The 56,613-nt window shown below is 32.2% G+C and overlaps 4 protein-coding genes across 4 annotated transcripts; all 4 read right to left on the reverse strand.

Annotated features, from left to right (window-relative positions):
* Window positions 1-632: 632 nt before the first annotated feature.
* LOC139488339 (uncharacterized) lies at window positions 633-12,958 on the reverse strand. The gene is made up of 6 exons (XM_071273869.1): window positions 12,700-12,958; window positions 11,664-11,820; window positions 7,967-8,421; window positions 2,074-2,178; window positions 1,356-1,459; window positions 633-922 (listed from the first exon to the last, which is right to left on the reverse strand). The coding sequence occupies exons 1-6, from the start codon at window positions 12,848-12,850 to the stop codon at window positions 722-724; spliced, it is 1,173 nt and encodes a 390-aa protein (XP_071129970.1). The 5' UTR covers window positions 12,851-12,958; the 3' UTR covers window positions 633-721.
* A 2,592-nt stretch (window positions 12,959-15,550) lies between these two features.
* On the reverse strand, window positions 15,551-22,027 carry LOC139490323 (uncharacterized). Its single transcript, XM_071277150.1, has 6 exons — window positions 21,910-22,027; window positions 20,546-20,711; window positions 18,473-19,065; window positions 18,089-18,205; window positions 17,779-17,882; window positions 15,551-15,948 (listed from the first exon to the last, which is right to left on the reverse strand). Exons 1-6 carry the CDS (start codon window positions 21,995-21,997, stop codon window positions 15,766-15,768), a joined length of 1,251 nt encoding a protein of 416 aa, XP_071133251.1. The 5' UTR covers window positions 21,998-22,027; the 3' UTR covers window positions 15,551-15,765.
* Window positions 22,028-36,195: 14,168 nt separating this feature from the next.
* Window positions 36,196-40,872, reverse strand: LOC139488340 (uncharacterized). Its single transcript, XM_071273870.1, has 6 exons — window positions 40,748-40,872; window positions 39,774-39,933; window positions 38,657-39,042; window positions 38,223-38,339; window positions 37,326-37,432; window positions 36,196-36,597 (listed from the first exon to the last, which is right to left on the reverse strand). The coding sequence occupies exons 1-6, from the start codon at window positions 40,833-40,835 to the stop codon at window positions 36,415-36,417; spliced, it is 1,041 nt and encodes a 346-aa protein (XP_071129971.1). The 5' UTR covers window positions 40,836-40,872; the 3' UTR covers window positions 36,196-36,414.
* Window positions 40,873-46,393: 5,521 nt separating this feature from the next.
* On the reverse strand, window positions 46,394-48,867 carry LOC139489964 (uncharacterized). Its single transcript, XM_071276815.1, has 4 exons — window positions 48,780-48,867; window positions 48,290-48,446; window positions 46,902-47,185; window positions 46,394-46,572 (listed from the first exon to the last, which is right to left on the reverse strand). Exons 1-4 carry the CDS (start codon window positions 48,865-48,867, stop codon window positions 46,394-46,396), a joined length of 708 nt encoding a protein of 235 aa, XP_071132916.1.
* Between the last annotated feature and the right edge of the window lie 7,746 nt (window positions 48,868-56,613).

The following is a 56,613-nucleotide window of genomic DNA, read 5'->3' on the forward strand; positions in this document are numbered from 1 at the left end:
TCACCGTATGGTCTTCAACAACGAGCAAAGCCCATACTCAGCTTTAAAAAGTCCCGAAATGACGATGTAAAGACAACTCTCCACAAGAGACCAAAATGACACAGAAATTAACAACTATAGGTCACCGTACGGTCTTCAACAACGAGCAAAGTCCATACTCAGCTATAAAAGGCCCCGAAATGACGATGTAAATCAATTCAAACGAGAAAACTAGCGGCCTTATTAATTTACAAAAAATGAACGAAAACAAATATGTAACACATAAACAAACGACAACCACTAAATTACAGGCTCCTTACTTACATATTCGTAACATACTAAATGAAAATTCAATGTTCATATTGAAATTGATAGAAAACCAAAAATTAGGAATTTTGGAAATGAGGGAGGAGGGATAAAAAAAAAACATTTTCCTATCCCCAATAACCTATGACTTATGACACTTTTGCTGAAATTCTCCAGTCATTCAATATTTTACAAAATTCTTCCAACAACACTTTACATACTTTAAACTACGCTCTGAATGCCCGCGATTTCGCGGATGTGTTCTAGTAATATATTAAAGTTCATGCGGATGAAATATAATCAGTAGATCATAATTACAATAGGCAAAGAAACAAAAACCATATGGATAAAAATCAATACTTTATTCTAAAAAATTCTGTATGACAGAAAATGATACAAATGGTTCGTCCAAGTTACATGAAACACATCCAAGTCACTAGACTGTCGTGCGTGATTGTCTACCAGCTATTTCGGTAGCGAAAAACTGTTGTGCTATTGACATTCCTGTCTCTTCAGGTGATGAAATGTTCAGGACACCTGCAAACAATTGCATCTGTAATCCTCCGATCGTGTAAAACGAGTCCATATAAATCTGATCTGGACTATCAAGTGCAACTGAAGATAAATCATACTCAATCTGAAATACAAAATGACATTAGTAAATATCCGTTAAGTAATCTATCATTCATTGTTACATAGCATGTTTTCCAATGTCATAGGTTGAAGGTAGATCGAGACATGTATTCATTTGTTGGTTTCAAGAATTATGTGTTGTGGTAAATCACCATTACTAAACACATGGCGGGATATACTTCTTTTCGTAGTACTAGTATTTCTACGAAATGGTTGTTCATGGCATTAAAACATATCTAATGTCATTGCGTCCCATTTTAAATCTCGATCAGTTAATTAGAAAATGAGGTATATGTTGAAAATGTATTCTCTGTTAATGCGAGTATACCTTTTTACAAACATATCAAATATCTACTGTTCAGTTTGTATTATTGTACAGTTAAGTTAAGTAAAGTAAAGAAATGAGAGTATTTATATAAGACAGAATAAGTACATACCTTTGTAATCTGTTCGTTGTCTTTTGTTTTATTGTACAGGTCTTTGAGGTATGTTATTTCGTTCATTGCTTGTTTCTTTTGTTTTGTTGTATCTGCACCACAAACTGTGATAAAAAGTACATGTCAATGATCTAAGGTATATAACATTCAATATGATTGCAAAATTGTTCACAAAGATATATTTTCTAATGAGGAATTTATGATGGTAATTAAAATCTTCCCTAGAATGGATGAATTTAAATCTGATGGTTATTTGCAGTGTCTTCTGAACGTTTATTGTCTGCTGATTATAGTTCAAATTTCATTAAGCTGCACTATTATCACTATATTGGATACAGAACTATACTATAACTTAAGATTATGTTCAAGTATAATGAATTTTAATAAAAAGCTTTTTTGAGGATATTTTACGGTAGTCAGCTTTGATTCATCGAAATTGCACATAATCTACAAGACGCAGTCATATCTATTAAGGGACATACTTAAACTTCTTCAGATGTGTACTTCTTTTAACTTGTACACTCTGTTTTCAAACATGTTCCGAAATGCTCAACACCCATTGTTATTCTACAGACACCTTCACTATTAGAAATGTAAACATGTTAACAAAATAATTATAGCAATTAATGATTAATGAATTTACCTAAAAGAAATGTTCGGGAAATTCATACGAGTTTTTTCTCTATACGCTTGGAGACTAATTTAAACAAATACCTACCTGAATCGATGATCTGACTTATTGTGTTTTTCTTAATGTCTAATTTGTCACAAGACGGACAAGATGATACACAACGTTTTCTCCTAAAAAGTTTTCCCAGTGTCTCTGAAATAAATTTTAAGAATACGTCAACCCATGGGTCATGTTTTGGCTATTTACTCTATAAAAATTAAGTATAGTGTTATATGTCTAAACTTAAATCTATGTTTGAAACTGTAACATTATTCCTATATAGTACTTTACGTACTTTGATTTACGTTTGTTGAGTTACTTCCCTTTGGTATCAGTCTGATATGATTTATGTAAACCCCATATATTGTTTGTATGATTATTCTTGTGGAATACAAATGAACACGCTGCTTTTTTTGTCATTCTTATTATCACCATATACGGCCCCAGAGAATATTACATGGTGTCAGATAAATACGGGAAATGGATCTTAACGGAGTACCACAGCCTCAGATGAACTGGGATTCAACAAATCTAGTTGATACTTGGAAAAAATTCAAACAACACGTGGGACTTATCCTCGATGGACCGCTCGCCGAAAAAGACGAGAAGGTAAAAATTACTTATCTACTATTGTGGGTTGGTGAAAAAGGAAGAGATATTTATAACACATGGCAATTAAGTGAAGACGATGCAAAGAAACTTTCTGTCCATTTTGACAAGTTTCTTACATATGTTCAACCAAAGCAGAACTCTTTACTTGCAAGGTGTAAATTTAGATATGAAACACAAAGTAGTGACACTGTTGAACAGTTTATTACTCGACTGAAGCTCATTGCTAAAGACTGTAATTTTAAGGACACTGACGAGATGATCAGAGACAGTCTTATTTTCGGGACAAGTTCGCCTAAAGTGAAGGAGAAACTTTTAAACGAAGGTGACACATTGACATTGGAAAAAGCTATTCAGATCGCGCAGGCATTTGAGTATAGTCAAGGACAACTAAAGGAGATGAAAAATTTAGAACCGTCTACAGTCGTACACGAATTAAATCTTCCGAGACACTCGCAGTATAACAGTGCCTCATCTAGGAAGAACCACAAGACGTCTGACCGAACTAGGACGGGTCCAGTCAACCAAAATCGAGTCAAAGTCGAACCCCATCGTTATTCTTCACAGCAAGGATGTGGAAATTGTGGGAGAAGACACTCCAAACACGAAGAATGTCCGGCGAAGGGAAAGAAGTGCAACAGTTGCCAAAAGTGGAATCATTTTGCCCAAGTATGCAGATCAAAACAAAGGGTAGACGAAGTAGTGCTAGACACAGATAGTGACAGTGATCAAGAGTTTTTTATTGATTGTATAAATGAACATAATACCTTCATTAATGATAAGAATAAGGTAAAGAGAGATCAAGCTTTTGCTACAATTACTGTTTGTTCAAAACCAATTAAGTTTAAGCTTGACACTGGTTCTCAAGTGAATATTTTGCCTAAACATATATTTGAAAGTCTCAAATTCAATGGCACTCTCAAAAAGTCCCCTCGTATCTTAACTGCTTATAATGGTAATGCCCTGCCCTCACTTGGCGTCTGTTGTCTCCCTTGTGAACATGGTTCTGTTAATAGTAAATTAGAATTCTACTGTCTAGATACTAATTCCCCACCAATATTAGGCATGCAGTCTTGCTTGGATTATGAATTGATAAAATTGGTATACAGCACTGAAACTACGTGTACTTCTGACTCTGACCCAATGACTAAGTCGTCAGTGTTAAAAGATTATTCAGATATTTTCAAAGGTGTCGGTCTTGTTTCAGGCAAAGCAACAATACACATTGATTCGGAGGTACCCCCAGTTGTACATCCGCCACGGCGCGTTCCTGTAGCGTTACGTGGTCGTCTAAAGTCCGAATTAGATCGCATGGTGAACGCAGACATTATTTGTAAAGTAAACGGCCCCACACCTTGGGTTAATTCCCTTGTCGTTGTCGAAAAACCTAATGGTAAGCTAAGGGTATGCCTAGACCCGAAAGATCTGAACTCTGCGATTCAGCGTCCGCACTATCCGATGCGAACATTAGAGGATATTCTGCCCCAATTATCGAACGCTCATTATTTTACTAAACTTGATGTCCGATCAGGTTATTGGACCATTAGTCTTGACGAGCCGTCTTCGTATTTTACTACCTTTAATACACCCTACGGTCGTTATCGTTTCAAGCGTTTGCCATTTGGTCTCAATTGCTCACAAGACCTTTTTCAAGCGAAGATTGACGAGTGCTACGCAGAACTTGACGGTGTGGTCGCGATCGTCGACGACATACTGGTTTACGGATCAACCCGGGAAGAACATGATTCAAACCTGCGGCGAGTATTACAGATCTCTCGCGAAAAAGACATGAAACTTAACGATGATAAATTAGAGGTTGGGGTCACTGAGATTACTTATTTTGGTCATGTTATAACCTCATCTGGTCTAAGAGCAGATCCTCACAAGGTCCAGGCTATCTCGGATATGCCACCCCCTTCTAACAAAGCTGAAGTGCAGACTATATTGGGTATGGTCAATTATCTTTCAAAATTTGCGCCCAACTTAGCGGAAATCACTAGCCCAATGCGAGCCATATTGAATAAAGATGTTGAATTTGCATGGGACCAACCTCAAATCGCGGCATTTCAAAAGGTCAAGGAGATTTTGACGAGGTCACCCGGTCCGATTCTTTCTTATTATGACCCAACCAAAGACTTAACTTTACAAGTTGACGCATCCAAATACGGTCTAGGCGCAGTCTTACTGCAAGACGACAAACCGGTAGCTTACGCTTCAAAATCCTTAACAACATCAGAAATAAATTACGCACAGATAGAAAAAGAAATGTACGCAATTGTTTTTGGGTGTACCAGATTTCACCAATACATTTATGGCCGTAGTATCAGGGTTGAAACGGATCATAAACCGCTAGTTTCAATTATGAAGAAATCATTATTAGACTCCCCCGCAAGATTACAACGCATGATTTTACGGTTACAGCGTTATGAACTCGATGTTGTACATTTGCCCGGAAAATGTATTCCCGTGGCTGATACCCTGTCGCGCAAATTTCTATCGGACACTTACCCTGGTCTTTCTGATAGTTTTGAGGCACAAGTTCACATGATTTTTTCTAGTCTACCGATTAGTGATAGAAAGATAGAGGAAATCGAAAAGGCCACGTTGTCAGACCCCCAGTTTGATATTTTAAAATCTGTAATTCTTGAAGGTTGGCCACAATCTCGTAGTGAATGCCCAGCACAAATTTTAGAATTTTGGAACCATAGAGATGAACTTTCTGTGAATAGTGGTATTATTTTTAAGGGACACAAAATTGTTATTCCAACTAGTTTGAGGGTCCTCATGTTAGACAAAATTCATACTGGGCACATGGGAGTAGAGAAATGTATTCGCAGAGCTCGTGATGTTCTCTTTTGGCCTAAAATGTCATTGGATATCTCGGACATGGTGTTAAAGTGTTCAGTTTGTTTGGAACGTAGAAATTCTAATGCTAAAGAACCATTAGAACCGCACAAAATTCCTCAATATCCTTGGCAAGTTGTAGCAACTGATCTTTTTTATTGGAATAATGCCGATTACATTATAATAGTTGATTATTATAGTCTCTATTTAGAAGTCCATAAACTACATGGTACTACAAGTACAACTGTTATTAATAAGTTGAAGGGTACATTTTCTAGACTTGGTATCCCTGAGACCGTTGTTTCTGACAATGGTCCTCAGTATTCGTCCCAAGAGTTTAGTGAATTTGCGAACAAATGGGATTTTAAACATGTTACATCCAGTCCCCATTACCCTCAATCTAATGGGTTGGCAGAGAAAACGGTACAAACTGTAAAAAATATGTTTAATAAATGTAAAAAGGATGGTAAAGACCCATATGTAGCTCTCTTGGAGTATCGCACAACTCCTTTGGATATCGGATATACCCCTTCACAGTTACTGATGTGCAGAAAACTCAGATCAGTTCTACCTACCACTCTAGAGGAACTTGTACCAAAAACACCTATTTATAACGAAGTTCAGAATAAAATTGATTGTAAAAAGTCTTATAAAAAAAAAAATACTATGACAAGGGCTCAAAACCCTTAAAATCTTTAAATTCCGGAGATTCTGTCAGAATAAGGGGAAGTAATGGACTCTGGAAACCTGCTATTATCTCTAGTCAGCACCCTGCTAGTAGGTCTTACATTGTAGAAAGTCAAGATGGTGGTATTTATAGACGCAATAGACGTCATATAATAGGAACCAGAGAGGAAGTACCCCTTACTACTGTTGAAAATGACACAATTGTACCCCCTGTTCGTTACGAACCGCAGTGCAACCCAACTCCCCCTGAATTAGCCGAACCTACTTCGACATAAATAACTCGCCCCAAATTACGAGCGATACAGAAACTACAGAAACCCAACAAATTCCTTCTGATGGTTTATACATTACAAGCTCTGGACGTAAAGTAAAGCCTAAAATCATTGAATCAATGTAACTTCCTGTATATGCTTATATTTTTTTCTAATTCATTTATGGACTCATTGGTGTATACATGCATTTTGAGTCTTTTTATGCTTGTGTAATGAACTTTATTATGCAAGGACAATTATTGAACACTGACTTTATATTGGAACATTAATTGAATTTGTCTATTGTATTTGTATAGCTTGTGCATTTTATTTTATTTTATTTTTATTTGTGTTGAGAAGGGAGATGTAACATTATTCCTATCTAGTACTTTACGTACTTTGATTTACGTTTGTTGAGTTACTTCCCTTTGGTATCAGTCTGATATGATTTATGTAAACCCCATATATTGTTTGTATGATTATTCTTGTGGAATACAAATGAACACGCTGCTTTTTTTGTCATTCTTATTATCACCATATACGGCCCCAGAGAATATTACAGAAACAATTCAACATCGTTAGATACTATTCATAATGATATGTTGAAATATTTTCAACTACTTGATTTATGATCTGCATGTTCCTGTCGCTTACAACACAGTCTTGAATAAAATGATCAATATTTAATTATCTGTGTACTTTTCTTTGTAAGGTGTTTGGAAATTTTAACGGAGGAATTTCTTTGCTTAGAAAATAGACTAAAAATGCCAAACATTGTTCCTAAACGGTACACATGATGGTCATAGCCGTTTATGAAATTATGTTAAATATCTGTCAGGCAGTAATACTATTTTAAGTTAATTACTTTCATATATCAGACTAAGAACCATACAATTCGTCGTATTCATTCCTTTCGTTAAAGTCAGTTTGTGTAAAGCGACGGTGGGTATCAACGATCGAGGGCAATCAATAACCTAACCTAAAGAGAGACATGCAGCATCATGTCAAAATCATTTAAAAAGAAGAGCAAACAGACAAATACTTTACAAAAAAAAGAAACAGCACGAGCGCCATACAAAGCTGGCGATGAACTCAATTGCTCGGGAGGTTAAAATTCCAACTTCACAAATGGAACCGGTTCTAACAGTACATCGTTGCTCGGGGCTTCTTGTCAATTCAGAAAAACCATAAGACTTTTTTATATTCATACCATTTAGATTTCCCTAATGATGGCAATTATCTATTTTGTTCAGTAATGATAGCATTATTGAGCATTGCCCCTTATGTTTAACTAATAATTAAAAATCATACACCTTAACCAAACGACGAATAGCTGATACAACAATGTTTCCAAAAAAACAGAGTCAGATACTTCCTGAATTTCCAAAGTTTTAAATATTACATAACAGCAAGTTTCACTAAGACGTCCCGAAGCACAGTATGCAACCGCGCTGGTGAAACATTAGAGAACTTATTCTATTCTTATTGGCTGAATGTTATATATACAAAAAATGGTACTATTTTAAATATCTTTTGAATTAAAAACTTACTTTCCCAGACAGGTAATACTGCATCTTTGATGGCATTTAAAACGACAGGTGCCTTTTCTGATACTGTCTGACGAACTGTTTTCAATGCATTTTCAAAGTCTTCGAAAGGCTTTCCAACTAGCCCCTTTATATCGCCTATGACATTGTTTACATCACCACTAATAGATTGAATTATCTCCCTTCCGGCATTCGCAATTGTTCCTCCAAGTGTTTGGAACGCATTAACTGCAGGTGTTGCTATATATTTTCCACCTTTTATAAGCACCTTAGCAACTTCTAGCAGATCTTCCCCTATGTTTTTAAGAAACGGACCCATTCGATCTCCCAAGAAGTCTTTAGCTCCAACTGCCCATTGAGCAATTTCCTTCATAACCTCCCCGGCATAGGTAATCGGACGGTAGTTGCCATTTGAAATTCTATTAAACACTTCCTCAGACAAAGATGGAATTTCTACACTGAAACAAAATTAATGTAAACATTCATTTAGCATTATGTGACATCCTACTGTGTAATGAAGAAGATTTACAAAAAATCTTGAATGTGCTTAATACATGGTGTCTCAATAATGAGCTGACAGTTAATATAAATAAATCTAAGATCATGCATTTTAGAAATCCAGCTGTTTTACAAACTAAATGTATTTTTTCTATTGGTGGTAATAGTATAGAATGTGTAAAAAGTTATCAATATTTAGGCTTATTACTTACTGAATATTTAGATTATCAGTTAATGGCTAAGGCAGTAGCGAAGTCAGCCAGTAGAGCATTAGGATTATTAATTGTAAAGAGTAAAATGCATGGTGGTTTCCAGCACAAAATTTTTTCAAAACTGTATGATACAATGGTATGGTCAGTTATTAGTTATGGCGCAGGTATTTGGGGAACAAGAGACTTTTCCTGCATAAATGCAGTCCAAAACAGGGCCATGAGATTTTTCATGGGTGTTGGCAAATACACACCAAATGATGCCATAGCTGGTGATATGGGCTGGAAACCTCCATGCGTTAAACAATGGTCAAGTGTCTTGAGACATTGGGCTAGGTGTTCCATAATGGACCCACACAGGATAAATTTTAAAATTTTTAAGTGGTCTATACGAAAGTGTAATACTAGAATTAAAAACTGGAGTTTTAGAGTTATAGAAATGTTAAAATTGTATAATTATGAGCAATATTGTAATTTTGAATCAAATGTATTAAACAAAAATTGTATTAAACAAATTGAGGAGGATGTATTTGATAATTTTAAATCAAACTGGTGTACAAGAGTTGCTGCATATGCAGAGGGATGTAAATTAAGAACTTACAAATTGTTTAAAAATAACTATTGTACTGAAAATTATTTGCAAAATATTATATCTTTAAAGAACAGAAGTTCATTTGCTAAATTTAGATGTGGGGTAGCTCCACTAAAACTAGAAACTGGAAGATATGAAAAGAAAGAAGTCCACGAGAGGACATGTTTTAACTGTAGCTCTATTGTTGAAGATGAAATGCATGTCATTTTAAAATGCCCATTATATGTGGATCTAAGACAAATCATGATACATGAAGCTTTACTTTTTAATGAACATTTTAACCTTTTATCAGATAATGAAAAATTTATATTTTTATTTAGTAATGACAATGTTGCTGCTATAGTTGCCAAAACCTGCAACAACATTTTATTAAGAAGAAATAGTATTTTATTTCACTAGTTTCTAAAGAAACGAATCATTTAGTAAAAATGTATATTATGTCAGAATTTTTAATTCTAAATGTGTAAAAATAAGTTTATATGTATATAGTATATCTTAAAAGTCTCTCATAAATCTTTTTAAGATTGGTACATGCAATGCAAATGTTTTAATGTTTAAATTTATGTATGTAAATCTCATTTTATGTTTGTATGTGGTGAGACTATAATAAAATATTGAATCTCAATCTGTAATAAATAAGTAATTGTCTAGTAATACGTACCGTGCAGCTGGTAATTTTGCGCGGGGTGTAAATTTTCGCTTATTTTCACGGATAGAACAAAATTTGCAAAAAGAAATTCCGCCAATTAAAAAATGCACAAGCAAAGATATTGATAAAGATTTGAATCCGCCAAAATAACTACTGCCAAAATGTTTCGTATATCTTATTCAATGAAAATCGCGAAAATTTACACACGCGAAAATAACCTGCTATACGTTATAAGTATTCGTCAGTCAATTTTGCCATTTATTTTTTATTACAAATGCCGTAAATAGTTATCTATGGTAAAGATGGAAAACAACACGTTTTATAATTTATTGCGTCCGAGGCGCTTTTCTGGATTTACCTTCATCAGGAACGCTCAAAGCCAAACATTTGAAATCCGAAGATGTATAAGTACCGAAAATCGTTGAAGAGCTTTATGTCAAAAATACCTAAAATAAATAGCCAAATTCATCTAAAGCCAACTTTGCCTGAAAAAGTTACAACCTTAGTTTCATAATAATTTCAAAATTTATAAACAGACAATTTTAGTAAAGTTTGTAAAATGCGTATAATTTTTATACAACAGACTCGTTTCGTCTATATAAGACTCATGAGTGACGTCAAGATCAAAACAGTTAGAAAGCCAAACAAGTATAAAGTTGAAGAACATTGAGAACCCAAAATTCCCCTCAGATGTTGCAAATACGGCTAAGGTAGAAAATCCTTGTTATTTCAAATATTATATACTTATTATATATTATGTTATAGATAAAAAGGAAAAGATATTGATTTGAATTCGATCTTCTTTACTATTTAATTAACCTCATAATTACAAGTACGATATTTCAAAACAATTGTTTACCGTTTTCTCAATCATTTAATTTGTAAATAAAGGCAACAGTAGTATACCGCTGTTCGAAATTCATAAATCAATTGAGGAGAAAAAACAAATCCGGGTTACAAACTAAAACTGAAGGAAACACATCAAATATAAGAGAAGAACTACGACAAAACTATAATATAACAATAGCCATTTTCCTGACTTGGTAGAGGACATTGTAAGAAAAAAAAATGGTGGTTTGAACATGGTTTTGTAGCATGCAAAACCTTCCGCTTTTATGGCAATGTTTAATATAACATTAAAACGACAACATAACATGACAGGACTACAAATCTAATAAATTGGAGAACATGTAGGACAATAAACACACGAATAACCAGTGACGCTCAGATGAAAACACGTTTTAAAGAGATTTTTTCCACAGCGTCTCCATTTACCCCAGTGACGCTCGGATCAAAATATACAAAAAGTCAAATAAAGTTCCAAGTGAAGATCTCATGACCGAACAGTCATATATACTTAAAATTTAATCCTGGAATCTATGATGAGTTTATTAATGGGTTTTGATAGCATGTGCTAAGAAGAATAGACTGGTACTTAACTGTTATTTACCAAGTTTGACATATTTGTATATTCCGAAGGCATTCTCAATATTTTTTAGGAAAAAACCAACGAACCAACATATCAGAAGAGCGACTTAATCCGCTGGTGTGTAATTGGCATATGTTACTAGTAATTTCAGCGTAATAATACTCTTATTAGTATATTATAACGGAACATTATATCACTGTAGGAAGTTTGTATATATCTAAAAGTATCCTTTGAATCCAGCTGATTTAGATAATATTCTTTTTAATTCTTACAAAGTTTTTGTTTTTAAAATTATTCTTCATAATTGTACAAATTCCACATACTTAGCGCAGATATCTGCTTTACACGTAGTACATCCATCTATTGTATTATTTAGTTTACTTTGACAGGTTCCAGCCAAATCAGATTGTGTAACCACAGTATCGTTTAAGCGATCTGCTATCAGGAACATTAGCTGTTTCCTAGCTTCCTTGTCAATACCTGAAAGAAAAATTCTAACTATTCCTAACATTCTTCGTACAATATTGAAACTTTAATGGTTTTTTGGTGGGGTTCGTGTTGCTCAGTATTTAGTTTTCTATGTTGTTTCTTGTTTACTTTTATTTGTCTGTTTGTCTTTTTATCATTTTTAGCAATGGCGTTTTCAGTTTGTTTTCGATTTATGAGTTTTGACTGTTCCTCTGGTATCTTTCGCCCCTCGTTTAATGCCTATTGTAGAATGAATGGAAACAGAAAAGAATCAATTATAAGTGCATATACCTTGCTTAACCGCAGTTTTCCATATTGTATATTTAGTGTCATTTACGACCATTCACTCGGTTTGTAAATAATATCATTGTTCTAAAACAAAAGCCCAAAAGGACATGCGTCTAAGTTTACCTTTGAACCGATGTGAACTGATCTGTTCAATGTTTTTGTATGCTCAAAACCTTTTACCTCGAGGGTACATGATAAGGCGTATTCATTGAAGAAACAAGTTTTGTTAGAAGAACAATCGGTTGCATTGTCTGTTACTTCCACTTAATTGTTGCCGCTGCTGGTTAACTTCCTTTCTGGCATTATAGAATTATTTTTTTTACTTTTAATTTTAATTCTACAAGTATTTCAATTATACTTAATCTTAACCGCAAAAATTAACTTTGCAGTTAAACGTTCAGAAATCATCCATCATCATCATGGTCAAATTTTAGAATTACAAAACAAGGTGATTAAAAAAGAAACTTACTTGAACATATTTAAGAAAGTGCTTTTTCTTCATGATATTATTTTCAAAGAATTTTGTATATCATGTTAAATCTCAACAAACAGCGAGATAAAATTTGCATGCAGTTAGTAAAATAAAATAATCTCATAACTTACTTCTGACACTGGTTATATCAAGTTCCGTCAAATTTATTGCTTGACGCTTATGTCTTCTTTCAGCTAACGTAAACGAGAAGTTGATGAAACAAAAACAAAACAGACACACTGAGATTGAAGTCATCGTAAAAGTTACAGCTTGCACAGTCATTTAAACCTAGAGTTTAATATACACAACTTGTAGCACTGTGTGTTATATACCTTCAAATACACATGCACAGAAATACAACATACGTTTGTTTTGACATGTTAATTTGTATACTAACGCATGTATGTTGTCAAAACTTTTGACATGATTTACCTTAAAACATTTCCTTATTTATAAAATTTCATTCAGACAATGTATAAATTGCCAGAACAATAAATCATTCACAATTATTTCGTCTAAAAAAGGAAGTGTTCGTATGTCATATACTGGTCATCATAAATATATATGTCGACTGCGAATAATCTAGAAAGTGAGGACAATGACATAAGAAATCGATTGGCAATTTTATTTAAAGACCAAACAGCCTATTCAGTTGTACCAGTGATTTTTCTTTAGAATTTTGTGTGAAGGTATTTCGTAATTTAATGAACAAAATAGGATGAAAAAAATTGGGGGTCACCGACTTAGTTTTGTCACTATGGCAACCTCAGTGTCGTGTTTTCTCAAACATTCACATGATATTTGCTTGATATCTAAACTCTCAAAACATCCAATTATTTTACCTTTAAGCATAATTCTTGTTTCACGTTAAACAGTAGATTTGTATCTATCAAATACAGGTTCAATTTTTTAAGACTCTTATTGTTTTGATCTTAAAAAATATGATTAATATCATTCCCACCAAAAATACAACTTAAGAATGAAGGGATTTCTTCACAACACATTCAAGAAGGAAAGTGCCATGCGTACTCTTCAAAATATATAAAACATGAATATGTCAACGACCTTTAAAAAAACTTTATGAGTAATTTTCATGTTTTTTTTGTTCGTTTTGAAGAAAAGAGTTGTCTTACTTAAGAACATTGAATCTGACGTCATAGAACAAGTTTTCCTTGCTGGCGCACTTTTCGACAAAATCGCAAATGGGACGTGTAAAACCCATATTTAAATTTTCAAGAACAACAACTATATGCACCTACTTTATTTTTCGGTAATATAAGAGGTCACATGATGTTGTTGCCGTACAAAATTGTTCTTCAGAAATACCATCCGTCGGAATGGAAAATTGTTCGAAATAACCTTTTATGCCACTTAAGTCTATGTTTGTCTTCTCCCTCTCATTAGCAAACTAATTGAAAATAAAAGGAGAAATGAAGGATAACAATGGCAACTAACATACTATTTGGCTATATTAGACTACATATGTGGAGGTTTTTTTTGACAGACGGACAGACATGAGCACAGACTTCTTTATTCCAGTATGTGTTCCGACTCAGACGAGCGTATGCAAATCATTCCATTCAGTTTGTGGATTCATTATTTTTGAATATTTAAAATATAAGGAATTAAAATTATTATTATACTCAAGGAATTCAAGTAGTTGATTTTAAACGTTATGCATATCATTAAATAGATCCCTGTTAATACTATATTGTTTGAATAAACGAGACAGTAAATATAAAATCCAAATATTAAGTGTTTAATTAAAAAAATAATTTAAAATCTAAGAAAAAAAATTCCGTGAAAACTATCAAGTATTTCTGAAACAGGATGAAATATTATGAATCAAAATTGCTCGTTTTGGAATTTGAAATAAAGTCAAGGTTGACGCATGTCTAGATTGCCAGCATTGAAAATCGAATTTTATTTTCAATCTTTCCGATCATTGTAGACTTTTGAAAGTGAAAAATTGTTTGTTAAATCGTATTCTTAAGGCAATTGTTTTTTTCATAATGAATTGTTTTACTACCTGTTAAGTTTGAAACACCGTAAATGTTTATTTTAATTCACATTCACCGAGTATTAATTTCTTATATTTGTTGCCTTTAGCTTCATTTGGATCAGGCGAAATCATTATTAACATATTATATAAACAAATAACAAAAGACAATGAATCTTTATAAATTATGCAGAATAAATAATATTTAACCTCATTCAAGATCAGACATTATTTTACGAGAATCATCCAGAAATAAGTTAATCTCAGTATTGGTCTAATAATTATTTACAACTAAATAACTGAAGAGGATTATAATTATGATAAAAAAATTACTTTCACCTATAATTTACATTTACATAATCGGCGCAAATGAAAGTCAAACTCGGCGCAAGTAAAAGAATAAAAAGTGAAATGCAGGCGCAAGTTCAAAATTTGTATTTGATTATTTTCATTAGAACGGAGAATGCAGATAGTATATAACATATGTGTCCATATGTGTTTTATTTTAACTAGCTATCAGCGCAACTCTAAATTCCATTTTTCTTGGAAGACGTATTTTTATGCGTACACCATGCTTAAATCAACTTTTATCAGTTGATTGGGATTTTATTCCTTGCTACATATTCTTAGTTATCCCTTTACCTTTGTTGCCTTTAAGTCGGAGTAAGCACCAGTGATTACTATAGAAATCATTTCTAAACAGTTCTAGAAGAGGGGCGAACGATACCAGAGGGACAATAAAACTCATAGATCGAAAATAAACTGACAACACATGACTAAAGACGAGTAAGACAAACAGAAAAACAATAGTACACACGACATCACATAGAACGCAAAAGACTAGGTTCCTCCGTACCATAGTTTCATTACAAGTCTTTCTTGGATGAATCGTATACATACATTGAATGTTTAAAACTTCACCCTTTGCAACGCGGATTAAGGTAAAATCCTTTATAAAATGCAACATATTAAAGACAACGATAAATAATTGAATTTTATTTTAAGTAAAACGTAAAACAAAAATTGAAATACAATTAAAAGATAACAGGATATTAAAAAAAATTAACCCACTTACAATTTTAACAAGTATATTTAAAAATATCACACACACTTGTATTGATGAAGACAATTGTCATTTTATTGCACATTTTGTATTTTGATATTACTATTTATTGACTCATTGGTCTAAATAATATCTCTAGAGCATTTTAGCTAATATTTCTTTCGAAATTTTTATGGCCATGTCTTCTATGTTAGAAAATTCAAATATTCCGGATAGTTGAAATCGTTTCTTAATTTTGTCCGTTTGGAATGTAACAAAGGATTTCTTGAATGCCATTTTCCCGCCAGCAACAATAAGACTGCTTGTTTCATATTCCACCTAAAAAAACATAAAGTTTAGTCAATAGTACTTATCAATTTAACATTATAATTATAAACCAGTAGTCGTGTTTTGTTTTAATCGATACCAATGCAAGAAGGCAATCATATATTAAAATTACCTGAAGGTTACTCAATAATAACACTGTTGTTGTCTACTGATCTTTGATTTAAAGATTGTTATTTAATTAATATTGTTAACGCCTGTTTATTACACGCACATTTGAATAACGAAAAATTGGCACCATGTTTTTGTCAAAAAAAATTTAAATGTCAGCCGCGTTTACTCAAGATGATGTTTTCCATTTAGCGGAAGTAAAATCCGATCCAAATATTCACTACTGTCCTACCTTTTATTGTGTTTGCACTGTATAATCCTGACCTTCACATTTTTCAAGATTATTTACATTGTAAAACCGCCATCTTGGTTTCTAAGAGGATTCCTTATTTCATAACATTCGTTACTCTCCGGTAATATCATTGTCATTGATGATACAATTTCCCGCGCTTTTTACGTAAAGATGGCGAAAAGCTCCGAGAGACACAAGTAAATGGAGAGCACATTGAACTCCACGGCAACACATCCGGTAATAACATTGTCGGATTCCACCATACAAAAGAATCTTGGATTATGTGAAGGTCAGGATTATACAGTGCAAACACAATAAAAGGTAGGACAGTAGTGGATATTTGGACAGGATTTTTCTTCCGCTAATTGAAAAACATGACCTTTAGTAAACGCGGTCGATATTTAAGAAATTTTACGTGACGGCGACTATAATTCAACCAACTAGCATTGAGGACTTAAGTAAAAAAAAAAGCTCTACTCTCACGAAACATAGTTCTTTTGTTTATTAAAACTCACTAAATTTGCATAAAGGAAACATTTTATGAATGAGATAAACATATGTGTTAGGACCATTTTGATCCCACTTTTACTTATCCGTGAATAGCATTTAGATATTCATATAAATGTGCTACATTGTTTAGGTTATTATGATACAATTTTATATAAGAATATACCTAGTTGTCACGAACTTAACGTCACGGTAAAAAAAAAATTAAAGATCGTTAAAAATTCTAAAATTTGTTTGAATATAGGGCTTTGTAAATAGTTGAATGAGACCGTTAATGTTTTGGACTCTGGAGGAAATGTACGTAATAGTTTCCCCTTTATGTTGAATAAAAAGAAATAGCTCAAGTATAATCGTTTTTATCATAGTAAAGCTGGTGAACCAACATCACTGAAATGAATTTAAAAATTATATTATTTTATATTTCTACATTTTCATATTTCTACATTTTTATATATTTACATTTTCATATTTCTACATTTTTATATTTCTACATTTGCATAATGATTCAGTAATTGTTAATCGTTTTATTTAGAAAGAACAAAATCAACATAAAACCTATCCGCCTTATATCTTCACAACATTTTTGTTTTTATATAAAATATGATCCATACAGTTTTGATTTGAAAAAAATATTTAAAATAATTAACAGAAATGATGATCAACTTTGCATTTTGAATATTTGTTTATACACAAACTACATGTGTGCTATTTTGGGTTTTTGTGTGTTGTTGGGTTGCTTTCCAAGTAATGTTCCCCATGCCAATTATACAGAATAAATGCAGGTCTGTTTCAGAACGTGATATCATAAATATGAACATCTCATATCATCTGAAAAAGTAATACATGTATCAGAAAAACGTTTTTGTATCAATAGAAAAACGAAAACATTTGTTTTTCCTGTATGTTGTAACTTTATAAAGTATGACAAACAAAGTTTCGTTCTTGCATGATTTGAAGACTAGTAAAACATTTACCTTTGTAACTACAGGTTGATCAACTATGTAGTTGTATGTGTCCTCTAAACCTCTCACTTTGTCAAATACTTTTTGCTGTCTTGAAACAAAATCTGATCCACATACTGCAAATAAAGGGGATTTTAATCTTTACATTTCCTTATATATAAACTTCAGACAACACATCATCTTTAAATGGTCGTTTGTTGCTAAAAAAAAGACCACATTTTTCAGTGAAACACAAATCGATTCTTGGGGTATTAGGTAATTTTTTTTCAGTCAACACTTCAATATTAAAATAGACATGTTTAATAAAGCTATATGCACTTACTGTTTCTAACTATTTGTTCGTCAGTGTTCTTATTTGTATCAAGTACATCACAAACTGGACAACTGTGAACACAACGCTTCGCAATTAAATGTCGTGTGGATCGTTTTCCAAATAATTCTGCAATGGAAAAAACCAAGGGTGTCAATTACTATAGAAAAAGAACGTAGATCGAGAAAAATAAATAAATCGACTGAAACCCTGTATTGAAAATTAGGTTAATTTAGCAATGAAACGGGAGAATGCAAAAGTGTGAACATACTTTATATTACTAAAAAAAATCTATCGACGGCCAATTATTCATTAAATATATTAACTACATTAATTGATTTCGATTAATGAAACTATACATTAGGTAACTCATTTGTCTATTTATTTATGACATACTTTTAAATCCACTCCAAATCTTTTTGCCAGTCTTCTTGATACCGTGTCCAACTTTTTTGCCGAATCTTCCCACACCTCGTCCAATATTTTTCCCAATTCTACCAACGCCTCGTCCAATATTCTTACCGATTCTGCCAACGCCTCGTCCAATATTCTTTCCGATTCTGCCAACACCTCGTCCAATACTTTTTCCGATTGTGCCAACACCTCGTACAATATTCTTGCTGATTCTGCCTACACCTTTTCCAATATGCTTGCCGATTCTACCAACACCTTGTCCAATATGATTGCCGACTCTCACGACACCCTTTCCTAATCTTTTAACATGACTTCCTACTTTAGATCCAATTTTCTTAATCCCACCTCTAACTTTTTTTAGAACTCCTCCAACTTTTCTTATGGTACGTCCGACTCCTCCACCAAGTTTTTGTAAAACCTTTCCTATTTTCTTTCCAAATCTAGCAGCTTCCTGTCCAATTTGTTTACCAATTTTCTTGATAAACTTAGCTATATCTGGAATAGGTATGTTGATCATTTGCGGGAAAATTTCTGGGTTTGGTCTCAGCAAATGTTCCGAGTCTGGTCTAGATATTCTATTTAGATTAAAAATTATGACAACGTCAAATACTATAAAAAAAATCTTAAAGTTATACAAAAGTAATGTCATATATTGTATTTAAATAAAAAGATTAAAAACCCATAAGTGTAAATATCTTATTTCATTAACAAAAACACATTTCCCCGTGAAAATAATTACTGCCATTATGTTCGGTTATGAGACATTTCTGAGCTTTAAATGCAAGAAGTAAATATTCAGTCAAAGTTTTTTAGCGTCTCATATATTTTATAACTCAAGCGAATAACGGAAATGTGTTTCACTCGACTTCATTTTTAACACAATGAAAGTATGGGTAAATGTAACATTCAACGTGTTCTGTAAAAAAAAGTTCACAATCATAAATAAATGCTGGGAAAATCATCTGATCTTCGTTTTTTTTTTTTAATAATGGTCTATATAGTATTACACCTTATCTCCAAATAAATTCTAAAGTTAAAAAAACACTGCATAGTAAACCCAAGACCGAGCAGTAAAAAGAAAACACTTTACACTCTGCTAAAATGTATGTTTACTGTCTAAAAGAGGACACTTTTCTGAATTCAAAATGATGATGTTTCGTTGTGAGTCTATAAAGGGACAAACTTCAAGATGATGATTGCCACTATGAAGCCTTCGAAGGGGTCGGGCTTTTAAACATGTGTTAAAATAAAGGGTTCAAGATAATGCATTTCATTTTAACATTATAAGAATTTCTTAACATAAGGATGTACACCTCTGAGGAGTCAAACATTTCTTAAATTAAACTATTTTTCTTATCCTGATTTTGGGGTTTATATGACAGTAAAAAAATAATTGCTGAAGGAAAAATCATATAGTGGTGCACTTCGTTTTTTGCTACGGCCCTTTGAAAATACCCAATTTAAATGATTTTCCCATTTTTCATCTTTTTTTGGCTATTCTTGGGCTTTTATCATGACAAAAAATCACAGGTCCACAATTAAACTTTTTTTCATACTTTCAATAAAGATGAAGTGGACCAATCTGAATAAACTTTAAAAGAAACTATGTAGGTGTTTGTATAAGAAAGTTTCGTCATATTTTGATGCTTTTTGGTGTCAAATTTACCATGCTGTCAATTTTGTCATTTTGTGATTTTTCTCAGTTTTAAGAACAAAATGCATAACATTTCAATTGTTTTGTTATAAATGATTGAAAAAATACAAAGATATGGGATGTATATGATTTTTGTAAAATCCGTACTCATTTTTCAAAATTTTGGCTAATAAACAAGGCGAACTTGATTAGTCATAAAATTTAAAAACTTGATAACTCAAAAACTATTCATTGTAAATACTCATTTTTTCACAGAGTTATGTTTGATTATAATATTTTTGAAATTCATTGATATTTTCCACTTGTATCACCATTATTGGAAATAATTCCGTAACGAGATTTCAACAAGACGCAATCGTCAGAAGAATACATCCTTAAATTATGAAACCAGTTCTACTTACTCTGGTTCTTGTGCACAAATATCTTTTATACATTCATCACATGACTTTAATGTTTGGTTTACTTTGTTGTCACATGATTGTGTTAGAACCTTCTCCACATCTACCGTGTTATTAATTTCAGCGACAATATAATCAAAAATAACTGTGCTTGTTTGGTCGTTTATTACTGAAATATGTAAGATTTCAAATCGATTGAAGGTATTGTATTAGTGTCATAGTGTCTTTAAATATCAGCTGTATTTGTACGAGGCTAAGAAACAGGTGTAATGCAAGCTTAAGCGAGCTAATACTCCTGTGTCGAGCCGAAGCCCGCGTAGTAATACTATCATCACACATTCAGCTGATGATGGGTTCGCAAAAAAGAATCTCGAATGTGAAACAAAAGTGCACCAGTTATCCATGCTTCAGAATTTTGAACTGAATTTGACATTTACTTAACATGCATATGCATGCTGAAATTGACATGGAAGATTTTGTAACACATGTACACATTTAAGTTTTGAATTCGATGATTGTCGTCGCAAAAAATACTGCTGTTCATATGTGTCTGTTATCAGAAAATTGGTTTAATTCTTATTGTTTTAAAGAAATGTTTGAAAACAAACAGAACGTATAAGAGTAATCGTTAGTTTGCATTAAGTCAAACAATACGCTATTGGAATGCAAATGCAATAAACATTCTTAGGTCACGCAGGTTCATACAACACTCGTCAACAGTAATACACAAACGTAATCCGGCAGTGAGCGGAGCTTTAAAGTGATATCTGTATAGTATACAGATACAGCAAAGCGATATATATAGGGCTCTATCATATAAAGTAAGACACCCAATTGCAGGATAAATCTTAAGAAATTGAAATTAAGCAAAATAAATAAACCGCCTTCTTATGTCAAAATATCAATAGTTGACTATTGTCATAAACATACTTTACAAAAATGATATTTCTCAATTTCTTATAAATATTAATCAGCAATAACATTATAATTTGGCAAAGGATTGAGCGTTAACATAGGAAAAGTATTTTTTTTACCTGGTCTAAATATGGCCTATAGTGCATTTGAATGTAAGTAGAATATACAAAATAAAAAAAATACCTTAGAATAAAAAAAAAAATTAAAATGGAGATTTTATTGATCGAAAATTTGATTTAAAAATGTATTTTTATGCTAAGCTATTTCTGAAATTCTAAAATATAAGGTACAAATATTTGTTCATGAACTTTAAGATATATGGTGTTGACTGTACAAAATATATATTTCAGAGTCATGTTAACGTAAACGTGGTATGATACTATTGACTTGTAATAAATTTCAAAACAGAATCGGCCTGAATAAAAATTATATTTCTTATAAGTATAACTTACTATCCAATTTATATTGTTGTATTGAGAGTAATTCTCCATTGCAAGTACAAAGTGCTGCAACTACGGCCACGAGATAAGGAATTAACATGTTATAAGTATCAGAAATTGGGTGATTTGGAAGCAGATATACATCTATGTTTATATAGCAAAATTACGACATTTCCCAGAACTAATTAACATAAAAAAATTGTAATCTACGTGCTACGTGTAGCCAACTGTGTAATAAAAATTGAGAATCTAAACAGGGAACGTGTCAAAAAGACAGCTATGTTTATAAAACCAAGGAATATATGTGTTTAATCTGCGTTGGATACTTAAATATCATAAAATTTTGATTCATTTTAATTTTGTGCTTTCAAATAATACATGAGTTTTTGTTTACATTTTTTTTTTATATTTTTAAAGGTATAATTTTTCGGAATTAACTTCAATTCAAAAGAACAAACCTTTTACGTACCTCAGTGAACTTATGTTATTGCACTGCATGTACATGTAAAACAAGGCGATTACGTACTTGTCAAAATTTTTAATGTATTAATTTTGTTTATAAATTTCTTGGGAAACCACATCGAAATTGAATTTTAATTAAATACGTATTACAACATGTTCAAATGATTTTGGAGTGCATAATAAAATAATATTCCCTTATCTTTCACAGATGCATCTGTATCAGGCTACATATTAAATGAACTTCTCACTCTTTGCTTAATTGACATGCACATGAACCTTTCAATTGGTCTAAGAGGATAGCATCTCAATCATGTTACATTTAACCAGATCAACACAAAATATCTTAAGGAAGTTCGCTACTCAGTTTCAAAATAACAAGCTTTTCATAACACTAGTATATATTGATAGGGGTTTAATAAAGGAACCAAAAAAGCAAATTTAAAATATATAGGTCAATGTGCTTGTTTTCGAGATATATGCCATTGAAATTTTGGCCGGAAAATGTTCTCTCTTGATTTTTTATAGCTTTATAATTGACAAGTTAAAGTTCTAAAAACTATAAAAAAAAAAAAAAAAAAAAAAAAATAACACAAATTTTATAAGATTTTTACAGATAGCTTAAGATTTATAAATAGAAAAATGGGGGTCGGTCAATGGGCAATTTTTTTTTAATGCATTCAAATAGATAACCCCAGAGGATTACGAAAATCTGACAAAAAATTCAAAAGCATGACAAGCGAACATCCTTAATATCGTTAATAGACAACAACACACTAAATATGTCAGGTCATTTGGAAAAGAGACATGAAAATACCAGATGGACAATCAAGCTCTTGAGTAGGAAACAAACTGTAACGACATGGCAAAAAAGAAAGAAAAAGACAAACAGACAAACGATAGTACACAAAGCACAACATAGACAACATAAAAATGAGCAACATGCACCCTATTAAAAACTGCTCCGCAAGTTGCACCAGTCGTGTTGCTCATGTTTATTCAAACTCGATAATAAGTCTTATTCGGTAGGTCACATTCGGTATAAGAGGATAGCAATGCAGTTACCACATAGTGAACATATGCGTTATTACCTGTGAAACTGATATTCCATAACGGTCAACCAACTCGTAAAACCTACGAAGGGATGAAAATAAATATATGAAAAATCTTCTTGGTGCAATAAATCAGAAAGCAGACTTGTTGGTTGCTGAGAAATATGAGATGACATTTCATATAATGTATATAGATATAGGAAAATGTGGTGTGAATGCCAATGAGACAACTCTCCATCCAAATAACAATTTATAAAAGTAAACTATTATAGGTCAATGTACGGCCTTCAACACGGAGCCTTGGCTCACACCGAACAAAGAGCTATGAAGGGCCCTAAAATTACTAGTGTAAAACCATTCAAACGGGAAAACGAACGGTCTAATCTATATAAAAACGAGAAACGAGAAACACGTATAAATTACATAAACAAACGACAACTACTGTACATCAGATTTCTGACTTAGAACAGGTGCAAACAGGTGCAAAATATGTTTATTTGAAAAACATTTTCATTTACAAGAAGTGTGATATGGAAGGCACTCTAACATGTTGACGCTATGCTAGATTGAAACGAAGATGTGTACACAAGTTCAAGACACAAGGATTTGATGCTACCGACACAAAAATGCGACAAAAATGTGCATCTCCAGACAGACGCAAGAGCGTTACCTTTGGACAGACAAAAGTAAAACAATATACCCTTAATTTTTTGGAATGGGTATAAGTTAGCTTTGTTAAAATGTAATACATTTTATACTGTAACTAGTTGTTTTTATTTCCTAAATATAGTAACACAGCTATATATTGTGCAATGTCAATTCATCATGGAACACTTTTACCACAGTCAGGGGTTCATTAAGGGATGATGATAAGTTAAAATTAAATTTACAATTTAAATAGCTATCAATGTTTTAATTTAAGTTGAAGTTTAAAAACAATATTAGGTCAATGTCAGAAATTTTTGTACTTAATTTTTGTTCATTTTTGTACTTGGCACAAAACTTGGGAAGGGCTCGGTAAAACCTTGCCCTTCCCCAGTTTTTCAGCCTCAAACAAAAAAGTTTATATTTTTCTGACATTGACCGAATATTGTATATATATACTTGATTGTCTTATGTATGTCCTCATTAATCATGTATTTATCGAGACGATCAGTTTTATGGACAATGATTTGCACATCTTTATTTTAGATGTCAGGTTCATGGTTTACCAACACAATATATAATAGAACGGAATAATTAATTTCGCTTTTCAAAATTAATATGACATGGATATTGAATACAAAATTTCAATATATGAAAATATGTAAGACATTTTAGTCTTGAAAAGTAATTTTAGTATTCAAGGAACGTAACATATTGTATGGTGGATTACCTTTTCGAAGATATTCCACTAACATTGAATGAAACTCATTTTACCATAAACTAAATATGAAATAAATATTGACAAAACTGTCATATTGTAATGTTTATTATGTCATTTTCCAAATAAAAAGTTTTGGAAAAGTCAACTCGAAGAGGTTTTGCTCCATGAGGAGGCTGTCACGAAACGGTTACAGGAACTTCGCGAATTTTTGACAAAACGAGGCTATAAGAAATTGGACATAGATAAGGGGTTTGCGCGCTAACAGTAACAGCCGCAATGACCTCTTACAGTACAAACGGAAAAGGCGCAGCAAAATAGTCCCGTTTGTTCTAACATACAGCCTTTACTAACCTTTCACGTTTGGTCCGTGCTAATTGGCAAATTATTGCCAAACACCTTAAATTATCCAAGATCTTTCCCAATCCTCCTGTGTTAGCTTTTCGGAGACCAGCAAGTCTTAAAGACTTATTTGTAAGAGCTGACGTCTCCTCAAATAAAAACTGTTCAATTGCAGGATGGTGCAAGTCATGTGGTAACAGATGATGTCTGACTTGTCAACAAATACTCAATACTCAAACATTTACTTGCCACTTGACTGGGTCTGTGTACACTATATTTTGCAATGTAACTTGCAAAACCCAGAATGTTCTATACCTCCTTCAGTGTCGATGTGGCATGCAGTATGTTGGCGAGACCGAGCAGCCATTTAACAAACGCATGAATGGTTATTGGAGTGACTACACTTGAAAGCCTGACCTACCCGTTTGTCGTCATTTTAGATCACCTGGGCACTCCCAAGCTGATCTCAAAAACCTTACCATCACAATCATAGACCACAACGAGGGTTGGTCGAAGGTCAACAGAGTCGCTCGGGAAAGATTTTGGATAAGAAAGTTAAGGACAGTTTCCCCAGAAGGCATAAATGAAAAAAACATAGAAATAGTCAATGTACGGCCTTCAACACGGAGCCTTGGCTCACACCGAACAAAAAGCTATGAAGGGCCCTAAAATTACTAGTGTAAAACCATTCAAACGGGAAAACGAACGGTCTAATCTATATAAAAACGAGAAACGAGAAACACGTATAAATTACATAAACAAACGACAACTACTGTACATCAGATTTCTGACTTCGAACAGGTGCAAACAGGTGCAAAATATGTTTATTTGAAAAACATTTTCATTTACAAGAAGTGTGATATTGAAGGCACTCTAACATGTTGACGCTATGCTAGATAGAAACGAAGATGTGTACACAGGTTCAAGACACAAGGATTTGATGCTACCGACACAAAAATGCGACAAAAATGTGCATCTCCAGACAGACGCAAGAGCGTTACCTTTGGACAGACAAAAGTAAAAAAATATACCCTTAATTTTTTGGAATGGGTATAAGTTAGCTTTGTTAAAATGTAACACATTATATACTGCAACTAGTTGTTTTTATTTCCTAAATATAGTAACACAGCTATATATTGTGCAATGTCAATTCATCATGGAACACTTTTACCACAGTCAGGGGTTCATTATAAAGGGATGATGATAAGTTAAAATTAAATTTACAATTTAAATAGCTATCAATGTTTTAATTTAATGCATTCAAATAGATAACCCCAGAGGATTACGAAAATCTGACAAAAAATTCAAAAGCATGACAAGCGAACATCCTTAATATCGTTAATAGACAACAACACACTAAATATGTCAGGTCATTTGGAAAAGAGACATGAAAATACCAGATGGACAATCAAGCTCTTGAGTAGGAAACAAACTGTAACGACATGGCAAAAAAGAAAGAAAAAGACAAACAGACAAACGATAGTACACAAAGCACAACATAGACAACATAAAAATGAGCAACATGCACCCTATTAAAAACTGCTCCGCAAGTTGCACCAGTCGTGTTGCTCATGTTTATTCAAACTCGATAATAAGTCTTATTCGGTAGGTCACATTCGGTATAAGAGGAAAGCAATGCAGTTACCACATAGTGAACATATGCGTTATTACCTGTGAAACTGATATTCCATAACGGTCAACCAACTCGTAAAACCTACGAAGGGATGAAAATAAATATATGAAAAATCTTCTTGGTGCAATAAATCAGAAAGCAGACTTGTTGGTTGCTGAGAAATATGAGATGACATTTCATATAATGTATATAGATATAGGAAAATGTGGTGTGAATGCCAATGAGACAACTCTCCATCCAAATAACAATTTATAAAAGTAAACTATTATAGGTCAATGTACGGCCTTCAACACGGAGCCTTGGCTCACACCGAACAAAAAGCTATGAAGGGCCCTAAAATTACTAGTGTAAAACCATTCAAACGGGAAAACGAACGGTCTAATCTATATAAAAACGAGAAACGAGAAACACGTATAAATTACATAAACAAACAACTACTGTACATCAGATTTCTGACTTCGAACAGGTGCAAACAGGTGCAAAATATGTTTATTTGAAAAACATTTTCATTTACAAGAAGTGTGATATGGAAGGCACTCTAACATGTTGACGCTATGCTAGATAGAAACGAAGATGTGTACACAGGTTCAAGACACAAGGATTTGATGCTACCGACACAAAAATGCGACAAAAATGTGCATCTCCAGACAGACGCAAGAGCGTTACCTTTGGACAGACAAAAGTAAAAAAATATACCCTTAATTTTTTGGAATGGGTATAAGTTAGCTTTGTTAAAATGTAACACATTATATACTGCAACTAGTTGTTTTTATTTCCTAAATATAGTAACACAGCTATATATTGTGCAATGTCAATTCATCATGGAACACTTTTACCACAGTCAGGGGTTCATTATAAAGGGATGATGATAAGTTAAAATTAAATTTACAATTTAAATAGCTATCAATGTTTTAATTTAAGTTGCAGTTTAAAAACAATATTAGGTCAATGTCAGAAATTTTTGTACTTAATTTTTGTTCATTTTTGTACTCGGCACAAAACTGGGGAAGGGCTCGGTAAAACCTTGCCCTTCCCCAGTTTTTCAGCCTCAAACAAAAAAGTTTATATTTTTCTGACATTGACCGAATATTGTATATATATACTTGATTGTCTTATGTATGTCCTCATTAATCATGTATTTATCGAGACGATCAGTTTTATGGACAATGATTTGCACATCTTTATTTTAGATGTCAGGTTCATGGTTTACCAACACAATATATTATAGAACGGAATAATTAATTTCTCTTTTCAAAATTAATATGACATGGATATTGAATACAAAATTTCAATATATGAAAATATGTAAGACATTTTAGTCTTGAAAAGTAATTTTAGTATTCAAGGAACGTAACATATTGTATGGTGGATTACCTTTTCGAAGATATTCCACTAACATTGAATGAAACTCATTTTACCATAAACTAAATATGAAATAAATATTGACAAAACTGTCATATTGTAATGTTTATTATGTCATTTTCCAAATAAAAAGTTTTGGAAAAGTCAACTCGAAGAGGTTTTGCTCCATGAGGAGGCTGTCACGAAACGGTTACAGGAACTTCGCGAATTTTTGACAAAACGAGGGTATAAGGAATTGGACATAGATAAGGGGTTTGCGCGCTAACAGTAACAGCCGCAATGACCTCTTACAGTACAAACGGAAAAGGCGCAGCAAAATAGTCCCGTTTGTTCTAACATACAGCCTTTACTAACCTTTCACGTTTGGTCCGTGCTAATTGGCAAATTATTGCCAAACACCTTAAATTATCCAAGATCTTTCCCAATCCTCCTGTGTTAGCTTTTCGGAGACCAGCAAGTCTTAAAGACTTATTTGTAAGAGCTGACGTCTCCTCAAATAAAAACTGTTCAATTGCAGGATGGTGCAAGTCATGTGGTAACAGATGATGTCTGACTTGTCAACAAATACTCAATACTCAAACATTTACTTGCCACTTGACTGGGTCTGTGTACACTATATTTTGCAATGTAACTTGCAAAACCCAGAATGTTCTATACCTCCTTCAGTGTCGATGTGGCATGCAGTATGTTGGCGAGACCGAGCAGCCATTTAACAAACGCATGAATGGTTATTGGAGTGACTACACTTGAAAGCCTGACCTACCCGTTTGTCGTCATTTTAGATCACCTGGGCACTCCCAAGCTGATCTCAAAAACCTTACCATCACAATCATAGACCACAACGAGGGTTGGTCGAAGGTCAACAGAGTCGCTCGGGAAAGATTTTGGATAAGAAAGTTAAGGACAGTTTCCCCAGAGGGCATAAATGAAAAAAACATAGAAATAGTCAATGTACGGCCTTCAACACGGAGCCTTGGCTCACACCGAACAAAAAGCTATGAAGGGCCCTAAAATTACTAGTGTAAAACCATTCAAACGGGAAAACGAACGGTCTAATCTATATAAAAACGAGAAACGAGAAACACGTATAAATTACATAAACAAACGACAACTACTGTACATCAGATTTCTGACTTAGAACAGGTGCAAACAGGTGCAAAATATGTTTATTTGAAAAACATTTTCATTTACAAGAAGTGTGATATGGAAGGCACTCTAACATGTTGACGCTATGCTAGATAGAAACGAAGATGTGTACACAGGTTCAAGACACAAGGATTTGATGCTACCGACACAAAAATGCGACAAAAATGTGCATCTCCAGACAGACGCAAGAGCGTTACCTTTGGACAGACAAAAGTAAAACAATATACCCTTAATTTTTTGGAATGGGTATAAGTTAGCTTTGTTAAAATGTAATACATTTTATACTGCAACTAGTTGTTTTTATTTCCTAAATATAGTAACACAGCTATATATTGTGCAATGTCAATTCATCATGGAACACTTTTACCACAGTCAGGGGTTCATTAAGGGATGATGATAAGTTAAAATTAAATTTACAATTTAAATAGCTATCAATGTTTTAATTTAAGTTGAAGTTTAAAAACAATATTAGGTCAATGTCAGAAATTTTTGTACTTAATTTTTGTTCATTTTTGTACTTGGCACAAAACTTGGGAAGGGCTCGGTAAAACCTTGCCCTTCCCCAGTTTTTCAGCCTCAAACAAAAAAGTTTATATTTTTCTGACATTGACCGAATATTGTATATATATACTTGATTGTCTTATGTATGTCCTCATTAATCATGTATTTATCGAGACGATCAGTTTGATGGACAATGATTTGCACATCTTTATTTTAGATGTCAGGTTCATGGTTTACCAACACAATATATTATAGAACGGAATAATTAATTTCGCTTTTCAAAATTAATATGACATGGATATTGAATACAAAATTTCAATATATGAAAATATGTAAGACATTTTAGTCTTGAAAAGTAATTTTAGTATTCAAGGAACGTAACATATTGTATGGTGGATTACCTTTTCGAAGATATTCCACTAACATTGAATGAAACTCATTTTACCATAAACTAAATATGAAATAAATATTGACAAAACTGTCATATTGTAATGTTTATTATGTCATTTTCCAAATAAAAAGTTTTGGAAAAGTCAACTCGAAGAGGTTTTGCTCCATGAGGAGGCTGTCACAAAACGGTTACAGGAACTTCGCGAATTTTTGACAAAACGAGGCTATAAGAAATTGGACATAGATAAGGGGTTTGCGCGCTAACAGTAACAGCCGCAATGACCTCTTACAGTACAAACGGAAAAGGCGCAGCAAAATAGTCCCGTTTGTTCTAACATACAGCCTTTACTAACCTTTCACGTTTGGTCCGTGCTAATTGGCAAATTATTGCCAAACACCTTAAATTATCCAAGATCTTTCCCAATCCTCCTGTGTTAGCTTTTCGGAGACCAGCAAGTCTTAAAGACTTATTTGTAAGAGCTGACGTCTCCTCAAATAAAAACTGTTCAATTGAAGGATGGTGCAAGTCATGTGGTAACAGATGATGTCTGACTTGTAAACAAATACTCAATACTCAAACATTTACTTGGCACTTGACTGGGTCTGTGTACACTATATTTTGCAATGTAACTTGCAAAACCCAGAATGTTCTATACCTCCTTCAGTGTCGATGTGGCATGCAGTATGTTGGCGAGACCGAGCAGCCATTTAACAAACGCATGAATGGTTATTGGAGTGACTACACTTGAAAGCCTGACCTACCCGTTTGTCGTCATTTTAGATCACCTGGGCACTCCCAAGCTGATCTCAAAAACCTTACCATCACAATCATAGACGACAACGAGGGTTGGTCGAAGGTCAACAGAGTCGCTCGGGAAAGATTTTGGATAAGAAAGTTAAGGACAGTTTCCCCAGAGGGCATAAATGAAAAAACATAGAAATAGTCACTCCTTTTCTTGTCATCACTTGTTTCCAGTAACTCCGGCTTCCGTACTGGCTTTACAGTTTGAAGATTTTTTTAAAATACCAGTTTAAATTACAGGGCTCCATTCATTTGGGATGGATGTATAAGTACGTAGCCACATTCAATTACTTTACCTTATTAGATAAAAGTTATTTTTCTAACCATTTTTAAACTGCTATTCGTTTGGGAGGCTGAAATATGTAGTTTCTGTTGCAATTGCCCTACCGTTGTCAAATTTGAAATATTATACCAACTTGGATCGTTTAGGGCATTTTTGATTTTTTTGGTTTGAGAACTGCCCTCCGTGCAGTTTTAACATCTAAACTGTCACAACCTTTGGAAATTTAGAGTTGTGTCACTTCACATCGCAAATTACTATTTTTATTTGGCATATTGGGAAATTTTTAAATTGTACCAGCGTCTGTGGTGTCCGCTTAAATTGTATAAACTTTCAAGATTTTGATAGTGTCTCAATTTGAATATATTGACATGATTCATTTGACATCGTGCTATTACCGCAGAAGGATATCTGTTATCCGAAATATCTAATATTCACTTTATAGTTATTTAATGGTGATGTTGTACCCTTTTTGACTTGTCATATATTTTGTAGTGTACAGAATCATATTATATGATCCATCGCCCTGTAAGATTAATCGTTCACTATTTATTCAGTCATTTTATATATACATAATATATATAGCTGATCTGTAAAAATAACATTTCCATGTCTTATATATCATGTACTGCAGTACGACGCTAGATTAAAACTGACGTGGAAAGGTAACACTCGGCCACCGAGAGCTTCATTTTTATGAAGCCCAGGTGGTCGTGTGGTCTAGCGGGACGGCTACAGTGCAGGCGATTTGGTGTCACGATATCTCAGTAGCATTAGTTCGAATCCCGGCGATGGAAGAACAAAAGATTTGCGAAAGCAAATTTACAGATCTAACATTGTTAGGTTGATGTTTAGACAAGTTGTATATATATACATATATATGTATATAGCAGATGCAATTAAAAACAGATAGACTTATATCTGTCATTACAAACTCGTCATAAATACTAGGATTGAAATTTTGTACACCAGAAGTTTTTCTTCTAAAAATGACAAAATATACTAGTAAGGCAAATTGAGATGAAAAGTTGAGAACATACTTGTAATTTTATGTTATAAAATTGAAAAAAGGTGATCATGTTAAATGTATTATAAGTAAAAGGAGGGACATGAGAGAACTTGAGTATAAGTTTGAACTTCCAGAAGCTTAAGGCATATAAATCTTAAAAATATGTCGCACAAACCTATGTTTTGACCTTTGCAAAATGATATAGTAGTGCGCATAAACTTTCCATTTGAATATATGATTTATTACGAAACTTCATAGTAAAAGTGGCACGCATAGTGCACAGTTTGAATAGTAAAAAGAGTTTAAATGGAAAGAATTGTATTGTTTATATTGACATACGTTAAAGCTAGAAACATTAAAATTGTAGCCATGATCGTTCCTTACAAGTCTAACATCAGTTTAATCCTGAGGCTTCAATGCATAAAGTGTAGCTGTATTTGTTATACACCTTCAAATACACATTTATATAGATGTGTAGTAGTTTACCTTTGTTTTGACATGTAAAGTTGTATACTGACGCGTATAAGTTGTCAAAATATTTGACATGATTTACTAAAAACATTTCCTCATTTATAAAATTTCATTTGATAAAATACAACTTAAGGCGACTTGTCATAAAACAAATTATTCACAATTACGGCGTCTTGCTGAGGAAATACTATAAACATATGTATAATTATCCTATATACATGTACCGAGCACCGAGTGTACAAAGTTCGGTATGTTCGCAAGACAGTGGAGACAATGATGAAAGAAAATCACTTTTAACGTGAATATTGCAAACTTGTATACAAGGGATACATAAAATTGAGAATGGAAATGGGTAATGTGCCAAAGAAACAACAACCCGACCATAGAAAAAAACAACAGCAGAAGGTCACCAACAGGTCTTCAATGTAGCGAGAAATTCCTGCACCCGGAGGCGTCCTTCAGCTGGCTCCTAAACAAATATATACTAGTTCAGTGATAATGAACGCCATACTAATTATGTATGTAAAACTGTAGCTTTCAGTGTTTACCTGTCAAATACGTTTCAGATAGAACAGCCTCAGTCCCAACATAAGGATTTTTATGGCACCCCGAAATCCATATCAATTTGTCAAACGTCGGATTAAGATCTTATTAAGATTAAGATTCATTGGAAATTTGTATACAGTAAAATATCAAAAATACCGCACTCCAAGGAAAATTCTAAACGGAAAATCTGATGTAAAAACTGTCAGCAAATGGCAATATCAAATGCCCAAACACATAAAACTATTGGATAACAACTGTCATATTCCTGACTAGGTACAGACAATTTTTTATGCAGTAAATGATGAATTAAACCTGGTTTTATAGCTTGCTAAATGTCTCAATTGTATGACAGTCGTGTAAAATTCAATTATATTGATAACATTTTTTGAACGAAACTAATCCATTTGTTTAATTATGACAATAATCAAATATTGTTTAGGAAGCGTTCCGATTATATCATTCTCAATCTGTTTCGGAATCTCAGACAATGTTAGGATATTCCAAACCAATCATTGTAGATAAAAATCCGACTTTTTCTCTTTACGTCAGTGTCTTCCCGCTTTCTGAGGAGCCATAATTGGATATGAATAGTCCATTTGCCAATTACCGATTTGATTCTGTTATTACACACTTTTTAAACAACTTACTTCCCTTTGTCAATCGTAGACTGGTTCCATACCGGACAAAATTGAATTTTGCTAATGCAACGCATGATGAATTGAAAATGATGTATATAAAGTAATTTTTCATGAAAACAAATTCTGATGTCAATAAGTATTTAGCTTAAAACAAGTTAATGTAATTAAAAGATATGAAAACCGTAAAGATTACTCGCATTACATTACGCACAGGTAAATTTGCTTTTTCTGCTAGCTCTTCGTTGTAAATAAAAATCAATGTCCCTCATAAGGGAGACAACTTAAAAAGGGATTTCTAATTACAGGGTCAATAACGGGAATTGGCAAATAGCCTACAACCGCCTCATTAACTACATCATTGAAGACACATGTAAAGTTACTTACAAAATCAAAGAAGCAAATATGATATGAGAAGTTGTTGTTTTACAATTCTAGGAATTCAATATACAATCAAATTAAAGAAAACATTATATCAAATTGACTACACTGAAACCAATGGTAAAAGGAGGGCTTTTATCTTCTACATGTTTTAAGTGTTCACTTCTAAACATTCTTCAAATTTATTCGAAACTTTCTTATCTTTATTACTTGTTATATATGTAGTCTTAATAAGACACACATTAATAGCAGATCTGTAATTCTTTCTCTTTTTCAATTTGTTAAAAACTTTTAAAGACTTATCATAATTGAGACCTTGATATATAGAGAATAATACATGGCAAAATCCGTATCATATGTCGTATCATCCCGAGACATCAATATCAGCCGAAGGGCCTTTAGGCCCGAGGGATGATATTGGTCGAGGGTGATACGGCATGTGATACGGATTTTGCCATGTATTATACGCTTTATCATATATTTCAACAGAAGAGTATTATATTATATGAACTGTTTTCTGATCCCGATAGATTAGCACACCTTCAGTTCTGCTTTTGTCTTGCTTCAAAGCCTTAAAATATCTGCTTATACAAAGCACCTGGGTTACCTTACCATTTGCCTGCTGCTGTTTTAAAAATATTTTGTTTATTATTGTATTTATTTGAGTGTTTTGTATTTTTTATAGTTGCATTTAGTGTGCCAAAAAATATGCAAACTTGATGTTCGTGACGTCACATACAATATGAAAACTTGACGTTCGTGACGTTACATACCAAACAATGACGTCATTAAAAAAAATGACCTATTTTGAGGAAATTTTTTCTTAAGCAAAAAAAAAAGAAAAAACTTTATGTAAAAAAAAAAAAAGAAAAAAAAAGGTATGCGATACGGGTTTTACCATGCGATACGGGTTTAGCTATGCGATACGGGGTATGCGATACAGGGTAGGTGATACAGACTGGAAAAACAACCTTTATTAGATATACAAAATAGCTGTATTTTGTACTAAATATATGATAAATTTGTATATACACCTATTCTGTCCATTGCTGAATACTGTATTATATTTTATTCTCTTAATTGGTTTCGATTATCAGTTGTGTTAGCTTGCTGTCCGATTGACTTGTACCATCCTTTATTCAAAACTATTGAATAAATCATAATGTGTTTTGTTTTTATGCCCCACCTACGATAGTTGAGGGGCATTATGTTTTCTGGTCTGTGCCTCAGTTCGTTCGTTCGTTCGTTCGTTCGTTCGTTCGTTCGTTCGTTCGTTCGTTCGTTCGTTCGTTCGTCCGTCCGTCTGTGCGTCCGTTCGCTTCAGGTTAAAGTTTTTGGTCAAGGTAGTTTTTGAAGAAGTTGAAGTCCAATCAACTTGAAACTTAGTACACATGTTCCCCATGATATGATCATTCTAATTTTAATGCCAAATTATAGTTTTGACCCCAATTTCGTGGTCCACTGAACATAGAAAATGATAGTGCGCAGTTCAGGTTAAAGTTTTTGGTCAAGGTAGTTTTTGATGAAGTTAAAGTTACATCAACTTGAAACTTAGTACACATGTTCCCTATGATATGATTTTTCTAATTTTAATTCCAAATTAAAGGTTAAACCCCAATTTCCACGGTCCACTGAACATAGAAAATGTACTATGGACACATTCTTGTTTCTTCATTAAAATAACTTTCAACCGACTTATCAAGTTCATTTATTTCTTACCAATACTAAGCATTTATAAAATAATCACAAAATTCTTTTTTCGGAAATGTGCATAAAAGAAACAGCAGATGTCAGCAACTTTGTGTCACAGAGTGCTTTCAAATTTTGCATAGGTTTACAACTCATGGTTGCTACGTCTTTTTTTTTACTTAATTGTTCATTAAAAATGAACTTTCTGCAAAATGCAACATATAAAAATTCAATATGTAATTATATAGATCTTTATTGCAGGTAAAACGTAATAAACTTTTAAATACAAGTAAACAAAAAAATAAATGGATAGACAAATATAACATACTAACAAGTTCAACAAGTATATACTATTTCAATAAGTACAATAATATTGCTGAACAACTTTGGCATAACTAATTGCACATTTTCCTTTTTATTTAAGCTTTTATGAACTATATGGTCTATACAGTAACTCTATTGCATTTTCTTTAATATGTCCTTTGATATTTTGATGGCCATACCATCTATGTTAGAGATTTCAAACAGTCCAGAAAGCTGAAATCTTCTCTTGATTTTGTTCGTTTGGTACGTTACAAAGGACTTTTTAAATGCCAATTTCCCATTGACTATGATAATACTACTAGTTTCATATTCCACCTGAAAAATATAAAGTACAGGTTATAGCAGTATACAAATAATGACATTATAGAAGATAAATCTTAAAGGAAAAGATAAAAATTGAAACGCTTGAAAGTAAATGATATATTTAATTCTTTAAAGGAAATACAACCAAATAGTAATGCTGATGTCTTGTTTTTTAGACTGATATATTAGTGTATTTTTATATTTGTAATGACTACACTACCTATTCAAAAATAATGTTGTTTGAGGTATGTATTCTTATAAGACATACATGTAGTATATTTTTTTTTTAATTTTCAAATATCGCTTTTAAATATATGATTCTCATCTGGCTCTGTAGATTATATTGATTTTTATAAAGGTGTAGTAAGTATTAACTAGGTGTTTCATAGAATGTTAACCCGTGCAGTAAGTTTTAATAAATTGTTTCAAATGTCTAACAGAATTGATGATCAAATTGGCGTTATTAATAGATTTGGATGTAAAAATGATTTAAGTTTTGGGGCGTTTTTTTTTGTCATTGAGTGACCGACATTAACCGACTATCTTTGTCATGTAATAATGTTATTTTAAGCACAACTTTCAATTTTATCCGAAAAAGGGTTGTACATGTATCAGCAAAATAAAACGTCTATATTACCAATGAATAACAAAACAGTTATTTAATCACATTATCATAGACCTTGTACAGAATTGTTACAAATGTCTAATCCTTGCATTATGAGGCTGATAAAACAAAATACCTTTGTCACTACAGGTGCATTAGAAACTATATAGTTGTATGCGTCCTCTAAACCTCTCACTTTTTCATATAACTGTTTCTGTCTTGAAACAAAACTTGCCCCACATACTGCAAGTAAAGAAGAAAATGTACAGTTATAAAAGAAAACAAATGTTTTTAAAAATTTAAGATTCGCGTTTATTCTTCTTAATATGCCTTTTAATTTAACAACAAAACATTAATTAATTATTAATTCTTTTTTTATATCGTTTGGTACAAATGATAAAGCGATTTTGGTATGATTGCCAATATTAAAATCTTTAAAAAGAGTGCAAATAAGTGAATATGATCATTTACAGCTTACGACCTTCAACAATGAGAATATGACATACCATCAAGTTGACTGTTAAAGGCACCGAGATGAAAAAATGAGAAACAATTCAAACAAGAAGGCTAACGCCCTGATTTATTATAACACCATCTACGGAAATCGGAGATGACGAACATTAACCAATGTTAATTTCAAGCGTTTTTGAAGGACATCGAGTCATTACCTATAAAACTATATATTATTGATATATAAATGTCTAAGAATATAACTTAAACACGCTAATTAATACATTAAAAAGTTCTATTAGATTTTAAATAGAAATACGCAATATTTCGCTAAACAAATTGGCTTCATCAGGCGTGTGCATCTCTCAAGGTGAAATCGGATGCATGACAAAAAAATATTTTTGTAGCTTAATCTATACAAGATTTGAGAAAAAGTGTACATGTAACATATTTATTGATGTTGCATAAAATATGTAACTACAACTACATAAAGTTGGAATGAAAGTTTAACACATTATATATTATTGATACAAAGTATTGATATATAATATATAACTTATCTAGATATCAATTATATACTTACTTTTTCCAACTATTTGTTCATCCGTGAATATATCTTTATCGAGTAGGTTACAAACTGGACAACTGCTTACACAACGCTTTTCAATAAGGTGTCGGGTTGATCGTTTTCCAAATATTTCTGAAAGAGAGAGTATCAAAATTGTCGAATACCATAGAGAAACAGTGAACACCACGGTTCAAAAAGAACACATTTAAACTTGCATTTAAAATTAGATAAATAGTTAATATAAAAAATGAGGAAAGACAAAAAGAAAAACTAGCTAAATAAGACTTTAAAATCTGTTAGCAAACATATTTGAAAGATAACTCTGTCATTAACATTTCATGAATTTAAAGAGTCATTATCATTTATCATCACGAAGAACAAAATAATATTGATTTATTTCGGATAAAACAACTGTAAGTTAATTAACACATTTATCTATTTTTACATACTTTTCCAAATCTTTTTGGCAGTTTTTTTTACACCCTGTCCAATTTTCTTAATACCCTGTCCAATTTTCTTGATTCCATGTCCAACTTTCTTGGTTATTTTTGAAACACCTCGTCCAATATTCCTGCCGATTTTAGCGACTCCTTTTCCTAATCTTTTAACATGACCTCCTATTTTTGATCCGATTTTTTTAATTCCGACTCTGACTTTTTTTACGGTACTTTTGACCTTCCCTCCAATATTTTTAACCAATTTTCCTATCCTCTTTCCAAACCTAGCAGCTTCCTTTACTACCTTTTTACCGACAGATGCTACAAGTATTACAGGTTTGTGGATAACACTTAATAACTTTGGTAAATCTATTTTCTTTCGTTCTTGTCTAAGTTCTCTACAAGGAATAAAAATAGTTTCAGCTTTAATTCAACATAAGTAATACTCATACTATTTCATGCTTATTTTCTGTTAAATGGGGTTTTATTTTGTAATATTTATAATACTCTAATGATATTATAATTGGTAATAAGCAATGCCATAATGTAAGATTTGCATGGTTTTCGAAATATGTAACCGTATATATCTCACGTAGTTTTATAAAATGAATATTACAATCTGAAACCCTATTACTGAAAAAGCCAATTCGGAAGACTCGCGTATTGCCTTTTCATGTGACTGTATTTATTCCCCGTGTAAACGTGTCTAAAATATGTTTAAATATAGAAAATAACGTAATTGTCGACCACACAATGATATAACATCTAACGTGTTATGTTAAAACAAATTTCACATGTATGACTATATTGTTGACAAAAATTCGAATCCTGGTGTTCTTGTTTATCAACAAAATATAATTTTGTAATATTCTAAGAAATACTTATCCTAAATGCAACAATGTCAGTACGACGATCTTAAAGGAAGATTTTTTTCTAGATCTAGGGTTAATCGTTGAAAGTCTATACAGAAAACCAACTTTCAACTGTGAAGTTTGGTTCATAAGGATCGACGTTTAAACATCTTAAAAAATATATCACAGTTAAATCTAATATAAAATTTTCTTATTAAAAAAAAAGAAAGCACAAAAAAAATATTATTTTACAAGTCTATGAAACAATTTCTACTTACACCGCTGCACAAATATTTCCTGAACATTCGTCACACGACTTTATCGTTTGGTTAACTTTGGTTTCACATGACAGTGTTATAACCTTATCCTCATCTACAGTAGCATCAATTTCATCCACAATATAATTTACAATATCTACTCGTGCTTGGTCGTTTATTACTGAAAACAAAAAACAAACTTATTTGCAAAAATTGTATTTTTTTCATTACAATTCTTTTGTGTTTTTTGCTTGTTTGTAAAGATTAATTTGCCCTATTCAGGAACAGTTTTTATCTCTTGATTTTAATTATTGTGATATTTGAATTTAATGTAACGCATGAGAAAACCAAATTAAAAACACTGCATTATTTTATTCAAACGTTTGTTGAAAATGGTCATGAACGAAATGATTATGTCAGATTTTGCTTGTAGAATGACTTGACATATATTCTCTATTCGCAATAATTTATGACCAACAGCTACAAAATGCATATAAAAAAATGAATTTTGGATATAGATAAAGTAACATAAATGAAACAGTGTGTTTTGTCTTTAATTGAGATCTTTAAATTGCCCCTATTAAATTTTTAACATTGACTTGAAGCAAAATCAAACTTTTAGCATCTAGTAAATAAATAAAGTAATTGATTAAAAAAACATATGTGTTACATGCACGTCAGACGAAAAAAAGATAAAAATGCAAATTATGTAAGGAATGCTGTTGGTATTGTTGTATTTTAACTTACATGTTTCAACAATGATCCAAAGCTTACACCTCAATTGATAGTTAGGAGAAGTCAGCTCCTAGCACATTGGTTGAATACAAGAAACATTAGCTTAAAAAAACAATAACACGTCGTGTTTCTAAAAACAACCTCTACCCGAAACGCTTGAGCCTAAACTATAAAACTGAACTGCAGTATGGCATCTTAAAGAAGACGAAATATAATAATATTTACATGTATAATAATCAATTTGAAAATTTTTAACTTACTATCCAAATTATTTTGTGGGAGAGAGAGTAGTTCTCCATTGCAGGTACAAAATGCCGCAACTACTGCTACGAGAAGAGGAATAAACATGTTGAATGTTTTAAAAGCAGGGTGATTTTGTAGTCGATTGGTGGTGTTTTATATAGCAAAATTACGGCAGTTCCAAGAATTAATTACCAAAAAAGCAATCCTATTATTATTTACGTGATATGTTTAACCATCTCTTATTAAAATGAGGGATAATGGGTGTTTCATGTGATTTAAAAAGTTAATATATAATTTTTTTTCCTTCATTTTAACTTTCTATTATAAAAAAAAAAATGTCCATTTTGTTTATAAAGTATTTTTTTACATCTTAAAAGATAAATATTTAAATAAGTGTAATCTAACTTGAACCAACCTTAGGTATACCTCACAGAACTAGTGTAATTTAACCACAAGAATATGTAAAACAATGTTGTTACGTAATTGTCATATTTAAAATCTATTACTTTTGTTGATATATTTTTGGGAAACCACATCGAAATGGAAATTTTCTTGTTGACGCCATCTCAAGTGTGTATTCGATAATAATGTGGAAATTTCCCCTTCACGTTTTCAGCCATATTCTGTTTCCTGGTATAAATCAAACCTACTTTATCTTTGCCAAACTCAAAATATGTACGAGTTGATTTTTAATTGCACTCAGAAAATACATGTACCAGTCTAATTATGTAGCCTTTCAGCATTATGTAATTTTCAGATCGATACATTTGTAATGAGTACCGTAAACGAAAAGCAATTATTAAACAGAATGAACATTGAACGTCCTCTGCAACAAGTTCTCCTTAAAAGCATTTTGGTAAATTTTCAAAAATTGCTTTTTAAACTCATAAGGTGATGCAAATCCATTGTTGACAATTAAGAACCATTTCCAATATATTATACAGATTATACATTAAGCGGTACAGAACAATGATAATATACTAATTTTAAAGAAAGAAAAGTATGATGTTATCTAGATCATTGGTTGAGATGATTCCAGCAATACATACATGATATATCAGTGTAAGATGGTGAACCAGAATATCTAAAAGAATCGTCGAAGTTACAGACATTACAAGAAATGTACGTCAGGTATGCCAATGCCAATGCCAAAATTTTATTTTTATCAAAAATTTTAGACCATCAGGTTAGTTGTTTTTTGAATGAATGTGTATACGTAGTATCTGCCAATATAAAGGACAGAATTACCTAGGCTTCAATGATAAATTTGTGTTCCAAATGACTCAGTATTGTTAAATATATTTTACGTGATTGGTGTGTGTGTGTATGTGTGATATACTTGATTATGTTTTGTTTTTGAGGTGAAGTAATGTTCATGGTCTTAGTATTTTTTTACATTTCTGAGTTCCATTTTCCAAAGTTGATTTACAATTTAGATGGAAATCACCATATAGTTGAGATATTATGAAAGATTCGGTGATAAATTAATTCCTAACGAAACTAATAAAGCAATGAATATTTTTGTCGACACCTCAGTTTCTTTGTTCATGTAATGTCTTTTTTGTTATCTCTCTTTATTGTATTTATATTATTCATAGTTAGATGTCAGTTATAAGCTCTAAATCCATTTAAATGTGATTTTCAATTGTTTTTTTTTGTTTCACTGCCGAACCATTTTGTCGTCTACGGTTTCAAACGTGTTAAATATTTGGGACTCGAGCTTTCCTTCTAGCAAACTTAATATTTGTTCTTCAAGATATCATATTGATAAAAAAAAATTATAAATTTGTATCTACGAACATTTTTTGGTTGGACTTTCACATTTGAAGCGCTATCATCGTAATTATTATACTATACTTAAACATGTTAACGATATCTGTATTATTTAGATGGTGAACCCAAAGAAAAATAGTTATCTTCTCTTTGATATCAAATTGATTTTTACAATACAAGGACAATACTATTTGATATGAAAAGAGAGAGCCGAAAGGTACCAAAGGGATATTGAAAGGAATTGAAATCGACCATATGACAAAGCAACTAACAACTATAGGTCACCGCATGGCCTTTAACAATGAGCAAAGCACATACCATATTGTCAGCTAAAAAAGGACCCTGTTTCATTCAATATGTACCTGTCAGAAGCATGTAATTGAGTGGTTGTTGTGTATTGCTGTTTCTCATTATTGTTTCGTAGAGCTTGTTGAAATGATATATAATGATACAGTTATACCACTGTTTCAGTTATGGGGGAGGTTGGCGCCTTCGAGCATGTTTTATACTTGCAACATTATCTCTGTCCCCTGTTAACGAAGTCAATTAACTGTCAATAGGAACTAGCTTCACGTACTTATGAAGATATTCAAACAAACATATATTTGAAAGTCGTATTCATTTCTAGATGGTTTTTACCCAAGTTGATCTTGATGGCTGCAATTTGTGACCGATTTAGTGGTTTGAATACCTGTTTGGAATCTTCTGCCTCTTAATGACATTGACACTGAGATCTTCCCTACATGTATACTATCGTCTATTTGATACTTCTCAACTAAATAACAGGTGGAAACAAGGCATAGAAAAAATATGTTTACTGAGCAGACGAATCTATTATTTTATTTTAGAACCATTCATGCTCGGTATATTTAGTTTTATGTTTCTATATATATGTACTAACCAGCTGGACTGTTAAAAGCATATACTTCACCCATTATAAATGAAATTTCAATATCAAGCAATTTTGGGCCAAGAATAGTCAGACTTTAAGTTCAAAGAATTACACATTGGTCATGACAGGAGCTGATAAACCTTCCGAAATAAATAAGATCAACCCCTGATTCGGTGGGTTTCGTGTTGATCAATCCTTATTATTCTTTGCTGTATTTTTAAAAGTGTCGTTTGTCTTATGAGTTTTTTTCGGGTTTTTTGGGTTGGTTTTTTTTTGCAATAGCTTTGTCAATTTCTTTTTTCGACTTATAAGTTTGAATGATCCTTTCGTATCTTACGGCTCTCGTTCATCATGTTCATTAAAAAATGAAAATATCATTGTTAAACTTAATAACAGGGAGAAAGTTTGGTACCATCAAAACGTTTAATCCCGCTGCAAATGTTTGCACCTGTCCTAAGTCAGGAATCTGATGTACAGTAGTTGTCGTTTGTTTATGTAATTTATACGTGTTTCTCGTTTCTCGTTTTTTATATAGATTAGACCGTTGGTTTTCCCGTTTGAATGGTTTTACACTTGTAATTTTGGGGCCCTTTATAAGTTTTTGTTCGGTGTGAGCCAAGGCTCCGTGTTGAAGGCCGTGCATTGACCTATAATGGTTTACTTTTATAAATTGTTATTTGGATGGAGAGTTGTCTCATTGGCACTCACACCACATATTCCTATATCTATTAAAACTAATCTGAACCTCCTAAAAAGGTAATCTCCTTATAATTAGTGGTATATTTTCTTATTTTTTTGTTGTTCGTAATTTTGATTTGATTGACAGACGTTTGATCGCCTTTAGTTGTTGGGAAAAAACACATTACTTGTCACATTTGACATGCCTCTTGCCCCCTCTCTGAACGCTCATTGTCTTTTTTGTTTCACTTTTGCGTATGACATAACCTGTTAACGTTTACCCTGTATCTCATAATATTCACTAGTACTATCTATATTTTGTAGAAACACCATGTTTTGCATAGTACGTTTGTTGACGGTCAAATGCGATTCAAGCAAGTTGTATATTAAGAAAATATCTAAACATAAAATATCATTTAAAAATTATAAATTATCATACTATGACAAACATTTTTATTATTTGTTGACAAGCATGAACGAAGTGCGCATCTTGTTTCACATGCAAAAAAAGAGACAACTTATATATCTGTACTTCAAAAATAGGTTATAATTTCCTGCTTGTGACTTTTTCTTAAAACATTCGTCTGAAAACTTCTTGTGATATTTTCAAAGACATTCCGTTTATGTCAGAGATAACAAACATTCCAGGAAGTTTAAATCGTTGTCTCCTTTTAACATTTTGAAATGTTACAAATGATGTCTTAAACTCTACTTTTCCGTCTTTAAAGAGGACACTTTTCTTTTCATACTCCACCTGAAAGTAAAACATAAAATCCATATTGCTCTGTTCTAATACGCACTACTAATAGAACAATAAGCGATTATCTCAGCTTAAAATAAGTTTACATTTTGTTGAACATATGGTATTCTCAATATAATAGCAGGCCTGAAACGGAAAAGGACAAACCATTTTATGTTAAATGCCTTCTCTATTCGGTCATATCTCAACTATCATTTGTGTGGAAGCAGGTGCCGGAGTGCGGGGGTGCTATCACACATATTAATTAATCACTAATATATAAAGCAATATAAGTTTCGAAAATAGTGTAAATGTTTTACAACATGAACATACGATAATTATGTTTTTAGTGGTTCCAATTCATTAAACTACGACCAACTTTAACTTTTCTGAAAATGTGTCTCTATATAAAATTTATTCTAAAATGTAAAAAGAAGTCTAATGTATTTACATAGTATAGAAAATATGATTAATGGTGATATATTATATAAAAACTATATTTAAAAATGTTCAACGTTTTTCAAATATTTATAAATGATGTATTAACTGTTAGAGACTACGGATTTCCTTCGTAGCTTATAACAGTGAACCAGACACGGATTAATTAATTCAATAAATCTCAAGAAAGGGGTTAAACAATGTCCAAGATAAAGTTAGGAACCAATTTAAATTTAGAAACAGGTTACAATGATCGACATATTTTTTTTGTTTTCACGGATGTATGGCAATAACGAGCAAATGCTTAATATATTTCTGTTATACTTTTTATAACAAAATCAATCTGGGACATCTTCAGTCCGTATGGTTGATACTGGGTCTCTGTATTCATAAAGAAACGATTTAAACATTGCCACCTAAACTCTCATGCTGTATAATGCAAAAGCATTTAATGCCATGATTTCTAAAGGCATTTTGTTACGAAAACTAACAATTTGCCTTCAAACTTCTTGACACATTTCAAATCATGAAAAGCAAACGCAGGCAAAACAAAACAGTTACCTTTAAAACAATTGAGTTCTTGAGGATGAAACTGTAAAGAGCTTTTAAATCTATTATTTTTTCCGCGGTTTTCTTCTGCCTTGAAACGAAATTGGATCCACAGACTAAAATAACAATAAATATCGCATACATTGGCATATAAAATATCAATCGTTAAATAAAGTGCATGTTAATTGTTATATATTTACACAACTGACAACAGACCTCGAGAATTAATTCAATATAATCTCAATCCTCAAACATAGGTAACTTACCAGCACATATCATATTACAAGATATATTCTTCACAGATATTACCCCGACTCAATTTTGAGGAGTTTATTTTGCAGTCAAACAGTAGTATACCGCTGTTCGAAACTCAAAAATCGATAGAAAAAAACGAATCCGGGTTAATACTAAAACCGAGAGAACCGCATTAAATATAAGAGGAGAACAACGACACAACAATAAAATGTAACACACACAGAAACGAACTAATGTTCCAAATGTGAATATACATATAACCGCAATGACTTATTGCCGGGGTCGATGTGAATGAACTTTGTTATGGCAGATAGACGCATGTACACACAGTAAATCAAATTATCTCAATCTTTTAGAGAGGGGTATAAATGTTAATGTGGAATTGTATATTTTATTCCACTTACTAGATAGTATTGCTTTACTCTGTTTATTCGTGTTGGTATTGAGTCGATCACATTGCGGACAACTTTTTGCACATCGTTTTTTCATATGTCTGGTTGACCGTTTACCAAAAATACCTGGAAAAAAATGTTATATATAATTCAGGTTGTCAAATTACTGCATGTTCTTTAAGGTAAATATATAATTTAATGGAGAGAATAAAGAAATATTTGTGTTGGAAAGATGTTCAAGTAGTCATGAAACAAGGTTGGACTTTCAAACATTTTGGCCTCGAGCATCACTGAAGAGAAAATGAAGCGAAAGATACCATAGGATCATTCAAAGTCATTGATCTTTTTTTATATATATAACCTTTTGCATATTTTGTAATATTCTATAAAAACAAATATAAGGCATTTATTTGTTTTACTATAATTATATCTTAAAATTGGTATCACAATCTTACTTTTAATTCCACCCCAAACTTTTTTACCAGCATTCTCAGCACCTTTCCCAATTTGTTTACCAGTGTCGACAATACCATTTTTAACCTTATTTGCCTGTTTCTCAGCTTGTTTTAACCATCCATTAAATTTCCAAGTGATATCTTCAGACCAAGAATGTAGTTTTCTATCTAGTTTGTTGACCAACTTCCCAACGTTCTGTCCGAATTTAGCAGCTTTTGTAATGGGTTTGTTTACTTCGTATAATAATCCATCAATCATCTGTTCGTGTATTTGTGGCTGTGTGCTAAAAAGTTAATTTCAGAAAAGTGTTCATATGATTTTAAAGACTTTTTTTTAAAGTTATTGATTGTTGGTTGCTAAATGCCCAAATATCTAATGCATTTCCAGGACAAGAACAAATCAACAGATTAGTAAATTAACACATCGGACGACTACTGTTATCTGAAGATACAAGACTTAAAAAATGTCAGTGACAACTTATTACAAACTGGTTATCAAATCCAAACTTTCAAGGTGATATTCGTATAGTACCCGTCAATAAAGATACCGTCTTTGTATACTTTCATTCTCTGTTCTTTTATAATTGTGCCTTAAAAGTAATTTATTCTCAATGGATGTCAATTTAACACTTTTGTAATCTTTGAATACTGATGTGCTAATACACTACATTTAACGTCAGTGGGATGGTTGAGCGCTAGCATAAATATTTAACCCCGCCATATTCCTCGTGTGCCTGTCTGAAGTCATGAACCTGTTATTCAGTGGATATATGTTTTATTTCTTTATGGTTAATTGTACTACGTGTATTATAATCATAATTCAGGCTGTAGTTTTCGGTTTCGTTTTGTTGTTTTACATTAAATTATAGCAGGTGTATTTATTGCGTATTATACAGCATGAAGTATATCCATTATGTAAGTTACTTCATACGATGATCTTTATTTGTGGTTCTTAACTTCAACGTCACTTGGTTCTTTGAGAGATGGTTGTGAATTTGGGAATCTTACCAAATCCTTTCAATTAAAGAAGATGGAATTCCGAAGAAATTTACACAGAGGCACATTTTGAGTTTATATGAGTCATTATTTCAGTTTTAAATTTTATGACATATGCTTGTACATTTATATCAAAACAACTACTCAAATCAAAGAAACGATTTGAATCTAAAGCCTGGAATCTTTGAGTGTTGTTTATCAGAATATATAACCTTAGCTGTATTTGGCAAAACTTTTAGGAATTTTGGCCTTTTAAACTTTTTTGGGATTCGAACGTCACTGATGAGTCTTTTTTTAGACAAAACGCGCGTCTGGCGTAAATAAAAATTTTCAATCCTGGTATCTGTGATGAGTTTATTTATCAATATTATCAATTACAAAATAACACTTACGATTGACAACGATTTTTCTCACATCGTGTGCATGATAACATTGTTTGGTTAATGTTGGCTTCGCATTCCAATGATGAAGCATTCTGAGTGATTGTTATCTTTTCAACTTCATCAAGAATATAAAGTAAAATGTCTTTGCTCGTCTGAATATTTATTTCTAAAAGCAAAAACAAAGACAATGCGTAAATATTTTTTTCATTTAAATGATCACTCAAGTAAAAGGCGTTCGGAAAAAAAAGTGTTTTGCCAAAACATATAATGCGATGGTTTTTTTTATCAGATATTCTCAACCAGTTATTAAAACACATAATTGGCAATTTAGTATAGCGCGGAATATAACAAAAATGTTCTAAAGCTTATAAGCAAAGGAAACATTTCAATCGCATATTAAAATGTACAATTATAAGTTCAAAGTTGTTAAACAAAAATGTTATATCTACATTAAGAAATACACGATCAATACTGATGTTGCGACACAATTTCTACCTACTTTTCAAGTTGTTTTGATGAAGGGAGTCTAACTCTCCATGACAAACACAGAAAAATGTTACTACTATTTCCAAAACGAGAGGTATCATCTTGTTCATTTTCAAAACTGTTATATATAGGCAAAATTTCTTTATTTATACTAAAAAGTTATGTCAGTTTTCAGAATCAAGCACAAAATGTGTCACGATTGTTAGAACCTAACGGCTATACTAGAGAATATTTTGAAATTATACTATTCAAACATATGTCACATTGATTTGCATTGCTCAAGGTCATAAAACAAGTGCAGCTTAAATGATCTTATAAAATAGATCCGCAGATGCTAGTGTCTGGAATAAAAATCTAGTAAACTCATTTATTTAAAGCTTTTGTCGTATACAAAATAAACTAATTAGTAAATGGTTTTGTTTTTATGACATTTTTGTCTATTTACTTCTTGACGGAGAGAGGCGAAAGATACCCAGGGAAAACTCAAAAAGTCTAAAACAAACTGACAACGCCATAACTATTAAAGGAAATGCCAAAAGACAAACAAATGTACAGAAAACGCAACATAGAAAACTAAAAATAAACTCCAACAAAAAATGGCAGTATTATAAGTTGCTCCGAACGAGAAAGCAGATCCTGCTCCACATTTGGTACTTGTCGTGTTTCTCATGCGCGTACAATCTCGATGATAAGTGTAATTAGGTAGGTCGCATTCAGAAAAGGGAATGGAATGGATTGTGGTTACGACAATCTGTACATATCATCGTCATCTGTAAAACATCTATTCCATAATTCTATAAAAGTCAACCAACTCGGAATGGCGGTCATAAAATTGTCAAAGGAATAGTTTTGACTTAACCTCTTGGAACTCTTGAATATGAGCACAATGCTTTATCACTGAAATCATATATCGGAAATGCAAGCCCAGGAATATCAGATCAAATGAAAGATATACAGTCCGTATACAGGAGCTGCTGGAAACATTACCGGTAATAAACTAGCATGTACAAATAAGGAAGGGTAAACAGATATGTTTGATTGTTAATTTGTTAAGCATTCTACACGTTTAATCAGTGTATAGATAAAATTATTAAATATTTTATAGAATACACAAACAAACACTACTCCCACATACTGTCAGATATATCGGAATACGTCACTTCATACGTTATCAAAATAAAATATCGGACTGGATTTGACATATTGTTTTTTGTTACATGCGCCGGTTTGAATTTAATTAACATTCAAACGTTATCATCAATAACAATATACACGGTAAAATGAAAATACAAACATGATTAATCCAAATAATAGAACCTGTAAATTTCATATTGGGTCGATGAAGTAAAGGAGTATTGTATCTTGACATCAAACGATTAAGCGACCATGTGGAGACCGTGTATATTCCATATTAGATTAGTAGGGATGCGGGGCTGATTTCAATACATAGTTAGTAGTGGTGTTACGTCCCTTTATAAACAGTACTGAGAAAAAATCTCAAAGGTTTCAACAGACCAGGAAATTAATGATGAAGATTGAAATAAATTCCTAAAAAAAATTTAAAGCTATATATAACATGTTGTTATTGTTGGTATCTGTTTTTGTATGATCAATGGAAATAGTTTCTTAAAGCAAACGGTACTGAAGACTTGCTCATTTTGATAGGTCACTAGACTATGTTTAAATATCACACGTTAAGATAGTCGGTAAGATAAAGTCGTTACGCTCTCACCCCATATAGAGTTTACTGATCCCATATATACCGTAATAGGTCACTAGCACACTATGTAACTAATAATCTGTATTCGGATATAGATACATAATATGTCCAGATATTTTCTCCTACAGTTCCTGATGAGCTACAGCTTTAATATTTTGCAGGTAGTTTGTACACACAATAGACGTGTTCCTGTCCACACGATATTGATTTATTTCATAATATTTTTATAATGAAAATCAAAAAGGATGCAATGTAGCATCATTTAAAATCTTATTGAACACAGACACATTATCAATTCAGTTCTGATCACTGCGAAACAAAAACAAAAATGTGCCACACATTACTTTATTGCCACAATCCTCAAATTGTTTTATTATTTTGTCTACTCTTGTTTCACATGACAGTTTAGAAACTTATCACATCTATAGTATCGTCAATGCTATGAGTTTGACTGTCCCTCTGGTATCTTTCGTCCCTCTTTTGCATCAAGGATATAAGCACTTGTTTTATCTTTTATTTCTGATAAATACATGCTAAGTTTAAAAATATTTAAAAGAAATTAATTTAAATTCATTATTCAGATATGAACTTACCTCAAACCTAAACCTTTTTCCGTTATTCAAAGTGTTGCAACTATTATCAAATCAAACGGAATGAACGTTTTCTATGTTTTTGTAGTATATCAGTCATATCGCTCCTATTTGGACTTCCTTTGATTCTGTCAGTATTTATTTTTACTTTTATTTGTCAGTTACCTATCGATATACGAGATTTCGACATCAGTAATCAATTGATGCTCTTCATATTTAAGGTACGAATACAAAATATCCATGAATTCATTAGCTTAAAAGAAATATCACAATTATTTACGTGATAAATTTGGCTAGCTTTCATTCAAAAATCAGAGAATGCCTAGTGTTTCAAACACCTGTCTTCCATGTTAAGGTTCCACTAAAGTCAAACTTTAGGACACTTCATAAACATCTAAACTTTGCCTGTAATTTTCAACCTATAATGAATAAAGTCCTAAACTATGGAAACATCTGTTCATTCAAACATAATTAAGATATACACACTGTGTAAATTGTAATTAAACTTGAAATTGTTATGTTGTGGCCGAAACCGGTTCTTGGGGTAAACACAACATTTTCAAAAAAATCTTGAGGCCTGCTAGATGACTTAATTTGTTTAAAATTAGTATGGACGAATACTGTTACATGTAACGCAGTACAAGCTAATGTTGATTTTACAGAAAATGTATTGATTTAAGAGTTTCAGTTAATTTGATGTAACTAAGTGAACGAATATCTAAGGTACAATACAGAAATTGGACATATATGATATTGAAACATATTTATGTGACAAAACAGCATTAGCTTGTACTGATTTACATGTAACAGGATTCGTCTATGTTTCAATGGATATAATAACGCATAATATGTTTTATGTTAACTAAATCAACCTTATTGTACAACAAGGAACTAGTGTAACTTCAAAGTATACACATGTACAACAATGAACTAAACTTACTATTTCATATCTATAATTTATGAGTTCTGCTAATATTCTCATTTCAAGTGTTTGTACGAACACTTACAAATAAAACGGGGAATCCATAGTAACTTCTGAAAATATTCCCTATACTTTAAAATACACGTTGTGGTTCCTGTTACAGATTAAAACTAAGTTATGCTTAATGGCGGTGACATGTTGATTTTGGCACTACTATATGAAGATGTTATATGTTAAAGTGACACGAGACTAAAGATGACCGAGTTTATTTGCAACCCCTATGATCTTGTATATTCAAAAGAACACATCAATGCCTTTATTCGCATATTATCGAAATACAATAAGCATTTAGATAATAAAACTAACTAATGTTGTTTTTAGCTAATGGTCTTTTAATTTTAATAAAAATATAAAGGAATAGACAAACTGGTACCTAGATACTGTATTATTCATATAAGTCCCAGATGTGACAAAATTGTCATTTGATGATTGAATAAATAAATAAACTGTAAACATTTTTTACTATTGAAAAGTATATAGATTTGAGGAAAATGTTAGCCGAAAAATCAGCCATGTATACGACCAACAATTAAGTTAATGATGATGCGAGTTTTGAACGACCTTGACTGGCTAAACGGCCCTCGCATGTTTGGCTCGTGTCCGGAGGCGATTGTTGAGCATTGAATATTTTGTTGTAATTGGTTGGAACAGGTGGTAGGCGCCATTTTGGTATGCGGCAGTCTTGGTTATTTTGTTGGTATTTTGAAGTCAGGACTCCAAAACAACTGCTTTCATGGCTACGTTGGTCATACCGCTTACCTCGACAATGTGTTGCTGGTAGATGAATTATTGACTCAGTATAGTATTAGATGACTAGATAATACTACAATACACATAGTACTCGGACGTTTGGGCATACTGTGACACTCACCCATCCACAATGGGTTTCAGATTATAGCTGACGCAGGTTTACTGTACGGAAGTCTAATAAACGAGTTTGTTGTTGGACCATCTAAGCGGCGTAACATGTTGTAGTTAACGGATAATTATGAGCTGATCTGTAACGTCCTTTCCGCTGTTAGGACTGAGACTTGATTAATGAGAATGATGCATGGATTCTGATTAATGGGGAAAAAGAGTATATTTGGATGTTTGACAGTATTTTCAGACAAAAAGAAGTTCTTTATTTTATTCCAACGGGCTCTAGGTTAAACTGTGTTGTACAGTGACAGCTAACCTGTACCAAACACTAAAAATAAGCAGTTTGGTTTTTTTTTATACTTAGTTTCAATGTTTAAGACTGTTATGGAGGATACACTAATTGCATGGATTACAAATGATTCTGTTAAAAATATGTGCTTTATTTGATTTTGGATAGCAGCAACACTCAAAATAAGGAATGTGACAGAATGGTTGAGGCTAAAAAGTAAAGATCAATAGATAGTTATGAAAAGAAACAGACCTTATACGATTTGGAGGACACAGGATCAATTTAAGATTGTCAGACACGTAAAGATAAACGAGACTTTAATAGAACGATACAAATATTTTGCCAGGTTCCACTGATAACGCATTATAAGCAAATTAGTTTAGTCAGCAGATTGCCGACGAGGCTAGAGCCAGAAAGTTCAGAGAAAAGGCAAGCTTATTAATCGGACAAATACAGCTAAACGGCAACGCGTAAAGTAAAACAACAACAAAGAATACTTATGCATTGCGAATACATACTGTAAAATGACTTTTTATAAATAAGTGGTTAATTAAGAATAATTGACTGTATACTAAATAATACATATTTTGTTTTCAATGTATTGACTTTCAAACTTAGCATATGGTGATTGAAAATTGATTAAATCTACATTTCGTTTCTATGCATATTCCCTTGTTGTTGTTTTATTTTGTTGTTGCACTTCTGTGTTCTGTTATTTCGTTGTATTCCTCTTATAGTTGTGGTGTTTCCTTTGGTTTGAGTTTGTAACCAAGATTTGTTTTCTCTCAATCGATTTATGACTTTTAAACAGCGGTATATTTCTTTTGCCTTTATTGAGCTTTTGATTTTGTAATTTGTTAAAGGACTTTCCGTTTTGAATTTTCCTTGGACTTTAGTACTCCTACTATTTGTCTGTTTTGTTATATCAGAACAAAAATGCAGAAAACAGTATATGAAAACGTTAGCATGACATCTTTCAAAGCACTGATTGTCACGATTGGGCTGTTTATTTTCGTTCTTCCTTTTTTTTTGCGGAGTGTTATGTTCATTCCTTTGGTGTAATAAAATCTAAATACACTTATAGGTAAAGATTTTCCAGTGAACAGCTCGTCCTGCCTCTCCAACATTATTATAAAGGAAGATGGTGAAGCGGAACTTCTTAATGAATAATCTTGACAAAACTAACGGAAAATTAACACAACGTATATGAAAGCTTATATATTTTCTCTCTGTGTTGAACACCCATTGGTGTCATTGGACTAAGTCTGCTTTTAATGGGGGTTTGGTCTTTTTGAAACATTTTCCTTTTTATTCACAATTTTATCTTTTTTTTTAAATGGAGAGCAAGCACTTTTCGGAGGTAAATGCAATAGTTTCCAAATAGATATTGAGCATTTTTGCAAAATTATAGTCATGCTTCTGTCAAACACTTGCTTTGCGTATTGTATCAACTCTCAACAAATAAACTGCGTAGATTGTAATGAAGTTTTAATCTGATTTCTTATCAAGACATAAAGTTCTCAAATTATTGTCGACTGGTTATATATTTTATGATATCTTTGTTATCAGCATTGAAGAAATAAACGTTAAATTGATTAAACTGGTGATCTGCTAAATCTTAAAAGGTGTAGTACCAACATTGATTGTCTAATATTAGTTTTTTTTTAATTTGCTCTTTTCAAAAAATTGTGCAGAATTTATCTTTGTTTTCAATACAGAAATACTTGACATGAGAAAAAAAATCTCCTGTCCAGTACTATAGAAAAAATTCCATATAACATGTCATTGCATATAAGAAAATAACTATCACTGGAAGTAAACCTATCAAATTTTCTCCTCTTTTTTACCCGCGTACAAGCTTAGTAACCATGTAACCTCAAGTTTCCAAAATATTCTATAGAAAACCCCAAATGAAAAAATCATGGTGCTTTGTAATACTCTTGCAAAATATGTATTCATGACCTAGAAATTGTTTACTGGATGAAATGTAGAATTAATTACATAAGGGGCTCGTGGGTCTAAATCAATTTGTTTTCTTAATATAGGATTTCGCTATATTTTTCTATAAATGAACTTTATCTTATACTTAATAGAAAAATAAAATAAAATAAATAACTGGGGTCACCGTTCATTTACGCTCGGAGTCTGCCTTCGAAAGAAGCATACATTTTTGTAAAAGTACTTTTTTCAGTTGAACTAATAGGAAAAAAGAGGTTATATCGAAATAAAATAAAATTACTATAGTTTAGTTTAAGTACAGCTTATTTGAAAAAAATGATAAAAAATTTAGGTCACCGATGAGTTGAAAAAGATATTTCAATTTTAATGCCACAAAATGGCATTTTTGCACCAAAGGGAGATAATTTGGAGCTTTTTCAATGATATATACATTTTAAAAGTCATCTGAGGCCAAAACGAATTGATTTATTTGAATGATTTTTGTACCATATGATAAAGTAACAACTAATAAAGCAAGGATTTATATATATACAAATCCTTGAATAAAGTAATAAATAAAATGTGTTATGAATAACAAAATCTTTATTTTTTTTTGAAATTTGTATACCCTGGAGCCTCCTTAACATTTTTTTCGACCTATTTTCGTATGCAACCGGATGTGACGTAGTATGATTGTGGTATAACACCTAAAAGGTATTAAAAAAAGAAAAGAAAACATAAACAATCCTATAACCTTCAACAACAGGGACATTGATATTGTACACTGCATAGTTACAAAATTTACTAAATGATTTTACAAAAATAGAGATTTATTGTCAATTTTTTTTATCGTTTGAGGCAATTCATAATAATGTCTTGTGTTTCTGTATGGGCATTTCATAATATCGTTCATTTTATTTACTTTGTATGTCATTGCTTTACACGATCTTGTATTTCAACAACCGATGTAAAAGTGTAGAACGACCAGAGTAGATTAGCTGGTTAAATACTTAAGTTCATTTTAGGTTTTTTCGAGTGTTTTTTTTTACATGAATAATGGGGGGGTAGAAGGGGTCCTGATCCCGATATCCCCGGCTTAAAAACACCCGATCCCGCAGTCCCGATATCCCCCCCTCAATAACACTGTTGAAAGAGAATCAGTTTAATAAAAGTAGTTTCTTCACATTCTCATTCGGAATTTTTATAATTGGGGATTAAGATGACGTCCTATGAACAACACACAAATCAAAATGCAAAACTGTGACATAAGAATTATCTTACTCGCTTTTATATATTGTTTCTACAGTATCAGTTGTAGTCGTCATTCGATGCTCAAGGCTTGACATTTTTCTTAAAATTTCAATGAGGGTGCATTTGGTGTTTTTACTCAGATATAGTGTCTTCAACGATTAAACACATTAAATTACAGGGGCGGATCCAGCCATTTTAAAAAAATGTAGGGGGTCC

The sequence above is a fragment of the Mytilus edulis genome, chromosome 9 (genome assembly GCF_963676685.1).
Source record: "Mytilus edulis chromosome 9, xbMytEdul2.2, whole genome shotgun sequence".
Taxonomy (NCBI): Eukaryota; Metazoa; Mollusca; class Bivalvia; order Mytilida; family Mytilidae; genus Mytilus; species Mytilus edulis.

Coding starts and splice junctions, on each gene's coding strand:
- LOC139489964 (XM_071276815.1), bottom strand. CDS start 48,867: ATGATACCTCTCGTTTTGGAAATAGTAGTAACATTTTTCTGTGTTTGT. Junction 47,186..48,289: donor GAGAAAAATCGTTGTCAATC/GTAAGTGTTATT, acceptor TTAACTTTTTAG/CACACAGCCACAAATACACG. Junction 46,573..46,901: donor AGTTTGGGGTGGAATTAAAA/GTAAGATTGTGA, acceptor ATTTTTTTCCAG/GTATTTTTGGTAAACGGTCA.
- LOC139490323 (XM_071277150.1), bottom strand. CDS start 21,997: ATGTTAATTCCTTATCTCGTGGCCGTAGTTGCAGCACTTTGTACTTGC. Junction 20,712..21,909: donor ACAACAATATAAATTGGATA/GTAAGTTATACT, acceptor TACATATTTCAG/TAATAAACGACCAAACAAGC. Junction 15,949..17,778: donor ATCAACCTGTAGTTACAAAG/GTAAATGTTTTA, acceptor ATGTTTTTTTAG/GTGGAATATGAAACAAGCAG.
- LOC139488340 (XM_071273870.1), bottom strand. CDS start 40,835: ATGTTTATTCCTCTTCTCGTAGCAGTAGTTGCGGCATTTTGTACCTGC. Junction 39,043..39,773: donor GGAAATATTTGTGCAGCGGT/GTAAGTAGAAAT, acceptor TATTCCTTGTAG/AGAACTTAGACAAGAACGAA. Junction 37,433..38,222: donor TGAACAAATAGTTGGAAAAA/GTAAGTATATAA, acceptor CTTTACTTGCAG/TATGTGGGGCAAGTTTTGTT.
- LOC139488339 (XM_071273869.1), bottom strand. CDS start 12,850: ATGACTGTGCAAGCTGTAACTTTTACGATGACTTCAATCTCAGTGTGT. Junction 8,422..11,663: donor AAAGCAGATATCTGCGCTAA/GTATGTGGAATT, acceptor ATTTTGTTTCAG/TGTAGAAATTCCATCTTTGT. Junction 923..1,355: donor ACAACGAACAGATTACAAAG/GTATGTACTTAT, acceptor TTTGTATTTCAG/ATTGAGTATGATTTATCTTC.